Genomic DNA, 70870 nt, shown 5'->3' with positions numbered 1-70870 from the left:
TGTGAAGTAACATAAACGGATTATTCTCAGGAAAAAAAAAAAGTAACATAAGGGGATTAGAAGGGATTAGAAGTCAAAAGAAGTAGTTAAGGGTAAAAAAGTAAATTAACTCATGACATGTGGCATGTGGCAAGTGAAGAGCACATTGTCCTTATTTGTAAGATTTAGTTCTTATATGTTTAACTTAATCTTTAGAGGATGTATTTGTTAAGTCATCTTTTGTCAATAACTTATCTGTAATGCGACGTGGGTCGGGTGGAACTCGGTCGAACTGGTGCTGTACGACGGCGTGGTGGAAGGGACAAGGTGGACTGGCCCGAACCAATGATGGGCCTGGTGCAATCCTTGGTGGACTCCCCTATTGGGCCGAAACTGTTTGGGCTGGGGTTATGCCCTAGTCCAGCTATTTTGGGCTGGGGTTTAGGCTCTTGGCCCAAACCTATGTTTTTAGCTTTTTGTCTAATTACAATAAGTTCCCGAGAAGTTTTAAATACACACCCCTAACTACTTAATACACACTCCCTACTCCATTCACCACCCATTTGATTTTCCATTCTAATATTTTACTAAATACACAACTCAAAGTACCTAAAATATCCTTAATCTTAAAAACCATGAAATATCCTATTATTTGACTATATTAAGACCACTATTTAATATGATTAGTATATATTAGTATATTGTTGTTTTTTAAATGACCATATTAATTACTTGTATTAGTTATTCGAAAATATATAAAGATTTATTGTTCCCTTCAAATAGATGCCTAGAATTAGGTTCTGTATCATTTGAGTTCTCATCCACCAAACACCCTATTGATCAAGTATAAAATTTTGAGTTGAACATTCAACCAAAACTATATCAGTAGTTTCTCTACAGTGGTGGAACTATGAAGCTGTCATTGGAGGGGACAAACAAGTTGACTAATCATAATTTTAGAACAAAAAAAAGAAGAAATTAAGTAGAAAATGGGAGTAAAGCGATCTATTTTAAAAACACTTAATGCCATTGAGTCTAAAATTCTAAATTATATGGTTTCTCACCCTATTTAATTACAATTTATTTATGAAAAAATTAAATTAGGATGGTTCCTGTTTGGCTCCAATTTTGCTGCAGCTGGTCAACAGTCTCTTTTCTTGCGCGGGCGTGCCAGCACCGTTCGGGTACGGTCGTCGGGGGTGTCCCTTGACCTGACTTCTTTTGAGCGACTGTAGACGAGGAGAGCACCAACCTCGTCGCAAGATTCTTTGTGCCTCGTGCTGGAGGACTTTGTCTTGTGTCACCAAGTCGATACTCAACGTTGTAGGTTAAGCAGAGCGAAATCACCGGGAAGTAGAGAGAACTTGCTAAAGCATGACTTTAGCTTGGTTGGTTTGCGAGGGTGTTATCCTTGCTTAGCTGGTTCCGTAACCGTTGTGGTCGCGGTACTATAGTTGGCTCCCGAGGAGACTAGGACCGAAGCACGTTGACAGAGGGTTTGGTGGCACTGACAGTCGGCTCTTGAGAAGACTAGGACTGGAGTGTGATCACCGGTAAGAGAAAGAGAGGAGTTGCTCTTAGAGAGGGGTTGCTCTAGAGAGGCTTGGATAATCTTAGAGATTGTTGTTGTGAATTGTGTGTTTAAGTGTTTCATTGTAACCTCTATTTATAGGCTACCATGCCAAAGCGTTTATTCTTAAACAAATGATAGTAGAGATAAGGAATGATGAATTTTGGAGATAAGGAAGCATAATTGGAGATAAGGAATGATGAATTTTTGAGATAAGGAAGCACTTTCGGCTCCTTTATTCCTTCAATTATATCTCCATCAAGAATTCAGATTTTGACCGTGACTTATTCATAACAAATGTTCCAATATGAGTGTAGATCATGCTGGTAAAATTTCAGAGATTTTGGTATAGTGGTTGGGCCGGAAACGCTACTGGACCTCTTACAGGTCCAATTTTCCAGTTTTGCTTCTGCAGAAGATTGGACTGATTGTTTGAAGGCTTTCCACTCAAAACTAGCTCTGGCACTCTTCATAAGAAATGATCCTTGGGATGTCTAGATTTAATATGGAAAGTTTTAACTCATTTGGATTTCTTTTGGTTAGTCTGCCGCCCCTCCTTCCTTATTTAGCTCGGTTTCTCCTAGCCGAAGTAGGAAAATGTGCTAAAGTTGACTTTTCATTTCCATGCTTCCATCATTTCCTTTTCTTGCAGCTTGCATAATCTTCCATAGTAGGCTTTATTTAGCCTCTAAATAATATATTTCGAACTTGTCGACAATATATAGCTTGAGCCACTGACTTTGACTCAATTTCTCCAAGACACGCCTTGTCAGGCCAAAATGCTCATTTTGGGTCCAAACAGTTCCTAACTAATTTATTCTTGTATCAAATGGGGAGGCCATGTGTAGAAATTTGATGTGTTTATCTATTCATTTATACACAATGATATAACAATATAAGGAAAATATGACTGTTTGTTTTGGTCATTTAAACTACCTATAAAATCTAATTAAAAATATAAAATAATAGGGATGTGTATTAAGTAGTTAGGGGTGTGTATTTAAAATTTCTCTAAGTTCCCTTGTATTAGGAACCAAACGAGTGTTTTGTTTAGGCTTGTCTATTTGCTATGTTTTTTCCATAGCTTATAGGCTCGCTATTATGCGAGTGATAAGTTCAAATATAGTTGGTCTATCCTATGTACCACTGTGACTCCTCCACGAATCCTTGTTCTGACCATTGTTATGTGTCAGCGGGTGGATATGTAATAGCCTTCTTAGCATGCGACATTATTATCAATGGAATTCCATTATTTCAAAAAATAATAATAATAATAACTTATATGTAATTTGTTATAAAATAAAGAGATTATTCTCAGGAAAAAAAAAATTAACATAAAGGAATTAGAAGTCAAAAGAAGTCCTTTCAAAAAAAAAAAGTCAAAAGAAGTAATTAAGGGTAAAAAAATAAATTAACTCATGTCATGTGGCAAGTGGAGAGCAGATTGTCCTTATTTGTAAGATTTAATCCTTATAAAATGATTAGAAGTCAAAAGAAGTAGTTAAGGGTAAAAAAATAAATTAACTCATGACATGTGGCAAGTGGATAACAGATTGTCCTTATATGTTTAATTCAATCTTTAAATAGTGTATTTGTTAAGCCATATTTTGTCAATAACTTATATGTAATTTGTTATAAAAACTACTCCTAGTTTGAATAGGTTTAGATTTACCCATTGAGAAGTTCCTTACTTGTAAAAAATTTTGAGGTGTGCTATAGCTAGGGTTTCCCGAGTCAAATACTCTTCTCGTCCGGCGGCGCACCTACATCGGCGTGGGCCTCTGGCCGCGTCGGCGTGTGGCGCGTGCAGCCGGACGGGCACTGTCCTCATGGAGCTTGTGAGGTTGTCGTGCGCACTAGCAGGTTTCTGGCTCAAGCGTGGTCTGGGAAAGATGGCAGGAAGGAGGATGTTGGGGTGGGTGGATCGATTCCGATCCGATCTTCTCTGGTCGTGGGAAATCGCAAGTGCAGAGCAGTGTGGGGGTGTGGCCAACCGGTGATGGGATAGGGGGTCACCGACGCCTTGACGATCTGGGTTTGGGTTGGGATTGGGGGTTCTTTCTCCTGGCAGTGGCGATTCAGACAAGGATTGGCTGTACTTTGGGGTCCGGCCGTCGATTTCAGCGGTGATCTCTGATTGTTGGCGGCGTGGTGTTACAGGTTCGATGGCGGTGGAATGGGTGGTCTGCAGCTCTGGCGTCCTTTGCTGGAATGATTGGAGGATGGGTCGGGCTTAGAGTGTTGGGCATGTATTGGTGGGCGTGTGTTAGTTTTTTGCTTATGTTTTTTGCTTTGTTAGTGTTTCCAATAAGTCCCCATCCAAGTATGGTAGGCGAAGGTTTGCCATGGTGGCGGGCTTGGCAGTCACTAGTGTTTTCGGGTCTGGTTTTATTTTATTGTTGGTAATAAGACACTACTAAAGGTGTGGCAGAGACGATCTTCTCTGTCGCGGTCTCAGGGATCGTTCCTGTTCTGGAGTTGGGTCAGCAGCGGTGGCGAAACAGTCTGGCTAGACAATCATCCTTGGCCTTCTAGTGGGTCCTTCCTATATGGGATCGGGTCGGAGGCGATGACGTTTTGGAGCAGTGGTGGATGGATGGTGTCGACAACAGGGTGGTGATGGTGTTGGGTTTTCTTTAGTCCCAGGTCTGGAAGTCCGGCAATCCTTTTGGTTGAGTTTAGGTCACAATGAGTGTTGGCTTGGTCGATCAAAAGCTGGTCAGGAGGACTCTGGTTGGTGAGTTTAGTGTCTACACAAATGAGTTGTCTAGTTTTAGAGTTCTTACTGGCTGGACGAGAGGTGAGATGTCAAGGATTCACTGCTCCTGCGCCTTTTGTCTTTGTCATACAGTTATAGTGCAAGTTTAGAGTCAGTATATAGAGTTCCAGTGGGAAGTCTAGAGGCCATTTCTGGATAAGAGATGTCGCCTAAAACTCGTTGTAAGCAGTTCATTATTAATGAAGTTCTTATTTGATAAAAAAAAAAAAAAAGGTTTAGATTTTACCATGCAAGTTGCTTAATAACTCTCCCAATTCAAATAGGATTTTACTAGCATAGCCTATAAATACATGCTTGCATTTACTTGGAAATTGCATAAGGTCTGAAAATGGCTGATATTCCTGATAAAGAACTCCATTGTTGCGCAAAAAGGACGAAGGTTACAGGCAGCGGGAACTACCTAAAATCCTGTAGTACAAGACTACAAATAGTAGCACTACCAGCAGCAGTATCAGTTTAGCAGAAATCATAGCCAGCACGGAGGAACTCCTTATGGAAATCCTACTGCGCGTGCCAGCTCGAACTCTGGTCCGCTTCAAATGTGTTTCCAAGCATTGGCTCGCTCTTATATCTGACCCCAAATTCTGTCACCGCCACACCCTTCGGAACCAAAACTCTTCCATCTCCGCAGTCTTTGGTGACAGATCCATAGACCTTTTTTCCTTCATTTTTTCTCTTGATCATGATCGTAGTGGTAGTAACCATGGAAACCATAACCCCCGTCCATCACGCTGCAATCCTCTTAATTTTGTTCAAAACCAACATGATCCCATCGAGATTATCCACTCCTGCAATGGCCTCTTCTTGTGTCGTCCCATCAATGCTACAAGTACTAGTAGAACCCCATATTTTGTTCTTAATCCCACAACCAATCAGTTCTTGACGCTTACAATTCCCCCAGCTGCTGCTGCTACTTCTAATGGTCAACAGATACAAACCCATATTATTGGTTGTGCTGTGGCTTTTGACCCTTCCAAATCACCTCATTACAAGGTTATATGCCTTGAGACCACTACTGGTCATAAATATTGCCCATACTACCAAATACAAATATATTCGTCGGAGACTCGAAGTTGGAGGCTTCTCAGTTCTACTTTTATAAGGCAAGATCAAACTCTCTATGAACAGGGGGTATATTGGAACGGCGCAATTCATTGGATAGGCCTGGTTTGTGAGATGTCATACTATCAAGTAGATGAAGAGCTTGTCGGATTGGTTGATAGTCCTCCTCATTGTTACGAGAAGAAATGGAACCATAGGATGTATAGATATTTTAAGGAGTCTACTGGTGGCCATTTGCATCTTATTGATATTTATTCTCCTTGTCCTACTAAATTTGAAGTATTGGAGATGGGGAGAGATTACTCTGGCTGGTTTATCAAGTACCATGTTGATCTTGATCCCTTATGCACCGCTTACCCATGCTTCCTAAGTGAACAGTTTGTTGTTCTGTTCCTTGCTCAAGACGAAAATGAAGGGGAAAGTTCATCCCTGTTGCTGCATTCTCCTGGTACAGTCATCTCTTATAATCTTAAGAGTAAGACCTCCAAATCTTTTGAGTTAACTATTGATCGGTATTTACTAGTTGGACATTCCAATTATCCATATATGGAGACTTTGGCTTGTGTGTAATTGTTCCATTATCCAAGCTACTGCTGCCGCTGCTATTTTATTTTTGTCTCTTGGTTGTAAGAACAAGAATTGTTTGTTAATTCGGTTCAGAGAAATCTATTTAATTATTGGTTTATTTATTTATTTTTTGTTAATTGTGAGTAAACTTAAAATACTTCAAATTCAAATAGAACTGGAAGACCAAATTCTGTAGGGAAGCTGCTTAAAAACTACTGTTATAAAATCATGTTGCAACATCAATATCGTCATAGCATAAGGATCAATTCATAAACCATAATCACACAATGATTTGCAGTTACAAGAACATAGATCTGCATAATTACCTAAAGGCATTATAATGACTACCTGCATCTGCACTCTGAATGCCATCTACGATGCTCTGGCCAAGGGAAGACATGTTGACAGCTACTCCAACAGAAGTTGATCACAACAATCTAGCCAAGGAAAATGTTCTGCCTTCTACTACTGTTTAACCTCACTTAATGGAAATGAACTGTATGTTATCTCGTAGTAGAGGCAGGGACTTTCTCCTGCTTATATATAGGCATACTCCTCTTTCCATAAAAGAGTCCAATCTCTGCCTAAAGCTTATCGATTAGGAGATTTAAACTTACCATATATGTTGATCTTGATCCCTTATGCCCCGCTTACCCATGTTTCCCAAGTGAACAATTTGTTGTTCTGTTCCTTGCTCAAGACGATAATGAAGAGGAGGAAAGTTCATCCCTGTTGCTGCATTCTCCTGGTACAGTCATCTCTTATAATCTCAAGAGTAAGACCATCAAATCTTTTGAGTGGAAAATTCTATAGTACATACCAGTATCTCATACACACATTTACAAATGTGACAACAAATTTATTGTCAGAGTCAGCATTTACTAGTCGGATATTCCAATTATCCATATAGGGAGACTTTAGCTTCTGTGTAATTGTTCCATTTATGATATCCAAACTGCCGCTGCTGGTACTCTGTATTCTTCTCTTTTGGTTGTAAGAACAAGAATTGTCTTTTCTTAATCCGGTTTAGAAAAATCTATATAATTATTGATTTATTTTTTGTTTGTTAATGGTTTTCTTCTCCATAATGGTCTGTTGTCGACGTTCACTTCAATACTAAGCTTGCTAGCTATTTAATGAAATTCAGCTAATCAAATCAGCCATCAACAATTTGATGTTGTGTGTTCAGGTAGCAACAAACTCCAAAGTCCAAAAATAATGGATGAATCTCCGTAAGGTTCATCCTGCTGCATATCATCATCATCCATTTTAAATGCCCGGTATTTAATTCAAGTCCCGGTATCAACCTAATTAGGGTTGAGTTTTCATGTTGTTGAAGTGTAATTGTTCAACAACAAGATAATGTCGTCGAGATTGAGGTTGGTACTCCTCCATGTAGCATAGCCAATCAAGGCAGTGGTGTTCAAAAGCACTAAACAGAAACCAAAAAGGCCAAATTAAAGAATTATACTCTTTTCAGGATATTTTTAATAAAAGCAGATGAAGAAATCAAGATAATTTGTATATCAAGGTTAAAAAGGAATGCCTGCTCTAATCCTTCCTAAAACCTCGACTAGGCAAAAGATAGTGACACTACTAGTAAAATAACAATTACCCACAGATTGTAGTCTGTGTGAAATAAGATTTTCTCACACGGATTTTAGTATGTGAAGGCTTTTACCCACGGTACCCGCACAGATTGATTTATCATGCTTGTTTGGACCCAAAATGAGCATTTTGGCCTGACAAGGCACGTCTTGGAGAAATTGAGCCAATGTCAGTGGCTCAAGCTATATATTGTCGACAAGTTCGAAATATATATTTAGAGGCTAAATAAAGCCTACTATGGAAGCATGGAAGCATGGAAGCATGAAAGCATGAAAGGTCAACTTTAGCACATTTTCCTACTTCGGCTAGGAGAAACCGAGCTAAACAAGGAAAGAGGGGCGACAGACTAACCAAAAGAAATTCAAATGAGCTGAAACTTTTCAGATTAAATATAGAAAGCCCAAGGATCATTTCTTATGAAGAGTGCCAGAGCTAGTTTTGAGTGGAAGGCCTTCAAACAATCAGTCCAATTTTCTACAGAAGCAAAATTGGAAAACTGGACCTGTAAGAGTTCCAGCAGTATTTCCGGCCCAACTGCATGGAATAAAGCTCTGAAAATTTTTCAGGATGATCTACACTCATAGTGGAACATTTTTTATGAAGAAGTCGAAGGCTCATTCTGAAGTATTGGTGGAGAAGTAATTGAAGGAATAAAGGGGCAGAAACTGACCTAAAACCAGCTCAACATTCATCATGTTCATGTTTCCTACCCACATGAAGAAAGCTAGATGCTTTTCTCTTTTTCCTTGGATATATTTTTCTTCTACAATCTCTTTAATAGATCATCATCACTTCCATGTTTCTGCACCTTCATGCTTTGCTTTCATTTCATCATTTCTCTATCTTTTCCATATTTTACAAATCACTTCCATACTCCACTTTCATTATTTTTCTTCCACTCATCATTTCACTCTTCTTTTTCTTCCCTATATAAACACCTTCTCCTCTCATTCTCAAACACACATTCACAACATCAAAACATCTCTAAGATGATCTAAGTTCTCTCTAGAGCAACCTCTCTAAGAGCAACTCCTCTCCTTCTCTTTCTCTTACCGGTGATCACACTCCTAGTCCTAGTCTTCTCAGAAGCCGACTTTCAGTGCCGCCAAACCCTCTGTCAACGTACTTCGGTCCTAGTCTCCTCGAGAGCCGATTGTAGTACCACGACCAAACACATTCACAACACAACAACATCTCTAAGATGATCTAAGTTCTCTCTAGAGCAACCTCTCTAAGAGCAACTCCTCTCCTTCTCTTTCTCTTACCGGTGATCACACTCCTAGTCCTAGTCTTCTCAGAAGCCGACTTTCAGTGCCACCAAACCCTCTGTCAACGTACTTCGGTCCTAGTCTCCTCGAGAGCCGATTGTAGTACCACGACCAAACACCAACACCAAAACACATACACATTCACAACATCAAAACATCTCTAAGATGATCTAAGTTCTCTCTAGAGCAACCTCTCTAAGAGCAACTCCTCTCCTTCTCTTTCTCTTACCGGTGATCACACTCCTAGTCCTAGTATTCTCAGAAGCCGACTTTCATTGCCACCAAACCCTCTGTCAACGTACTTCGGTCCTAGTCTCCTCGGGAGCCGACGGTAGTGCCGCGACCACAACGGTTACAGAACCAGCCAAGCAAGGGTAACGCCCTAGCAACCCAGCCAAGCTAAAGTCACGCTTTAGCAAGATCTCAATACTTCCCGGTGATTTAGCTTTTCGCAATCTGCAATATTGAGTATCGACTTGTGAACAAGAAGAAACTTCAGCAAAAGTCCTCGCCACGAGGCATAAAGAATCCCACGACGAGGTTGGTGCTCTCCTCGTCTACAATTGCTTGAAAGAAGTCAGGTCAAGGGACACCCCCGACGACCGCACCCGAACGGTGCTGGCACGCCCGCGCAGAAAAGAGACTGTTGACCAGCTGCAACAAAATTGGAGCCAAACATTTTGGCACGCCCAGTGGGACAAGGTTAGAATTTTTTGTTTTTTTTTCTTGAAGACATTCAACCACTGGACTTCAAAATAAACATTTTGGCACGCCCAGTGGGACAACATCAGAAGTTTTTCTCTTGAAGCACATTCAACCACTGGGCTTCAAAACAAACATTTTGGCACGCCCAGTGGGACAAGGTTAGAATTTTTTTTCTTTTCTTGAAGACATTTAACCACCGGGCTTCAAAACAAACATTTTGGCACGCCCAGTGGGACCACATCTGAAGTTTTTCTCTTGAAGCACATTCAACCACCGGGCTTCAAAACAAACATTTTGGCACGCCCAGTGGGACCACATCAGAAGGTTTTTTCTCTTGAAGCACATTCAACCACCGGGCTTCAAAACAAACATTTTGGCACGCCCAGTGGGACTACACTAGAGTCTTTTTGCATTTGTTCACCATCATTGAGATGCCAGGGGAAAATCTTTACCAAAAGAAATTCCTAAAGTGAATAGATGGTCAATATTACCACTGGCGATACTGCCATTAATGATGAGTTTATGCCTATTCCCATCCCAGAGGGGGCAAGCATTGATGAACAGCTCGCGATCATCATGGCCAACATCGAGAGGCATAAAGTAAAGCGAGCTAGGGACATGGCCAGTTTGATCGCAAAAACAGAGCAGAGGTTTCGCGATTGGGACCAAAAAATTGAGCAGAACACTCAAGAAGCTAGAGAACAATTCCATAAGCCTTTCTTGAGCAGCGACAAACAGACCACTCAACATGCCGCGAACATCACATCTGAGTTCACGACCTTACGTGAGGAAGGTTCTACCTTGGCTAATTCGCATCAAGGCGAATTCGAACGTCAAAAACCTGCACGCGAAGAGGTTGTTTCTGAGACTAACTTGCCTATAGGTGGCAATCAACCTAAGGGTCTCACTGGTGAGTCACAGCCTTACACAGAGGCTGTGCATGGAAAATGTCACCAACAAGATTGTTCTTCTGACAATACAATTGTCTCTGAACAAATATCTAATTTCTCCACTGATCAAGCCAAATACGTGGCTACTGATCAGATGCATTGGGGGCAAGATATGACCCATGATCATCCCTTTGATCAAGAGAAGTTGGCGACAAAACCGATCTTGGGACACCGTCATCTCCCAAATTACAATTGAAGATCATGCCTCGTCAACCAACAAAGATACTTAGGGGGCAAGATTACCCCTCTCACGAGCCAAATTCCTCCAAATTCTTTAACGAGAAGTGTCTTTGTTCTTTTCCTACAAGCTCTCACAGGAGGGATTTTTACCCTACAAATTTTAATACATCGGAGCGTGGAATGAAGCATAGATGGCCTCCCCCATGGTCTTCTAGAGGTTAGCCAAACGTGTCATTGCTAGCTCCTTGCTTTTTTGTTAATTTCCTATTAGTTTTCAGTTGTTTTTTACCTTTATTTTCATAGTTAAAAAAAAAAAAAAAAAAGGGTTGAATTTGGTAAGGGTTTGTGAATCATAACGGGATAGGTGAAGTTTCTTTTGTTAATATTTGTCTAAACTCCTTATTGGTGCCTAGTTCAGGTCCCTTAAGGTTAAGGGCGGCTTTTATTAACACTTGTTAAACTGTCTTCACACTTATGACCTTTCTCATCTTAGTAAGTATAGCCTATGTGAAATGGTGTCTAGAAAGGGGACAACGTTCATGACAGGTTCTTGAATCCAAAAGTGCATGCAAATGGGCCTAAACCACTATGTGGGAGTAGCTCATGCCAAAATGGATTCTGCCTCTCTTGTTCGCCCTCCCCCATCTGGCCATTTCAGTAAGGTTGCCCAAAGGATTTGAAAGAAAATTTGTGTCTAGACGACTATACTTGGGCCGCATGTCTAAACCTTGATTCACAATGTCTTATTAAAATAAAAATAAAAAAAATACAAAAATACAAAAAGAGTTTCAAATTTGTGCGTCGCGGAGGATGCAAAAAATTGTGTTCTTGCCTAATAGTGGCTGGAACTTGCTAATATACTTAAGAGGCCATTGGTATTGGTCTGGGCACATATACAAGAGGCGTTTAATATGCCTAGTATGGTATTAGCAGTGGAGGAGGTCAAATCAATATTTTTGCCAATAATTGTGGCGAAAGCTGGGTTGCGAATTGTTGGCAGCGAAGTGGTTTTAATTACATGGCCTCGCAAAGGATGGTTCGCGAAAGAAGACTGGCGATTAATATATGTATGCTCACTATGTATAATTAAGACGGAGAGAGGCCACTGTTCAAGTAATTTTAGTCAAGCCAATACAAGTGGCTTTGGAGCAACGACATTATAAGAGCAGTGCTGATTCAAGACCTCTTCAGTCAAGACGAAGACCTTTTGACTTCGAGGTCTGGGGGGCAATGTTTGGACCCAAAATGAGCATTTTGGCCTGACAAGGCACGTCTTGGAGAAATTGAGCCAATGTCAGTGGCTCAAGCTATATATTGTCGACAAGTTCGAAATATATATTTAGAGGCTAAATAAAGCCTACTATGGAAGCATGGAAGCATGAAAGCATGAAAGGTCAACTTTAGCACATTTTCCTACTTCGGCTAGGAGAAACCGAGCTAAACAAGGAAGGAGGGGCGACAGACTAACCAAAAGAAATTAAAATGAGCTGAAACTTTCCAGATTAAATCTAGAAAGCCTAAGGATCATTTCTTATGAAGAGTTCCAGAGCTAGTTTTGAGTGGAAGGCCTTCAAACAATCAGTCCAATTTTCTACAGAAGCAAAATTGGAAAACTGGACCTGTAAGAGGTCCAGCAGTATTTCCGGCCAAACCGCATGGAATAAAGCTCCGAAAATTTGTCAGGATGATCTACACTCATAGTGGAACATTTTTTATGAAGAAGTCGAAGGCTTACTCTGAAGTATTGGTGGAGAAATAATTGAAGGAATAAAGGGGCAGAAACTGACCTAAAACCAGCTCAACATTCATCATGTTCATGTTTCCTACCCACATGAAGAAAGCTAGATGCTTTTCTCTTTTTTCTTGGATATATTTTTCTTCTACAATCTCTTTAATAGATCATCATCACTTCCATGTTTCTGCACCTTCATGCTTTGCTTTCATTTCATCATTTCTCTATCTTTTCCATATTTTACAAATCACTTCCATACTCCACTTTCATTATTTTTCTTCCACTCATCATTTCACTCTTCTTTTTCTTCCCTATATAAACACCTTCTCCTCTCATTCTCAAACACACATTCACAACATCAAAACATCTCTAAGATGATCTAAGTTCTCTCTAGAGCAACCTCTCTAAGAGCAACTCCTCTCCTTCTCTTTCTCTTACCGGTGATCACACTCCTAGTCCTAGTCTTCTCAGAAGCCGACTTTCAGTGCCGCCAAACCCTCTGTCAACGTACTTCGGTCCTAGTCTCCTCGAGAGCCGATTATAGTACCACGACCAAACACATTCACAACACAACAACATCTCTAAGATGATCTAAGTTCTCTCTAGAGCAACCTCTCTAAGAGCAACTCCTCTCCTTCTCTTTCTCTTACCGGTGATCACACTCCTAGTCCTAGTATTCTCAGAAGCCGACTTTCAGTGCCACCAAACCCTCTGTCAACGTACTTCGGTCCTAGTCTCCTCGAGAGCCGATTGTAGTACCACGACCAAACACCAACACCAAAACACATACACATTCACAACATCAAAACATCTCTAAGATGATCTAAGTTCTCTCTAGAGCAACCTCTCTAAGAGCAACTCCTCTCCTTCTCTTTCTCTTACCGGTGATCACACTCCTAGTCCTAGTATTCTCAGAAGCCGACTTTCAGTGCCACCAAACCCTCTGTCAACGTACTTCGGTCCTAGTCTCCTCGGGAGCCGACGGTAGTGCCGCGACCACAACGGTTACAGAACCAGCCAAGCAAGGGTAACGCCCTAGCAACCCAGCCAAGCTAAAGTCACGCTTTAGCAAGATCTCAATACTTCCCGGTGATTTAGCTTTTCGCAATCTGCAATATTGAGTATCGACTTGTGAACAAGAAGAAACTTCAGCAAAAGTCCTCGCCACGAGGCATAAAGAATCCCACGACGAGGTTGGTGCTCTCCTCGTCTACAATTGCTTGAAAGAAGTCAGGTCAAGGGACACCCCCGACGACCGCACCCGAACGGTGCTGGCACGCCCGCGCAGAAAAGAGACTGTTGACCAGCTGCAACAAAATTGGAGCCAAACATTTTGGCACGCCCAGTGGGACTACACTAGAGTCTTTTTGCATTTGTTCACCATCATTGAGATGCCAGGGGAAAATCTTTACCAAAAGAAATTCCTAAAGTGAATAGATGGTCAATTTTACCACTGGCGATATTGCCATTAATGATGAGTTTATGCCTATTCCCATCCCAGAGGGGGCAAGCATTGATGAACAGCTCGCGATCATCATGGCCAACATCGAGAGGCATAAAGAAAAGCGAGCAAGGGACATGGCCAGTTTGATCGCAAAAACAAAGCAGAGGTTTCGCGATTGGGACCAACAAATTGAGCAGAACGCTCAAGAAGCTAGAGAACAATTCCATAAGCCTTTCTTGAGCAGCGACAAACAGACCACTCAACATGCCGCGAACATCACATCTGAGTTCACGACCTTACGCGAGGAAGGTTCTACCTTGGCTAATTCGCATCAAGGCGAATTCGAACGTCAAAAACCTGCACGCGAAGAGGTTGTTTCTGAGACTAACTTGCCTATAGGTGGCAATCAACCTAAGGGTCTCACTGGTGAGTCACAGCCTTACACAGAGGCTGTGCATGGAAAAGGTCATCAACAAGATTGTTCTTCTGACAATACAATTGTCTCTGAACAAATATCTAATTTCTCCACTGATCAAGCCAAATACGTGGCTACTGATCAGATGCATGGGGGGCAAGATATGACCCATGATCATCCCTTTGATCAAGAGAAGATGGCGATAGTTGGCGACAAAGCCGATCTTGGGACACCGTCATCTCCCGAATTACAAATGAAGATCATGCCTCGTCAACCAACAAAGATACTTGGGGGGCAAGATTACCCCTCTCACGAGCCAAATTCTTCCAAATTCTTCAACATCAAGTATCTTTGTTCTTTTCCTACAAGCTCTCACAGGAAGGATTTTTACCCTACAAATTTTGATACATCGGAGCTTGGAATGAAGCATAGATGGCCTCCCCCGTGGTCTTCTAGAGGTTTGCCAAACGTGTCGCTGATAGCTCCTTGCTTTGTTGTTAATTTCCTGTCAGTTTTCAGAAAAAAAAAAAAAAAAAAATTGAATTTGGTAAGGGGTTGTGAATCATAACGGAATAGGTGAAGTCTCTTTTGTTAATATTGGCCTAAACTCCTTATTGGTGCCTAGTTCAGGTCCCTTAAGGTTAAGGGCGGCTTTTATTAACACTTGTTGAACTGTCTTCACACTTATGACCTTTCTCATCTTAGTAAGTATAGCCTATGTGAAATGGTGTCTAGAAAGGGGACAACGTTCATGACAGGTTCTTGAATCCAGAAGTGCGTGCAAATGGGCCTAAACCACTATGTGGGAGTAGCTCATGCCAAAATGGATTCTGCCTCTCTTGTTCGCCCTCCCCCACCTGGCCATTTCAGTAAGGTTGCTCAAAGGATTTGAAAGAAAATTTGTGTCTAGGCGACTATACTTGGGCCGCATGTCTAAACTTTGATTCACAGTGTCTTATTGAATTCAGCTACTTATAAAAAAAAAAATAAAAAAAATAAAAAATAAAAAAAAAGTCATAAATACAACTCTTAGGGGGCAATTCTAGTGTTCCTACACTCGCGAAGCCCATTCATGAAGGCCTGTTTTTGAGGCCCATAATCATTTCTTCGCTACGCTTAGCAACACTAGGGGGGCAACACTACACTATACTAAGCCGAGTCAGCGGCTCTGGAAATTTTTTCCAGCTTTGCCCTCGCAGGAAAGGCTGAGCTCAAGGGAAATGTGAGAGCCACCACCGTGACCGCCACCTTCATCGGAAGTAGTCTTCATGTTGTCAAAGATGTCCTCACCATGCACGGGAAACAGTGAAAGGGTTTCAATCTCCTGGTGATCTTCTCCTCTTTGTTCCATGAAAGTTTGTTCTACATTCATGTCAAAGAAAGTAGAACTAGTTCCCCCTCCAGCTAAGATTGAACAATCCCTAGCACTCTTCTCCATGTTCATAGATCCATAACCACCATAGTTCCCCATCTGCCCGTTAACAGCAATCATCACACCAGCGGAAGAAGCAGAAGCAGGTGCAGAAGATCCAAAGTTAATATACTGATCCTCATGTTTCCAACTGGTAACATTGTCATCACCAACAAGCCCTGATCTTTGCATGGGCACATGAACATCCGAAGTGGACTTCTTATTCTGCTTCTCCCGAGCCCTTTGGTTCACGAACCAAAAATAGATGTTCTTGAACTCGATCTTGCCGTACCATTTCAGCTGGAGATAGATCCTCTCAACCTGCTCTACAGTTGGGGACCTAACTCCCTTATTGTAGAAAAGCTCCTTGAGGATTCTTATCTGATCTGTAGTGGGATTCCACCTGCTCCGCTTACAAAGCATGTTAGCACTACTCCCGGCTGCTTTGTTGCTTCCTCCATCCTCGGTTGGTTGCTGGGTTTGTGGTTCCATTGGTGATGGATTGAGAGAATGCGAGAATTGAAGAGTGATGATGATGAGTAATTAAGAAAGATTGCTGTTAGAAATATTCGAATTGATGAAATGATTTTGGGATTGGAAATTTGGGTTTATAATGTGGAGGAAGATATAGGCATGCAAATATCCACCCTTGGATGGACGGTCAAAGAGGAGTCAAATCTATGTCAGTAAATCGAGATTAGTGATTCCAAATCTCGGGAAAAAAGGGACTAGCAGCATGTGAGGAGCGGTTTTTGAGGAGTTAGCTATTATTAAAGGATTAATAGCATGTGGGGAAACCGAACGGTTTTCGAGGAGGTAACTGTTCTTTTCACGAGATTATTTTTCACGACTGTTGTTTTTCAACGAGTGATTAGTGCCTTAAATCTCGGAAAAGAAGGAGTTATTGACACTAAGAGTTTTGAGTTGGGAGCCAGCAAGTGGATCCAAAAGATACATATTTTCTCAAAACCCTCGCCGCGAGGCTCTTTTTGACGCGGAGCATATTTTAAAAGTTCATATTATTTTCAATATACAACTATAGGGGCCTATATTTGGGGCCTTGCGAGACACAATTATTGGCTTCTCACGGATATTTGGATATCAGGATAAGAAAATATTATTGTATTCATAAAGTGGCTTTGCGGCCAAAAGCAGTACATTCATTACAAAGCCAAAAGTGGCTACAATACAAAACAGGAATCTTCGGATATCTTCTTAATCTTTTCTCAAGTGGAAGCAGCTATGAAATCCAATGTCGGGTTGAGCCGCGCCATTATCTCAAGGAGGAGCAGACTTCAGGGAAGGAAAAAGAGGAGTAACGGAGCCCCCGCGCCCATTTACATGGAAGCGGTAGAGGAATACAACATATGCTTGGCCAACGCCATTATCCATGAGAATGGGAGACTCCAGTGAAAGAAAATGGAGCCCCCGAGCCCCCTCAATTGGAAGCAGCTATGGAATCCAACGCCGGGTTGAGCCGCGCCATTATCTCCTGGAGGGGCAGAGAGTGAAGGAACCGAATATCAGCTTGAGTCTCTGCACCCCCTCTAGCCTTGGTAACCACCATTAGCTGGACGTGAAGTACAGGAACAGCCATTCTGTAGCTTGAACCCATTCCTTCAAAGAGTCCATCCCTTCTCATCCCTCCAAGATTCTATCAAGAAGAGAAAGGGGGAGAAGGAGGTGAGAACCAAAGCCCCTTCCATCTGGAGGGCACAACACGGGCCGGGTTCAGAAGGAAGGAAACAGAGGAGGAAAGACGAACCTCAGAGTGGTCGTCCTCCCTTTCTCTGTTTCGCTCCGCGTGTAGGATTATGACAAAGTTGATCTCGCATGATTGTGGATCCCACACTCGGAGCCCCCTTGCGTTTCTAAACCAATCTGAAGCCTGGCATTGTTGTTGCAGAATTCCAGAAGGAAGAAACAAGGGGTTGCCTAAGATTACGCCATGAGGCCTAACCCAGGCTTAAGATTACGCCATAAAGCCTAAAATTTAGAGGCTAAAGGTCATTTCATGAGGGGAAGATTTGTGAAGAAGGAGAAAAAGAAGCAAGGACTGAAAGGCCATTTCTTGAATATTTCAGAAAAATTGTTGTGAGTATTCCCTTCCCGAAATACAACTATTTATAGGGAATTCAGGCAAATCCCCACCCTTGAAAGAAGCTCAATTTCAAAACTGATGTCAGTAAATCGAGATTAGTGATTCCAAATCTCGGGAAAAAAGGGACTAATAGCATGTGAGGAGACCGAACGGTTTTCGAAGAGGTAACTGTTCTATTCACGAGATTATTTTTTCACGACCGTTGTTTTTCAACGAGTGATTAATGCCTTAAATCTCGGAAAAGAGAGGATTAATAGCATGTGAGGAGACCGAACGGTTTTCGAGGGGGCCTACAGAGATTGGCCCACAAAGCTCAATTTCAAGCAATAGCACTAGCTTCGGCCGCAATAGCACTAGCTTCGGCCGCAATAGCACTAGCTTCGGCCTGAGTGGCCCGTTCTCTGAGATGGGCCAGGTTGCGGCCCATTTCTTCAGAAGCAGCCAGAGGTTCATCGAGTTGGGCTTCTTCTGTAGCAATCGCGTTTTCAACAAAGGCTAAACCGGTATGGAGGTCCTCGATCCGAAGTTTGAAGTCGGACCTTTGGATTTGTAGTTCCCGCAGGCGGTTGGTTCGCTCATTTAAAATACCGCGAGAGATGTCCATTTCTCGAGAGAGGCTATTCAAAGCCTCTCGAGTGTCGTGAGCCTGGGCGTTCGCGGCCGGTTGTCGTTGGCGGGCCTCACCAAGTTCATTCAGCAGATCGTCAATGGCACTAAATTGCTGCAGGGTCAATGCCTTCTCCTGGCGAAGATACCTTAGAGCTTCCAAGACTCGCGGGAGGATGTCAGTCTCCAATACCCGAGGACCCAGATGTCTGTGAAGCACCATCTTAGCCTCATCCACAGCAGAAAGAGGAGTTACCTCCAACACCCTCATCAATCTCTCGAATCTGGTAGGAGGAGGAGGCGGCGGAGGTGCCACAGGATCACGAACCACCAATGCAAAAGGGTGGACAGTTTCCTTAGTTTCTTCATCTTCAACAGGTTGGTCTGTCCCTTCAGCTGCAGGAGAATCTGGAAACTCAACTCGCGGCTCACCATGGGCAAGTGGAGCAGATTCAAGCACAGGGCCCTCGGCTTCGACGGTTGTCTCATTTATTCGCGAGACTTGGGGGGGACCACCACCGTCAGTATCATTTTCCATCTCTGGGGCGACTGTCCTGCTGATAGGACCCTCAGCGTTCGTAGCCACCTCCTCGGTACAAACAGAATCCTGGTTAGATTCAGAAATGTCAGAAAGCGGGGTTGGATCTAAAGGGAAATAGAAAGTATTGGCCAAACAGTGGCTTACTTCTTGAGCTGTCGGGTCAATATCTGGTACGTGGTCACCAAGAGGAAGAGGCCTCACTTCATTCACCTCTTCGACCTCTAGTGCCGCGAGAATCTCTGTTGTCATCAGTTCCTCATAAGCGGCAGAAGTCTCAGAGTGGCTTTCCAAGCTTTCATCCTCCGAGGAGTCGTCATCAGAGATCGTTATTAGAATGGTAGGACCTTGCAGATGTTCTGTAGATGTAGGAGATGGAAGAGGTGCCACGGGGTTTGTTGATGCTTGAACTAGCGAGAGAATTGGCTCTTCTGCAGCGGCTGAGGATCCAGCCTCGCTCAGGCGAGAGGGATCAGTGGTCCTCTGACGGACCTGTCAAAAGATACATAATGAAGATCCTGCCCAGATTCTAAAATTTAAATAAAATAAAACAGGGCCAGAGCTTACCAGCCGCATTGACAGAGGCTCGTCATCCTCAAAGTCCTCTTCAGCAATTTGGGCGCGACCGCGTTTGCAAGTATGAGCAGCAATTACCTGCACAGAAGAGGAATCACAACTCAGAAAATAGAAGGGGTCTGGAAAGCCAAATGTGCAAAGTCAGAATTAGTCTGGGGCAGTTTACCTCAACAAGGCTCACATCGTCATCATCAGAGGATTCCCCCTCAGGAGGCTCCTCGGCTACTGCCTTCTGTTTCCCGGCCTGAGTAGAGGCTGCCCTGCTCCAGGTGGTATGCTAAAAATAAAACAAATGCACTTAGCAATAAGGATTGATACTCAAGCCAAGGAAAAGGAATGGTGAAGAAAGACAAAAACATACTGTTGCCCTAGGCTCGTGGATTTGTATCCCTGGACGCGATGAGCGAGAAGGTAGAATAGGTCGCGGGGGTTGTGCTGCAGGGTTGGAGAAGCGCTCAAGAATCTTGCGGTCCTCCGGACCAGGACTACTCATACCACGAAAGATCAGGACGAAGAGTTCGTCATGTGGCGGGTCCCAACAGTTCACGGACACTTCTTTCCACCAATCAGCATAATCATCGGCTACATCGTTGAGGGGGTACAACGCTCTGACCTAAGGGGGAATCACTATCAAAGTAAACTGACTCTGAAAGGGGACAGACCCAGGTGGGGCTAATCTCCGCCAAGAGGTGTAGTAGTTGGCAGAATCAACCAGAGGCCAAGGTACCAACTGGGCCAACCCAAATTGGCGAGCAAAGTGGTTAGGGGCGTAGAACTCATAACTTACGCGTTCAGTGGCAAGACGAATATCCAAGTAGGAGATGGCGCGACGAAAGGCCAGGAGGGCTCTTTTGCTATGATCCCGTCCACTGGGCAGAAAGCCATCATCAAGGGGAGGAGGGAATCGCCTAGAAAGGACTATTTTTGGGTCTGGCATCTCTCCCAGCAAGTACAAGTAAATAAAACACTCGGAGTAGGGTGGAGCTCGATACCTTACGTTGCGGCAAAGCCAGTTCCCCAAAAGGGAATCAACTGGAGGTTCCTTTGGAATATCACCGCGACGGAAGAGAGGGAAATAAATCTGCAGCCAAAAGGCAAGGATCCAGAAGGGGCCACTAATGTCGGTATCAAATGGGTGCATTACGGCTCTATAAAGGGAGCGATATAACGCACCCAATACAGGTTGCCCAAGGCCAACGCAAATACCATTGTAGAGAGCAGTGGCCAGAGAATTCCAAGGTCCAGTAGGTTTGTTGGAAGAAGTGCAAAAGATAAATTTGCAAAGCTAGAAAAGAGACTGTTGACCAGCTGCAACAAAATTAGAGCCAAACAATGCTGTTTGAGGGGGGCTAATACTCAGCTCACACGAATTTAAATGTCAATATTAGACGTAGACCCCACTATCTTTCCACAAATATAAATGACCATAATGAAATGCAGTCTGTGTAAACAATTTTCTATTTCACACAGATTTCTGTGTCAAATACGTAAACTCTATCTTACATCGATTTCTGTGTGGAAGACAACTCATACTGATTCCTGTGCAAAGCCTAAACCTTATTGACACGGATTTCTGTGTGAAATCCCTATACCCTATTTCTCACTGAAATTTGAGTGTAAGAGTGATAACTAGAGGTGGCAAACGGGCAGACCCGACCCATTTTAAGCGGGCATAGTCGTGCTTCGTGCCGTGCTTGGGCCGGTCCATTTATTATCGTGCTGGGCTAGTGCCGGTCAATTTACTTAAACATTAAGCCCAGTCCGGCTCATGGCCTGAGCTCATATCGTGTCGGGCCGTGCTCGTGCCGGGTCAATAAACGGGCCGTGCTCGTGCCTACTCACTATAAAGCACGATTTTAAATTCTTAATTTGAACAAATAAAAATTAATTTTATTTAACTATTTAGAAAATTAAAATAAATTAAGTTCTACAACGTTTTTCTTAATCTTAGCTTTTTAAGATTAGTTTTCTAATATTTTTTAGGGAAAATGACCATAACCCAATTTTGGGGTTAATTAACCCCACTTACCCAAACACTCTAAGAGATCGCCCACTTACCCAAACACTCTAAGAGATCATTTCCCTAATACCCAATTAAGTATTTTTTTTATTCATTTTTATTTATTTTTGGGACAATTTTGCCCTCTCCTTCTTTGTCACTTAGAGAGAGAAGTCACTGGAGACCTTGCCGGACTTCGGTGACCAGTGGCAGGCCGCGGACTCCGGCGACAGGTGACCGGAATCCGACGACTGGTCACCGGAATCCGGCAACCAGTCACCGGAATCCCGAATCTGGCTACCGGACTGGTGACCGGATTCCAACGTCTGAATTTATTGCCCCCTAATAATACCCAGTAACCATATTATTTCCCCCCAATAAACATATTATTGCCCCCCAATAACAAGTTTATTAGGGATCAATAATTAGTGAAAAATGAAGATGTTTTTAATTTTGAAAGGTTTAGTAGGTTTATCCAAATAAATAATCTTATTATTGTCCCCCAATAATCTTATTATTGCCCCATAATAATCTTATTATTGCCCAATAAATATTTTATTGCCCCCCAATAATCTTATTATTATCTTCCAATAATCGTTTTATTGCCCACTAATGATCTTATTATTGCCCAACCAAATCATAATAAACAAAACAATAACTTCTAGCAACTACCATATTGAAATCGGCCAATTTTTTGGAGAAACAAACCACCGCAACAACATGGACGACGTTAGAGGCCTCTTACACATTTTACCAGAAAGAGGGGGAAAAAAAGAAGAAGAAGAAGAAAGAACGACGGCGTCAGAGCCCCGATTGGGAGCAAAGCCCGGACCCGAACTCCAACCCGCCGGAGCTACTCAATTCTCTGGACAAGGCACACCTAGCCCCCCTCTCCTCAGCTCTCTCCTCGAATCCAATCACCTACGTCGGCGAAACCGTCGCCGATTCCGACCCTTCCAACTCCTTCGTCGTGTCACCCTCGTTTCTCTTATCAAAAGCGATCACCGAAGTCGGAGACATCGTCGACTGGGAAGCCTTGAGCTCTTTCGAAAACGTTTTCATCAGCGAACCCAGCGCCAGAACAGGCTGGACCACCGGCAAAGTCAACTTATCCGGAATAGACACATGTCCGACGACAGCGGCCACGGGGATTCTGTCGACGTTGATCGGAACTGCCTTTGGGAGATCGTAACTCACCGGAGTGAAGGAAGAAGGAAGTGGGATTGGGGAGAAGGAAGGAAGGAGGCATGGAAAGTCTCCGGTGAGAGAAGAAATCAGTGAGGGGGAGGAGCGAGAGAAGAGATCGAAAAGGGGAGGGGAGAGAGAGAGAGTCTGAGAAAGAGAGATGAGTGTAATTTATTAATTGGTAAATGGGAGTAAAAAACTTTTAGTGGAGTAAGTGGGCAATTTTTAGGCTAAAATTGGGTAAGTGGTCATGGCCCCTATTTTTTATATTCCACTATAAGAAAGAAAAAAAGAAAAAAATAACTCAAAATATATTGTTTTTAGAATTTTAGTATATTATTATGAGATTAATCTTTATTAATATAATGAAGATTTAGTATCATATTATTCTTTCCTTCATTCTATAGTTGTATTATGATGAGATTAGTCTTTATTAATAAACATATATTTAATATTTAGAAGAAATACTTATGCTAAAACAAGGATATAATGTTTTATTTCACTCTTTTGACAACATAAAAGAAATAGCATTGGTAGAAATGTCATGAGATTTTAAATAAAGAGGTCTAATATTCAAATCTCATCATTGTAGTTTTTTAATATTTTTAAAAACAAAATGAAATTTTGTGTTTGTAACGGGCCGGCCCACAATATGTTGTGCTCGGGCCGGGCCAATATTCCTAGGCCCAACCCGGCCCATTATTCTAATGTGCTCGGGTCGTGCCGAGCCACTAACGGGCTTGGGCTGTGCCAGGGCCGTGCCGTGCTCGTGCTTAGCGGCCCGTTTGCCACCTCTAGTGACAACATTTAAAAAAAAAAAAAATTCTGCTAATTAATTTCCAACCTGAAATAATAGTACTTTTAGTTCTCTACAATAAATATACTTCTGTTTAAGAATAATGGATTCGAGAGAGATTGATGAGAGAATTGTTGTGTATTCATTGATAATAGGAGCCCTATATATAGGGATTTACAAAGTACATAATCTTGGAGTACAAGAATTCCTATTCTAACTCGGAGTAGGAAATCTCTCCTATTACAACTATAGAACTAAAACTAGTTTGACAAGGCACACCAAATGTCAACATTCTTCAACAACTTCAAATATTTACAATAATTAAAGTGAACAAATCCACAACTCAATCGAAAATAATAAACTTTACATTCATATCAAGATGTTCTTTACATTCCTAGCAAATTACATACATTTCATACCAAAGTAAATTCTTGGATTACAAAAAACAAGGCTACTTTCCAGAATACATTGTTGTTGAAGGTGGAATATCACTAAGATTTCCCCCTTTAACAACATAATCCTTGTCCAAGAATAGTTTCCATCAAAATGCTTTGAAGATTAACTCAAAATAGACAAAAACATCACCATCAAACTAAATAATGGTAGGTGAAACCAACCCTTTCATTCTACTGTGAATCTGAAAAAGTTTGAGGCATTTCTAGTCGATACACATCATTGATGGCTGGGGTTGGGATCACAGGTCTAGTGCATTGTGCGTGGGTTGAAGCAAGCTGTGTCATTGGGTCAATATCTACTTGTGGTGCCATCTCAATCCCTAAAAAATCAGCTTCTTTCATCCATCTACTAATTTCAAGTGTTGCTAGTTCCTTCACCTTTCTTGCCTTCTTTGCCAAAGTTGTCTCTTGCTACTTCTTAAACTCCTTCATTTGTGTAGTGAATTGTTTCTTCATCTTAATTAGCAGCCTCATTCCTAATCCTTTTCCTCCCTTTGGGCCGCTTCATTTCTCTCCTTTTCAGCGTCACTCCTCAATCTTGCAGTCTCCAAGCGTTGTTCCTCAACTTTTGCTTTCAATGCTTCCATAGTGCTTGAAATACATCTTTTCTCGATATGAATATATGGAACATCACGCCAGCGGACTCCCGCTCCAAGTCCCTTCACTCGGTTATGCTTATCTGGCCCAAGAACCCTTGCATAGATGTCTTCTCTAACCTATGAAGTAATATCAACATTTAATTTCCTTCTCTCCTCTTCAGCCTTCAAATTTTCCAATAACATGTAGCAATGAATGGGTATCATAGAATATAAATAATACGTCATTACCAAACTGTCTAAAAAGGGACAATTTAAGGCTTGGACATGGAGGCATCAAATTCCAAAACCAAATTATCCTTACTAAGTTTTTATGCAATGCAAAAGTATAAACATTCTAGAAATTTGAATGTTATAAATTTTCTTAAAAATCAATTGGTATTAAATTATACCAATATATTTTGTTTGGAAAATTTATACCATACTACTCTAAGCATTTAAGTGGTAAATTATAATCATGTATATCATAAATTAGCAAATCAATCAACCTACTTCACAAGTTCACAACTAACTATTTATGATCATTTTAGTTTATATGCAAAAACATATTAAATCTAAAATACGGATTCAAACAATAAATTTTATAGAATTTCATTATTATTTTTTATTTTTTATTGTTGAATTTAAATCTAATGGCAATTGGGTTGTTTGGCAAAACCATTCTCGAATTCTCTCACCTCATGGCTCATGACGCCCTCGTTCAATAGGTAATTCAACGTTGCTTTACAATTGCAGTTGACTACGCATTTGTAGTGAGCCATTTCATCTGTGGCTGACTAGGTGCAAGGGAGAGATGGCTACGTTCGCAGTTGCAGAGGCTGCCCGGATTTTTGATAACCGGAGTATTGAGATGGAAGATCAGCTTTGGAGACTGAGAAGCAAAATCTGGTATATGTGAGAAGCAAAATCTGATTCAGAAAACGTAGTGGATGATCTTGATCGTAGCAAGATATACATAATTGGGGGATAGGTGGAATGGAATAGGTGGAAAGGAATCACCATGCATGAAGAGAGGAGGAGCAGGCGAAACTCCCCATTGGCAACTTGAACATCACTCAATTTCATCATCTCTCAGTTAGAGTGAATTATGGTGGGCTTTTGTGGCCTATATGTCAAATGGAAATGGGCTTGTTCCAATCCGACGCACCCTTCCGTCCGGCATCAGTTTGCATGCACCCCTAACCAGCCAAACGTTGTAACCTTACACCAAAAGATACCATCAACATTATATATACACCAAGGCCATGGGGTTCCTCATTCATTCCTTTGAAACTTCCGATTCTAATTTAACACACATTCATTCATTGTTTGAATTTGAAGTCCGAAGTTTAGAGGATGGATTACGGGATGGTCGCAATACTGCTCGTTGTGGTGGTCGCTGCTTCTGTAATTTTTCTCCCCCTGGTGATGGGTCCGCTGCACCCACCACCTTTTGCTGTCATGCAAATCATTCCGGTGGTTCTGGTTGCAGCTTTGATCTTCCTGCACTAAGCGTCCAAGTGACATGGTGTGGTGTTCAGATATATGTAATCATTTTTTTTTAGAGTAAAAGTCAACTATTTTATTAATAATAATCATACGAAAAAGTACAACTTATAGATGTAGAAACTACATCAAAATATAAAATAGCAAGAGCAATACTAGATGCAATAAAGCATCGGAAATAAAACCTAACAAGAGTACGAAAGGATGCAATTAAGCATTTGATGGGGCACCGGACAGAATCCGGGCTATGTAAAACGGTACCAATAGTATGGCCGACCATACTTCCACGCAAAAATATACGTCGAATAGAGGGTAACCTTCTATCAACGTAACCGGCGGTAGTGTGACCGACCTCACATACTCCACGCAAAATAATGCGCTGGATAGAGAGCAATCTTCTACCTAAGTAACCAAAGAAGCAATTCCAACATGTAGATAAATTTAGGGCCTTTAAAATGTCTCCCGGGTCCCAAATGCGAACCCTAACAGCCTCAGGCTCATTCACCAATTGCAAAGCCCCAAGAAAGAAGGCCCAGCCCAAAGCCCTACTTGAGCAATCCAATAGAGCAGAGGCCCAGGCCCACAAGGTTCTACTTTCGGCACCCAAAGCCACACTGGGCACCAGCCTTGACCTCGGCCCCGATATCTGCTCCACGGCCCGTCGTCGGAGAAGGCACAACCCGGCTCCACCAACGCGACTCCACCCGAGACTAGACCGGAGATGATCTGAACGTTTAGACTCCAACCAACGTCGGAATAACGCGACGTCAACCCCCCTCGAATTCCGCCTCTGCTCCAATCCAGAATCCCAGCAGTACATCTTCCAACCACCAATCACTAATCGCTGCTGGATAGGATCCTGATGCATGACAAACATCCACCGCCGAAGCCCTGTAGCAGCACCCAGAAGCCATCTCCTCCCAAACCGAAAGGATTCAGACTCAAAACTGATAGACCCGGGATCCCAAGTTTGGTTTGGATCCACCAGATCATAGCGCCGCCCTTCACCACCATCCGTGAAACAGAGTGCAGCACGAACAAAGCCCGAAGGGGTTGAATCCCATCGACAAAAAGACGAGACTAGGGTGCAGCAACCCGAAGGTTGAAGAGGGGAGATTCTCGAGTCCAAAAGGCTCGACAGCCAAGGACCACGGCTATCGCCGCAATCCAAGAAAATCTAACGACAATACCTAGAGTTAGCCGCCACAAAGAGGAGAGAGCGAGAGCTCTCATTTTAGATAACAAAACACTCCTTTCTTTGTTTCCAGTTAGATATATGTAATCATTAATTTAGTTAGTATTTAATAAAAGTTTGAGCCACATATTGCTATTAGTACATTTATCTACTTTCGTTAACTTGATTTTTTTTTTTTTTTTTGAATTGTTCGATCGTTTACTTGATCTTAGTTACAAAATGTTGTGTTTTCTCTACTCATATTGTGCCGCTGGCCATCTATGAATGATCATGGTTGAGATTGAGTTGCATCTTATTTTAGTTTGCATTTTGCATTTTAGGTAGTGATTGTTCACTTCTATAACCTTAAATTTCATTTCCTTGCCTCTACATGTATACCAACAAACCGAAGCAACGTCCTTGTTTACACATTTTCACCGGGTTAGAGACATCGGCACCGGATGTAGAGAGCAAATAATTGCAAAAATGGAAAAGATGATAAATTTAATACACTTTGGAAATTACCTTCAGAGCCTCGTGCATTCATTTCTTATTCTTATTTAACACAAAATATTAACCCAATATTAATTGATGAAGACTGCCACAGTGGCAAGGAAAAGTTGATTCCTGGGAAGTACTATTCCTAATGCTTGCATTGCTCTCTCCTGTATCTTGTTTGGTTAATTAAACTAGAAAATTAATCTATATCGTGTATAGCCATTGTCTTTATCTAGTGCAGTGATATTTTTAATGGAGACGATCCTCAAATTTATTTAAGCTGTGACATTGTTTCCTTAAACAGTATTTTTCTTGATTATAAAAGTAAGAATTAGATTCGGGAGAAAGAACTATAATCAGAATGTCTTACAGGAAAAGTAAATAAACTTGAGCCATGCTGCCAAGTGCCAACTGCATGCCGAACAAACATCTTGATTAATTGTAGGATGCATTTCTCTGTTGATCACAATGATATGATTACGGGTGGTATGTTAAAGACCTTCCTTTGTTTAGGTAGGAAGGATAATCTAAGTCTATTAATTTGGTCAAGAAATAGTTGTTCACATTTAGCAACACCATGAGGATGAACTTTAAACTAAGAATTGCACTTATGATATCAGAACAGCAAGCAGGATCATAAATTCTTTCACCAGAAAAGTCGGACAAATTTTATTCATTTACTTCCACTAAAGAATTCAACAGAGTACATTAGATCAGCTTCTCAAATTCACAACCAACCAGAAGATTGGTGATCCATCTAAACCACCAATTTGTACAACTGACACTTCAAACGGTGAGTGCTTCATCCGAAATGGGTTTTACAGAAGAGGAACTATTATGAGGTAAACAAAAAAGAATCTAAGCCACCAATTTGTACAACTGACACTTCAAACGGTGAATGCTTCATCCGAAAATCTAAGGTTGATATGCACGCACTGTAACAGGATTTCATCTAGAAAGAATCTTTGTCAAGAATTGAAATATTTTATCCCCATTAAAGAAATATTTTAACTTTTCAGCATGTCTCTGTGAGAGATGAGTGAATTCCTAATTCTTTATGCTACATGTAAAAATTTACATAACTATTAGGAGAGTTTACCCGGGAGCATGCCTCATATCGTAGAAGTTGAGATGAGATGAGGGTTTTCTTTCATTTGATGTGAAAGTCCGAGATTTGAACATGTCACTGTATCAGGTCATATGCTTGCTAAGTTCCCCTGAAGAATCTAAGAGGATATTTTTGACAACTTATTATCAATTGAAACGGTACGCTTCTGATCTATGAGACTCATCAGTCCCTCTAAAGAAAAGTACTGACAATTCAGGTATGTTTATCCTTAGTCGGACATTTTTGGCTAGTGGAAAACCCTACTTAGTCGATATCCATTATCTAGTCTTCCAAGTCTCCTTCTAATAAGAGGATCACCCGTAGAGCTAGAAAATGGTGGCATGGTGGGAAGATTATTTCTTAATTTCATTTAAAGTTATTGATGTCATAATTTGGTTCGCCAAATACTTTTGACTTTTCAACCCACTCCACGTAGGACGCGTTGAAATGTCAAAGAGTCCACGATAAGACTCTGACCTTTCAACGCACTTAAACCTTTCGTCGAGAAAGAAAAGATAATCCTAAGACGGAAATAACCACAGCTACTGACATGCCTCACTTTGGTACTCCAAGTCTTCAACCTTGGATCTCCACCTCTTAAGTCTTGGACGGTCACCATATGATTGATTCACCATCTTGGATGGCAAGACAAAAGCATATCATGGCCTCACTATCAGGGAAACATAATCCAAAGGAATCAAGAGCCTCAACCCCCAAGAACAAGAGTTCGACCTCTAAGCTTAAAACCCTCGACCTCTAAGGATCATGGCCACGAGCTCCAAGGCTAAAGCCAGGCTAAAGCCTGGACTATCAACTCACTCTCAGACAAAGTCATTGCAATGGGACATAGTTAGCGGAAATCAAGGGCTAACTCTCACCTACTAGGCCAGGTGTCATGCTCTGATGATGAGTATGGTCTGTGGCATGGCCCAAGAGTGACGTGAAAGGAAGAGACCACAGAATTATGACACATGTCACCAACTCTGTCAGATGGAGTGTCAGGAAGCGGAAACTACGGGCTGACACCCCGATTTTAGGGAAGAACCCATACTTTTCCCTTTCCACCTCAACCACTCTTCTCCTATAAATACCAATCCTTTACAAGCATAAAGGGACGACTTCAAGTCTATTTTCTCTCCCAAAGCTATGCCAAATGCATAATCTATTCTCTCTCTCTTTCTCTATTGACATGTCAACTTCATTCTTATGTCAAAATGCTCAAGCATCATTCTTTCTTCTCCAATCTCCATAAATGTTCAAACACACCTATCTAACTTAGGCATCGGAGTGTGTTTGGCCGGCCTTAGGCTGGTCCTCCGATAACCTTCCATCTTTTCACATTTGCAGGTCTTTTCCATGGAGCTCCGCCAACTCGAGGAGCTGGATGCCCAGCGTCAGGTAGAGGATATTGCACGCCCAAGGCAAGACTATCAATTTCACCCAACAGGGAGCTTGGAGGCCCAACATCAGGTGAAGGAAGTCCGAGAAGAGACTGTCAGTTTCACCCAACAAGGAGCTTGGAGGCCCAGCATCAGGTGAAGGAAGTTCGAGAAGAGACTATCAGTTTCACCCAACAAGGAGCTTGGAGGCCCAGCATCAGGTGAAGGAAGTCCGAGACGAGACTATCATTCACAAGAGGTGGACGACCAAGGCCACAATCATATCGAACTAATCGAAGGAAAAGATAGGCCCACTTGAAGAAAACAACCCCACCACTTTACACTTGGATTTCAATGAATCTTCCGTTGACTTGTTGATGCCGAAATTGACACCAACAAAAGTTTACTCCACAACATAAAAAAAAGTATGAAATTCATGTTTTGACGGTCAATTAATTTGTACATAACCGTGCACAACTCTTAAAAGGAGGAAGAGATAGGCTTTGAGGCATCTCAATAATCATCTTGAAGAGCCCAACTCGCTTTCCCCCAAAAAAATTGTAGAGAAAGCGAAAAATGGAGGCAGAAAGCCTAGGAATTAATTGCTCGTCAGCAGCACTATCGAAGAGTGCACAGAAGAAGCTGTTAAACTGCAGCAGCGGTGGGAAGTGAAGAAGGCGGAGAAGAAAGAGCACAAGAAGAGAGAAGGAGAGCAGAAGCGAAAGGAATGGCGAGTTTGAGCGAAGAGGTGAGAGGTTGAAGATGATAGAGTCCAGGAAATAAAGAGAGAATTAATGGACAAGAGGTGAGAGGAGCGACAGAGAAAGACGGAGCGGCTCAGCAGAGCCAAACAGTGTGGACAGAAGATGATAGTGATTGATCTCGAATTCTCTCATTGAAGAAAGCAGAGGAGCGGGCAAAACTCCCCATTGGCAAGTACTTGAAGTCTTGAACATGTACGTGTAGTTCCCAGGTACTCACTAGTCACTATATCTCATCATCTCTCAGTTAGATTGAATTATGGTGGGCTTTTGTGGCCCATATGTCAAACGGAAAGGGGCTAGTTCCGATCCGATGCACCCTTCCGTCCGGCATCGAACAGTTGCGTTCCTTTAACCGTATAATGAAAGGGTGTATACATAATCAGTCTGCATGCACCCCTAACCAGCCAAACGTTGTAACCCTACACCAAAAGATACCATCAACATTATATATACACCAACGTCCATGGGGTTCCTCATTCATTCCTTTGAAACTTCGATTCTAATTTGACAAACAAACATTGTTTCAAGGATGGACAGCTATCAAACTGATTACGGGATGATTGCTATTCTTCTGGCCTTGGTGGTGGTCGGTTCGGTCCTTTTCCTGCCCCTGCTCATCGGTCCTCTGCAGCCCCCGTCCTTCGCCGTTATGCTGATAATCCCAGTGGTTCTGGTGGCTGCGTTGATCTTCCTCCACAAAGCCTCGAAGTGACATATTGTTCACATTTATGTAATCAAATAAGCAAGTATTTAATAAAGTTCGACCCACATTAATATTTACTATTGCTATTATTACATTTATCTACTTTCGTTTACCTGATCTTAGTTGCAAAGTGATGTGCTTTCTCTACTCATATTGTGGCTTTGGCCATCTATGAATGAAAATGGTTGCCATTGAGTTGCATCTTATTTTAGTTTGCATTTTGCATTTTAGGTAGTGATTGTCGACTTCTATGAACTTAAATTTCATTTCCTTGCCGCTACATGTACACCAACAAACCAAAGCAACGTCTTATTTACACATTGTCACCGGGGTAGAGGCATCGGCACCCGGATGTAGAGAGCAATTCTCAGATTTCTTGGTTTAACCAAACAAGATACAGAAAGCAATAGGAATAGAACTTCCCAGGAATCAACTTTTCCCTTCCACATTGGCACTCTCTTCATGCTAACAAACTGAAACTTTCCCAGCCTGAGAACTTTGTTTAGCAGTTAGGATAATGTAAGTCTATTTAGTAAAGAAATAGTTGTTCACATTTAGCAACACCATGAGGATGAACTTAAAACTAAGAATTGCACTTATGATATCAGAAACAGCAAGCAGGATCATACATCAGCTTCTCAAATTCACTACCAACCAGAAGATTGGTCATCCATCTAAACCACCAATTTGTACAACTGACACTTCAAACTATGAGTGCTTCATCCGAAATGGGTTTTTACATAAGAGGAACTATTATGGGGAAAAGGATAAAGAATGAGCACTATTCCTGAATTGGTATCATCTACAGGATATCACTAAAGAAGAAAATCTAAGGTTGATAAGCAAGGTAACAGAAGTAGATTTCATCTAGAAAGAATCTTTGTAAAGAATTGAAATCTAGGTATTATAGGTGCTTTATCTAAAAGGGTATGGTTTAAAACAAGAATGGGGCAACTGTGACTGAATTCGGTTGTTAAGAAAAGAACCGCAAGTGTATGAAATTCAAAACCAAGAATGGTGAGCGGCTCTGCATCTACATGAGCTTGTAGTAGCAGTCACCTCCATTGAGAAGGAACTGATAGGCTTTGTCACAGTGGCACCTGAAGTGAATGACCAGAGAGTCATCCTTCTTCTCCACACTCACAGATTCTGAAAATTCTTTCTCACTGCTATCCTGCAACAGCAACAACAAAGACAATGTTTAGTTTCATGGTTAAGCACTTCATGGTTTGCATATTAAAGAATCTGAAAACACCAAAAACCAAAAACCAAATACCAAATTAGTGCTGTCTAGCTTTGACTGGTTATTCAGAAAATGCATGAAAAAAGAAATAAGGCAGAGAAAACAGAATTTTCTGCCTTGGTGGTGTTTAGCTTTATGGTTAAGCAGTTCATGGTTTGCAATTGCATATTAAAGAATCAGAAAACACCAAATACCAAATGCATGAAAAATTAGAAGAGAAACAACATGATGAACCTAAAGTAAACCCTGAGCCTGGTTCAACAAAATCTGGCATATTTTACATTTTTTCTCCTATTTGAAGAATACCCCAAGATTCTTGAAAAGTAACCAAACACAGAACAGTGAGGAAAAGAAAAATCAAATACCTCAGTAGAAGTATCATTGGGAATATCTTGAGTGGCATCAATGTCAGGAATATCTTGACCGGCTCCAATTTCAAGTTCTTCATCCTGTTCCAAATCTTCTTCACGCATGAGCTGCCTGCACCACTCACTCATCTCTTTCAGGCGACCCTTCATCCTCTTCAGCCTCTGCAAATTCCCATTTCAACAACCCAAGAAAGAAGCTTTAATTTCATAAACCCAAGAAATTCATAAACCCACAAAGATAAAAGAAAGAAGCTTTAATTTCAAAAACCCAAAATCTTTGTGAAGAAAGGTTTTAGAAAACCGAGAGAGGCATTGTGACAAACACATGGAGTGCATAAAAATCAAACCTTGGAATTGGGGCTGTCGGAGTCAGTCTCGACGGACATCTCGTTGGAGCTGGAGGAGCGGGAGAAGGTCTTGGCCGGAGAGGGGTTGAGATCGGAGACGGAGCGGCGGAGGGTCGGCGCCTGCGGCGGAGGGAGAGGCGGGAGGGAGGAGTTGAAGTGGGTCGGGAACGGGGAGGAAGTCTTGGGTGGGTTGCGATCATCGGGAGAGTGACCGGCGGAGAGAAATGGGTTGGTTTGCGGCGGCGCCGGAGGAGTGTAGGGGTCGGAAATGCAGCGGCGGAGAAGGGGGTGAGGGTGGTGGAGAGGGAGGGAGATCTTGGAGTAGCCGAAACCGAGGAGAGAAGAAGGGTCTGGAGCTGAGGAGGAGGAGGGCGGCGGCGACGTTTTCATGGTGATGGGTTCAGAGCCACAGGTGGTGCTGGTCAGCATTGAGCTCTTGTTTCTTTCTTTCTTTCTTTCTGGGTTTCTTTGGTTGTTGCAGAGTGAGAGGAATTGATTGGTTATATAGAGAAGAGGAAGGGGTTAAACCCCTGGGGTTTAGGGCGTGAGTTAGTTCAGCATTGGTGACGTGGCAGAAAAGCGGTTAAGCATTGAGACGGTTAAATCGAAGGGAGGCGCCAATCGAGGAAGGAACAAAAGTTTACAAAATATTAGTATATTAAACTAGGAGTAACTAGCATCAAGGCCCGTCTAGCTCAGTTGGTAGAGCGCAAGGCTCTTAACCTTGTGGTCGAGGGTTCGAGCCCCTCGGTGGGCGCTTTGTTTTTGGTTCTTTTAACATTTATTGGAAACTACCATTTTTATTTTTTTTATGAGACGTACCATATTCATATATCTAAAATTGACATTTAGACCTCTCCACTTGATAGACCTCCAACTTACTTTTACATATAATCAATATGCTATCTACACCTCCCTAATTTTCCCACAATACCCTTCATCCAATAAAATCAATAAAAGCTTTTTTTTTTTTTTTTAATTACATGTATTCTAAATGAACCTAAACAAACATCTTAACACACCTAGCAAAATTCCAACTTGATAGACATCCAATGTCCTCTCCTATTTTTCTAAACCCTATTATTCAAAACCTCTAACAATACCCAGCATCCTCTCCTACATTGAGAGACACCCATGTTTTATATTTCACATGGTTTCAACAGATTATTGAACTTCCATTGGCGATATCATCTTTTGGAGCATTAGTGTTCAATAGGGTCGCAAAAAAATTTGGTTTTGTGAGATAGAGATTCTCCATTACAACATACCCAGTAGGAAATTAAAGAAAAGCCATGGATCTTCGTTGTCTTTATTTCTCAGTATGAACGAATTAATGGCAAGAAGAAAAGATCAATTAAAGGTCCAATTGATTCAAAGAAAGTAACTGACCATAGTAGCATGACCTATAATTGTAGAGATATATGTTAAGGAACCCATGGGAGATTACGCAAGAAACATCATCTTGATCCACAAGGTCAAGAACAAAGTAAGTGACGTCTTCCATAGATTTTGATGTATATTTTAGGATTTATGGTGGAGGAGAAGGTTTTCTCCAAATTGAAGACAACGCATTGTTCGTGGAGGTAAGAAGAGATTTTTTTTTTTTTTTTTCTCTCTCTCTTTTATGTCTTTATTGGTAATTTGATATGAGTTGACAAAGTCAACTATCACTTGGAAAAAGAGAGAGGTCAAAGTCCCAATTTTGGAGGTATGAATAGAAGCTCCCTTTATACCTTTATTGAATCACAAACACAAACTTACAAACAAAGACTCAAACATGGCCGAAAGTACATAACCCAACAACAAACAAGCCCAATGACAACCAGCGCACTAGCAAACCCAGCTTGTCATTGTCGCCGACAAGCGATCTTGTCATCGTCGCCGACAAGCGATCCACCGCGTGACTCATAAACGTCACGAGAGTTGCAGCCAAGGACTTAGAAGCCAGCCAAAACTTTCTAGCACATGAATACCAAACCAGATCCCAATAGAAGAACTCTACAATCCAAATCGCAAAACCATACAAAACATCAACAAAACCCATCAGCAGATCTCCAGGCAAGGAATTGCCAGGCATGAAGGTAACCAAAAGAAAGAGGAATCGAGATAAGCAGCAGCGGAATCGCTGACGTGCCTATGTAAGACATCCGATACAACGCTGTATTCAGATAATCGAATCGGCGAACATTCGTTTAAAACACTGATGGGCGTACCATATTATTGGAAGCTAAATAGCTGAAACTTAAATAATCCATTGCAGGCATTCACACCACTTATTATTATTATTATTTTTTTTGAAAAATATATTCACACCACATTTAAAGGCTTAAAGCAGCAATCTCATACACGGCTACAAAGCCACTCCAAGAGTTCAAAGTTGGGATTTGAACGGTATCTCCCTTGTATTATCTTACTTAAGCTAAGTTCGTGGTAATCGATCAACCGGTAACGTAGCATGATACTAGGCCGGTACAATGCAAGTCTTATAAATGTAGAACAAATGCACTATTTAGTGTTCTCTTCCGCCGCCTAAAGTGGCTTCTACGTGTTCCTTCCGAGTTGTCATGCTCTTCCTATAATCCTTGTTGTTCTATAGGGGGCAAATAACAACCCATCCAACTAGTACAGTAACTCAATACACTGAAAGTGGTCCAAACAGATTTGAGATCAAGGTGCCAAGTCAAAATGTTTTTCCAATATCGAATGGACTTCCGTTAGGGAAGACACCTTGAAATCTGGTTTGTAATCAACATTGGCAAATTCCGGAGAGTCATACCTCCCCACTTCATCAAGCAAGCATGCAAATGCTCCTGCTCGCTTCCCACAAGCCACCTGCAAAGACAGCGCAATTCTTTATAAGCATCTCCAGTTTCTAGTAATATCATGAAAAGCAAGATTAGACAGCAGCCCAAAAATCTAGCACACTACATTATCATGATGCAGAAGTTAGGCTCCTTATCTTATCTGATCATCTCTCTTTAATTCAATACAATATGGCCACTTATGGCTCGGTTGTGCTCATTGCATCACACGCATAAACCACGACATACTATACTGCTGGATCAGTTGTTCATATTGCTTATAGAAAGTGATAGTGTATACAACTGGCAAAATTTAAAGAGGATACAATAAACTACTTTAAAAAAAAAACAAAAACACAGTTACTCACGTCATCTTTAAGGGAATCTCCAACCATCATTACTTCACTAGGGTTAACTTCCCAGGCTGAACATATATGCAGTAATGGAGCCGGATCCGGTTTGTAAGGTCGAAATTCCCTACTCAGTGCTGGAGAAAATGACAACTGCAGTGATAATACAGAGAATGGAAGATATTAAAGTCCAGTAATGTCATTAATAAGAATTAAGTTAGCCTCCAGCAACATTACACAGAATGTCACAGTTATAGTCTTCTGCTGGAGGCTTTCTATAGGATGCATCAAATAGTAAATGAAGGAATGTCTAGGAAATCCAAACATCTCAGAGATAGAGAGGTAGGAATTTATTGTATGATACAGAAATTAAAAGTTGAAATGGGGAAGAAGAAGAACAATAAAAAGATAGCATGAAACTAGGAACTTTCCTCCCTTTAATCCAAAAAGAAAAAGAAAAAGAAAAAAGAGGACGCATAGAAATCTAAGTTTGTGATATATCATATAAGGCACAGCTATTCTCCCGTTCTCACAAGTAACAGAAAACTTGGTATAGTATAAGTCTGTTAATTTAAGGAATTTATCTCATTTTAATCCAAGGACATCTTCTTTTGCTAAATCATCTTCGTTCAAAGGCTGATTGAGGGTCAGAAATGTTTCGACTTTAGGAAGGCATCAACAAAATCACACTAAAAATTCTCCAATACTACCTTCTGCTGCTTAGAAGAAAATGTTACTAGGGAGTATTAGAGCTCCAGATTAATGAGGCCTCTTTTGCCATAGCAATATCACAGTGCACACATGTAATCCTTATCAGCAGACATAGTTGACAGATATTGCTTGGACCGATGGACTTCATTCCACCAAATTACACACACATAGTAATTGAATCACAGTCGATTGAACAGTGATAGGTGTGTAACTTCACATTACACCACTTAGTTGTGCACATCAATATACTTACCCCGAATCGTTCATGAAACAAATCAACCGCGCCCTTGACATTGCGTGTGATTAATCCCCGCCTGTATCAAACAAACAGTACATAAGCATGTTGCGCTGCCGACGTTACCAGAAACAGTCATGAAACTTAAACTACTAAAATCCACATATTGCAAGCTAAACATGAACTGAGCTTCAGTAAGAGGGGTATCTTTGCAAAACAGTTGAAGGAAAAGCTTCAAAACTGAACCTAGAAACTAGTGCTTACCGGCATGACCTGATATTAGTTATTAAGATGAAACGGAATGAGTATCAGAGAAGATAAAAGAGTGACATGTGCTGAGCAATGACCTTATATTTTTAGAATCTAGAAAACCACAAAGTTCTGCTGCACCTGCACCACAGTTTATCCAAAATTGTTAATGAACAACAGTTGCAGCATCTGTAAAGTGTGCCCTTCACACCTAAGTCTATTACACACCCAATCTACGGTTTGTAAGTCATAAGTAGCATTTTTCTCATCTACTTATGACTTACGCGTCGTCAGATTCTGTGTGTATAGTAGAAACTTCGATACCTTAAATTCAAATTTTTTTTTTTCAATTAAACCAACCAAATATAGAAGGTAAAATTTACATCAGCTAATTCACTTTCTTTTTCTTTTCTTTTTTTACAAATTGAAACCCAAGACTGTAAATTTTTTCTTACCAGGCATGATCTGCAGTCGTTCGAGTCCCTGGCGCTCGAAATCGGCGACGGTGTCGTAGGCCTTCTGCTGCTTCTCGACGCTCCAGCTCTCAATGTGGTGCAGAATATCAATCCCGGAAGGACTCTCGGCCCTGATTCTGATGTACTCCTTCTCGCCGAGCACGGCTTTGTACATTGCCGAGAAATCGATGACGGGGACCGTTAGGGTTCCGTCCATGTCGAACACCACGCCCCGGAGGCGAGCCCTCGGCCCGGCGGAGGTGGAGAGAGTGGTGTTGGTGGCGGCTGCCATGGGTAGTTTGGGGATTTTGAATTTGGGGGAGAGGAAGAGAGCGGCGGTGGTTCTGGGCAGGAATTGGGGCATGAGGTGAGCTGGGGTCGGGTGGGTATTTAATAGGGTTTGCGAGGTTGCTGTGATGGAGACAAATGGAGGAGAGAGTGTGGTGGTGAGTGAAGAAGGAGAAGAGAGTGAGTTAGTGGCGAGAAATGAAGGGTAAAAAGGTGAGGATTACTGTAGTGTGGGGTAAACGATTCTTTTCCTGGGGGAATGTATCTGCAGAGGATTCGAGTTTGTCTTAGCTCAATTTTTTTAGGTTTGAAGAGAGGAAGTTTATTCTACACCTTTGCGTCATGGCTGACCGATATGTACCTGTCTCCACAGCCTTTAGGTATGGATTTCTACCTGAGATTTACAAATCGCGTGACCCAACGCAAGATTGCTAGTAGTAAAGATCGAATTTGGATTGAGAATCTACCACAATTACGCTCATACCAACTGAACCAATCCAGATTGGTGTCTTTTGCTCAATTTTTTTTTTGAGTGACAATTTTAGGTCTTTGGATGCAATTTTACTCTATAAAATGAGTAATTATTCTATGTTCTCGGATCACCGTGTGACATTTTCATGAAAGGGCCAAGTGAACTTTAACTTCTAAGATCGAAAGACAAATCATGAAACTTTTCATGACCAGGTTTGTTACTGGTGGATTTTGAGAATCTTTACGTTACCATTACTGATGCCACTTTAATCTCAACATCAACTTTATTTTCTCAGTTTTATACTTTTATATTAGTTTTGTGTCGCATGATTGCTTACTATATGATATATGTTTGTAAGGTTAGAAGTTTGTCTTTGTTTTTGGTTTCATAATTGATGTTGTATATTGGAACCCTAATGATATATGGATATAATGTTACCTAGTTATTCACGAATACTTGGGAGAATCGCTTCTTAAAGAATCCTTTACCAAATAATGTTCATCTATGCACACTTTTTTGGGAAAGAGGCGCAAAACATGTGAGTGAAGTCCTTCAAAATGATAAACTACCTGCTCGATAAAGATGATACAACATTGTGGAACTTCTGATGTAGCCATCCATCTAATAGTCTTGTTGAAGCAATTCAGGAACATATCTTCCATCAGGCAGTCAGACTAATAGATTGAGCTGATTCGCGAGCAAAATGTATGACACGTGTCCTCGACAAGAGTATTTTGGTAGCTCGGGCTCAAAATATGGAATATTTTCAGTATAATATTCTACATGATGGTCTGCATAGCCTCTTGTATATCGCTGGTTGGACTAATCTATTTGGTACAACCTTACAAAAGATATTCTAAGCAACACCTCCCAGTTTGTAGGAAAATTAAATTGAAATTAAACAAGTGATCGAATGGTCTTTTGTTATAAGTTTAATCCAACCCAAACTACGTACTCCTAAATGATGAAGGAGCCCAAAAATGCAGAAATACAACAATAGTATGGCCCAAGGGCTCGACCCATCAACAGAAATCAATATATATTAAAATTGGCTAATTTTGAAGCAATATTCAACTCACGAAGTTGGGAAACAAAAAATTAGATTCGAATATCACCCTAGATAGCCGTCAACGGGTCGTGTCGGATCAAGGTATTTGTTCTGTCGCAAGATACAAACTCAAACTCAACCCATTTAATAATAGTGTCTGTGGGTGCACTCAAAGTGCCTTGTCTGCTCTAGGTAGGCGGCGAGTTCTTGCTTTGTCAAATGGTCGCTGCCTCCTAGTGGCAGGGTGAGACTACGTGCCACTGGATGTAGATTCCAGTGGCAACATGATAGGAAAGCTGGTAGAATGGAAATTACGCTTTGCTGCATTAAAGTTGCTGATCGAGTAATCTTTCCGTTGTGTCACCGCTGGGAAGCAAATAGAACCGTCTGGAGCGCGTTCTTTGCTAGTTGGTGTGGATTGGAATACAAGTATTTAGTAGAGTCGTCTCATGATTTATTTTCTGGATGTACTCTAGTTGCAGATTGTAATCTGGGGTTTAGGCTCAATGTCCCCCCCTTGTATTCGTCGGTTTCATTTATGATGGCTTGAGGACAGCCGCACCGGCCCTTGTTCAAAAAAATAAATAAATAAATAAATAAATAATAATAATAATAATAATAATAATAATAATAGTGTCAAAAATTTAAACTCAAACTCAACCTATTTATTAAACGGGTTACCCGTTTCCAACCCGCTTAACCCATTTAACAAATAAATCGTATTGTGTTAGACCAAATGACAATGCAATCCATTTAACTAAAAAAAATGTATAAATTGATCAAATTCACTAAAAACTCCACAAGACAAATAATATAAATAATTATATATATTCATGAATAATTAAATCCAATAATTATAAAGCAAAATATTTCAAATTGTTTAATCTTATGATCAAATACTCCCAACGTACAAAATTTTAAATCGGGTTATACGGGTTCACTTCGTGTTGGTGGATTGACCCGTGGCCAACCAATTTATTAAAAAGCAAATTACCGATAACTACAAACTCATTCAAATAATTGCCACACGCAGAGTCCACGGGTCTTTTTTTCATGCTGTGAGCTCATAAAGTCTATGTGGACACGTGGGCAAATTCTTTTTTTTTTACTGACAAAAATGTCCCTTAACACACATAATAGAGGAAGACAGACGAGAGAGAGAGAGAACATATCTGGATCTGGATCGAGATCGAATCCGGCGAACCGAGGCTGCAAAGCAACCGGCGAAGGGAGGCTGCGAATCCGGCGAAGGGAGGCTGCGAAGCCGGCGAAATGAGGCGGCGAATCCGGCGAAGCAAGGCTGCGAAGCAACCCAGCTCATTTCCCCTCTTCCGGTCCCCTTTTCCTCTGATTCTCTCTCTCTCTCTCAGTTCGTCTTCTGAAAGCCACGAACAATACGGCGGCGTTTTGATTTGCTATGACGACGGCGGCGGCGTTCGGAGCTGCGACGACGGCGGTGCTCTGGGAGCCTAAGGTGGAGATTGGAAGGTACCAGGGGCTGAGCTCAGCAAACTGGCTCGCTCTCACCGCCGGAGGAAGACACTTTACTCTCTTCAACGCTTCGTCTCGGAGCTCCTCTCTCATTCGAGCCGTCTCTATGGTGCGATTTTGACCTCTGGTTTCTCTGTGATTTTAGGTTAATGCACTGTTCATAGGGTATGGAAATGCAAACATGATTATAAGTTATTCGGTTTCCTGAGAGATTCACTCAAAATGCTCGCAAAGTTTGATTAACTTTTTTTGTTTGTTTGGGGATATTGGCTCTGGTTTGTAGTAATTTCTGGTTTGGATTGTGGTGAAGGGTTTAGACTGGGTTCGATTACTGTCATTTTCGTGGTGTTGCTTTCTCTTGATTTTCAAATATGAGCGACGAGTTTCTGCATATTTCTTTTCTTTTCTCACTGACGAATGGGAGGGTTAATTAATTATAACCTCGGTTAAAATTTAAGATTTTACAGATTTTTCTTTTTGCTTGTTCTGTTTGGGTTTTATGCATATTATTTTCTGAAGTCTTTCTTCATGTGTAATAGAGGAAAAGGATGTCTAATTTTTTGCTTACTGATTTTCTGCCCTGTACATGCTTGTTTTTGCTAAAGGGATTCATTGGCATCTTTAAATGATTAGCTCCTAAAAGATTGAACTCTTTTCTTGCATCCAACTTTGACATAAAGTGCCTCTATTAATCATGTAATTGTCATTGCGCTTATAAGATAGTAAAAGAAGGCTCCAATTGTGCTCATTGATCAGAAAAATGATGAATGAGCACAATTGCTACTGGGGGTCAGTATACTACTGGGGATCAGTACACTACTGGGGATCAGTACACTACTGGGGATCAGTACACTACTGAGGGTCAATATACTACTGAGGCTAGTATACTACTGGGGGTCAATATACTACTGAGGGTCAGTACTCCAGGAAATCCTGCTGGAGAAACTTCTTCACCATGAGAAGAGGTGAAATTCAATGCAACTTGTATGTGCAAGCAGCAAAGCCAGAAATAAATGATATATTGTTCAAGTTTCATATTGTAATATTTATAAATAGTTTTTGGAATTATTAAATAAATGAGTTGTTTCTAAGAAAAACAAAGATGGAATATAGAAATATTATTTCTTCACAATGCTACTAACATTATTCACATTATCAAACTCACAAGGGCAGATTCGTAAATTACTTACCAATAGAAATAATTCAAAAAGTGAACAGTACCTCATGAACAGTACCACATGGGCCATGAACAGTACCGCATGGGAATTTAAAAAAACAGGCCTGCTAATGGTAATTTATGGACTAAAAGTGTAGGTAGTGGTAATTTGCTCTTTATTAAATGGGTCATAGTAGGTTGACCCACGGCCGACCCACTTTTTAATCGCGCGAATTCAACCCGTTTTATTTCATGTGAGTTTCGAGTCGTGTTATCGGGTTGCAGGGCCGGTCTTGAGATTGTAGAGCCCTGAGGCGAAGATTTACTTTTTTTTTTCTTATCAAATTATTTTTTATTTAATTTATTAATTATAATATGATAACAGTCAAAAGAAACATATAGTATTTATGTTATATAACTACTTCAAAAACATACGACTTGAGAACATGTTTGTACAAAAAAAAAAAAAAAAACTAATTCAAAAATATACAAAAAAGTTAAGAAAACAGATGTAAAAATGTCATTCGAACTCCTGCTAAAAAAGAGCCCTCAAAGGCAGCCTTGCCACTGCTCTAACTTATAACATCAATAATTTCAGGCATAGAGCTCATATATATTAGATAATATTTATCAAAAGTCAGAGCTCCGAGGCCCCCTGGAAGTCGGTGGCCTGAAATGGTTGCCTCAATGAGCAGCCCTCAAGGCCGGCTCTGTCGGGTCGTGTCGGAATTGACAGCCCTAACCCTAGATGAGTATATTATGTCTGTTTAATTATAATAGTGGTGCAGTCAATATAGTGATCATAATAGTTTTAGCTTACACCAGATTCTTGAATTAAGTGGGAAGTATATAATTGACAAAGAGCTCCGCTTATGCTCTAACCAGCTAGTTTCGCAACCGATTTGCTGGTTTATGAGCAGTTTACATTATTTATAGAAACCATGTTGCGAAAAAAAAAAAAAAAAAAAAAACAGAGAGATGGAGATAGATGTGTATTAAACTGGCAATTAGCGAGAAGCCGCAAACAGATTTGTTTGTAAGAGGCGGGTTGTGGTTTATGAGGAGCTAGATGTTAATAATGTGTGACATGATAAATCCCCCAAGTGGGATTAAGTATTTGGATGACTTTAATATGAAAACCATGTATGGAAATGAGCGACGGTCACGATAGGGGATTCCTGACCGTGGAATACTGTATATACAATTGATAGTAGTATGAGTTACTGCACCTACATACGTATGCATCATTGTATTTAATTATATGAATGAATATTCCATTGTCAATCAGGAAATATTTTTATGGGATACCTTGACCTTAAGATGAGAAAAGAGTTTTGTAAACTTCACTTAAATATTTACACTTCATATACGAAAGTAGTGACGATCCTTGATCTCTTATTCTCTCTCTTGGGAGATCGAGAGTGATCTTGTGGTAAACTCTAGTGCTCTAATTTATTATCTTAAAAAACTAATCACCTACATTACGTTGCTTATTTGATGATCGAATCTCTTATTTTCTAATGATAATAATGTAATATATGGAGCGCCTACATGACACAATATAGAGAGTGATCACCTAATCAGATAGAGTATAGTAAATTGGAAAAGCAACAATTGTCTAACAATAATTCTCGGTACAAGATAAACCTAATTCTCGGTATAAGGATCTTTTAGGCTTACTTTCACTGCTCTTTGTGCTCTTTGGACGACCAATTACTTACGAAAAAAGGTGGTAATTGAAACAAGAAATGTCTTGGAACCTAGCCCAAAAACATGAGAGTAGATAACCTCTCCTTGAGTCCATTTTTCGTACCAAAAATATGGCCACCCATTGTGTTCACTAATTCAAAACACCATCACATTTTTCCCCATAATTCGAGATAACAGTACATTTTTACTTTTAATTTAGATCTCTAATTTTCTATTGAGCTCAATGAGAATGATTTTTCTCACCCAATATTGCAAATACACAGTATGTAGTGGTATTAGACTAGCACATAGATTAATCAACATTATCAGTGTTCTCAACTTCTGATACGTATATTAATTAAGTATACACGTTACTGTATTGAAAGGGATGCCCAACACTAATAAGAATATATATAGTCCTCTAAACCCTAATTCATGTCCGCTGTACGGATGGGAGATCCGAAGTTCTGAACTGTCGATTATTAACCAACTCCCTCTTTGATATTTTGATTATTAAAACGTTAATCCAGTGATATCAGCAAACTATACTAACCTAATTCAAGTATTCAACTTAATAAACAAAATGAAATCCACCCTAATCCATTGATACATGATTGCGTTGCTTACTAATAAAGCAACACAACGTCGCTGCTTTATTAGTGGACTGTTGCTAAACCCTAATTAACAAAATATTCTAAACATAAACTAATTAACGCATATGCTAATCGTTGTTTACTGTATCCAAAGTTCCTATAGATTATGAATTTCTGACAATGGTTTAAATTATTGGTAAGATAGAAGGTATGCACATGCATATTGAGCAAACCAAATCAAGTATTGTTGTGAGGAGAATTCAAACTCATAAGAAATATTATTTTTTTTGATACGAAACTGATCATAAGAAATATTATTGCTCACCAGAAGAGCAAATCTAATTAGGTAAGCCGCCCAGCTTGATTACGTTTTCTAGGGCCAGATTCAAGACATGGATCACATGGTGTACATACTGTCTTTAACTAATTATTAGGATGCGGGGATATGATACATTTCAAATTTTCACATTTTTTAATTTTTTGAAAAATATTTTGATTCATACGTGTGGTCATGATCTAATCATTATTATTTTAGTGGAAACTTTTGCTATTATTTATGACGTTCTCTTGACTTTGATTGTAATATAAGGTTTAGAAATCATGTCCCCCAATTATAAATGTTCAATCATGGGATTAAGGGTAACCGCCCCTTTTCAATCCCATAATTAACCTCAGCTCGTGACTATGGCATTAGAAGGCTAGGGGAGAAGTTTAGAACCAAGTGAAGTTCATACAGGGTATGTGTTAGGAACTAAGAACGTGACAAATCTGGATTAGAATCTTCATGGAACACTAGTGACTAGAAGATAAGATTCGAGTGCAACTTCAACTCAGAACCACACAGATTTTCCAGATGTTCGGGGATTCTCTATCATCCCTTTCAAAACCGTACAGTTCTCTATCTATATCAAGAGGAGATCCGTGAAATTGAAACTTTTATGTGCTTTCACATTAATGAAATGATTCGCTTGCATCTGTTATATACTTGTATGGAATAACAAAGAAAACCCATTGATGTATAAAATAATTTGAATCTCAATTCCGAAAAAGCAATAACATTCTTGTGAAAAAGTAGATGCAAACATGTGAAATGCGTAGTCACTTGAAGAAAAGTAAGCCATACCCTATTCCCCACCGGGAAACAATATAAATGAAGTACTATATATAAATTCATTCCATTTCATGCTGTTTGCAATTTTGCATATATTATTGACCAAACTTTAATTGATTGATATTGATATTTTGACTTTTTAAATAATATTTGTATGAATTATCAAAGACTATAATCAACTAAATAGTCTTTCATTTCCATTATGCAATGCATTCATTTGTATTGTTTTCATTTGTATTGAATTTTTAGACTTATCTAAAATCATTTTCAGTAAAGAACTTTCAGGAAGTACGAGAAAAACAATGAGAAAGTCATTATTGTCAAACAGACAAACACTATCACAGTTGATTAATAGTCTTTCATTTTCATTATGCATTGTATTCATTTTAACTGTTTTTATTTGTATTGAATTTTTAGACTTATCTAAAATTATTTTCAGTAAAGAGAACTTTCAGGAAGCACGTGAAAAATAATGAGAAAATAGTTATTGTCAAACAGACAAACACTATCACAGTTGATTAATAGTCTTTCATTTTCATTATGCATTGTATTCATTTTAACTGTTTTTATTTGTATTGAATTTTTAGACTTATCTAAAATTATTTTCAGTAAAGAGAACTTTCAGGAAGCACGTGAAAAATAACGAGAAAATAGTTATTGTCAAACACTGTCACACTGATATAAACACTTTTGATATTATGAAAACATTTTTTTCCAATATAGAAAACAATCTCAAATGGAGCATAAGTTTCCCAACAACTAATAAAAGCGTTTACAAATAGTTAAACATCGCAAGTGCTTCTAGTTAATGATAATCATTTTTGACATAACCGAATAAAGATTCATTCAATAATAATAGTATTCAGAAGAAGCTAGAGTTTCATCCACACTCCAAGGTCAGAAGTCTGAGCTATTAAAATTGAACAAAACCACGGGAAGTCTAGGGCAGAAAAACTCAAAACCACAAAACGGATACGTATGCAATACCGTAGAAAAGAAAATTCAAACCTTCCAAGAATCTACGTATGAAAAAGAGGAAGATCCCCCGGGGCCCACACTCCTGTGCTCCCTCCTATATATAAGGAACAGAGTTGCTTAAATTCAACTGCAGCCACACTCCTCCTACTTTTTCTCTCTCTCTCTCAGAGCAAAGTCTCCAATGGCGTCTCTGTCCTGCTCGGCTCCCGATCTGGCCCAACTGCTGGGCCCAAACAGCACCGCCGCCGCCACCTTCATCTGCGACCAATTCTCCGCCGTCGACTCCAAGTTCGTTGACACCTCCTACGCCATCGACACCACCTACCTCCTCTTCTCCGCCTACCTCGTCTTCTCCATGCAGCTCGGCTTCGCCATGCTCTGCGCCGGCTCCGTCCGCGCCAAGAACACCATGAACATCATGCTCACCAACGTCCTCGACGCCGCAGCCGGCGGCCTCTTCTACTACCTCTTCGGCTTCGCCTTCGCCTTCGGCGGCCCCTCCAACGGCTTCATCGGCCGCCACTTCTTCGGCCTCAAGGAAGTCCCCAACTCCGGCTTCGACTACAGCAACTTCCTCTACCAATGGGCCTTCGCCATCGCCGCCGCCGGCATCACCTCCGGCTCCATCGCCGAGCGGACTCAGTTCGTTGCTTACTTAATCTACTCCTCCTTCCTCACCGGCTTCGTCTACCCCGTCGTCTCCCACTGGATCTGGTCCGCCGACGGCTGGGCCAGCGCCTTCAACACCGGTAACCTTCTGTTCGGATCCGGAGTCATCGACTTCGCCGGCTCCGGCGTCGTCCACATGGTCGGAGGCATTGCCGGCCTCTGGGGAGCTTATATCGAAGGTCCGAGAATCGGCCGGTTCGACCATTCCGGTCGCTCCGTCGCTCTGCGAGGCCACAGCGCCACCCTCGTCGTTCTCGGCACCTTTCTTCTCTGGTTCGGGTGGTACGGGTTCAACCCGGGTTCGTTTAACAAGATCCTAGTCTCCTACGGCTTCACCTACTACGGCCAGTGGTCCGCCGTCGGAAGAACCGCCGTCACCACCACTCTCGCCGGCTGCACCGCCGCGCTCACGACTCTCTTCGGGAAGAGAATCCTCTCCGGCCACTGGAACGTCACCGACGTCTGCAACGGCCTGCTCGGCGGCTTCGCTGCCATCACCTCCGGCTGCTCCGTCGTCGAGCCCTGGGCCGCGATCATCTGCGGGTTCGTCGCCGCCGTCGTCTTATGCGCCTGCAACAAACTCGCCGAGAAGGTCAAGTACGACGACCCCTTGGAGGCGGCTCAGCTCCACGGCGGGTGCGGCGCGTGGGGGATCATATTCACCGCGCTTTTCGCGAGCAAGAAGTACGTGAACGAAGTGTACCCGGGTGTACCGGGTCGACCCTATGGGCTGTTCATGGGCGGCGGAGGCAAGCTGTTGGGGGCCCATTTGATCCAGATTCTGGTGATCACCGGGTGGGTCAGCGCCACCATGGGCCCTCTGTTCTTCATTCTTCACAAGCTTAAGCTGCTGAGGATTTCGGCCGAGGATGAAATGGCGGGTATGGATATGACCCGGCACGGTGGGTTTGCTTACGCCTACCATGACGAAGACGACGCGGTTAAACCGGCCGGGATTCAACTTAGAAAAGTAGAGCCGAACTCTTCCACACCCACTTCCGTTTAAATTTTCTTTTCTTTTATTTTTATGGGGTTTTTTGAATAGTAATAGTTGACTATAGATGTCATCTATACGATTAAGAGTTTTGTGTAAGATAATGGAGCTGTAATTTGTGGTTGGTTGATGGTGTTGAAGATAAGGGAACTGTACTAATGGTTTGCCACTTTGGTTTCTTTCGTTCACGTTTGTATATACTATATACTACATACGGTTAGTAGAACCGGGTCCGATTTCAGGTTACTCGAAGTTTGGTTTGGTGTCTCCGAATACATAAGTAGACCAATTGCATATAATGGCAAATCGGGTCCGATTTCAAGCTAGTTTACGGTAGAATTGAGGTAGCTTGTCAGTATAGTGAGCTGTTTTTCGGTATTGTATAAATACGTTAATGTGTGGCATATTTTGTATTATCGTATTGTTTATATGACTATCAATTGTCATATTATTGAAATGAATATATTCTTGAAAATGAGCAGTTTATACGTGGTGATGACAACATTGGATGAAATGGTTTTTGTTTGGATGTGTGTTTATATGGTTAGGACTTAGGAGCCAAAAGAATGGTGGGCAATGCAGCTGGGTTTGATTTGTTTTGGACCTGAATAAGAGCAATGAATGAGTGAGGCCAAGAGCGACAAGGAATAGTCGAATAGATACATGAATGTATGTACGTGAGAGTGTGAAACATTTTGGAGTCGTTCATTTGAATCAACTTTGACACTCAGTCAGTATGGGCCAGTATACTTTGGGCGATGGGAAGACCCTACAAAGTTGGAAGTTTGGAGACGTTTGGAACTAATATCAATTGATAAAGTTTGGTACTAAATAATTAACATTACTAAAAAAATTATAGTAATTGAATATTTTTTTTTATTTGATATTGCGAGGCATTTTATTTCAGTTAATCGTGATATTCTTAACGTATTCTTTTCACTTATAAAGATTTTCTTGACGAATTTAGTAACGATCTCTATTACCCTATCATATATTACTAAGAAAATGAAAAGTGGAAATTCACATCATTGTTGTTGAAGTCACATTATCTTAAATTCAATCATTGAAAATAGTCATATCCCAAGCTAATGCTAGTGCACTTTCACTTGTAATTTACTTGCCATTAATAATGATAGAGTTCATGAAGGGTTTGCATAATCGTGGGTCGACATGCCTGAGTTCGACTTGGTGCAATCGCGCTTCTTTAAATAGATATCTCTTTCCATGAAATGATGATGGTGGCATGCATGGTGCACTCTCATTCTTTCCAGTGTGTTGTCAATTTATATCCTCATGATTCGAAGTATTAGAATTGTACGACTGTTTTTTAAAATCAAATGTTGAAAGTCTTCGGCGTATTATTGCATAGTTTGATTTGTATTGCATTAGCCAATTCATTACGTAGTTTGATTTCTTCATAGGAAAAGAAATGATCCCATCAGCAAGAGAGCAGGTAAAGTTGAATTTTAAACCTAAAATTGTATCTTAAGCTAACATATAATAGGCAATACCAAGTCTTGTTTTTTCAGAGTACAAAGTCTACAAGATCAAAAGACGAATTAAAGAAAGGAGTATCTCTATCACAAAAGCAAGTAATAAAATGACTATCCGATTATTTGTAAAATCAATAATATGTATGAAGATAAATCACAAGTAACAACAAAATCGAAATATAATCACATTTGCTTCAGGGAAAATCGGTGAAGAAATGAACCACATGGGGTGGTTGAGTTGACAAACTAAGCTATTCAAGTTTGGGATCAACCCCACCCGAGTTAGAAACCTAGCTTTGTAAATTCTTGTGGCTAGCGGCAGTTCGTTCTGCAAAGGAAGATTGGGGAGATCCTTCCTAGGAGAAATTTTCTTCTAACAAAATGAAGAAATGACCGTTTTGATGGCGAAAGAATGATGCAGTAGTAGTACCGAGTACGACAACAATCGGAGTTGCGATTGTAAATGATGTGCAATAAAGAAGCGCACCATTGATTTGATGAGGGTGGTGGTCAGTCAAGTCTTCAAGTGTGAAAGACTTTAAGCCAAAGGCAAATTGCAAAGATTTATGGTAGGAGCTACTGGAAGTGGTTTGGACAATGACGACTTTGAATGTTTTTCTTTCGATACTATACGACGACTTTGAATGTTGCCTTTGCAAGACTTTGAATGTTGCCTTTGCAAGACTTTAAATGAAGAGAAGTATAAAGGACTGCAATCTGTACGGTGCATGTATATATTTGTTTATTAGACTAAATACTAATTACTCCGTGTATTTTGTCCCCTAAAACAGTTCACTTTTCACATTCTAAATTAAACAAAATACTCGTTGTTTTCTTAATTTCTCACTCAATAGGTCCAAAATGTTTTATACCTCTCACTTCCTCTTTTTTTTTTCTCTTTTTTTTTAGTTAAATTATTTTTTCTCTCCTTTTGTTATACATTTCTCCTAATCTGATATATGGTCGACAGCCAGTGGCGTAACCAAGTGAAGGGCTACTTGGGCTATAGCCCAACCCAAAAATCTTGAATAATGTAGATAGTATAAGTGTGCTACCTCTCCATGAATTTGACTTTGGTTTAGTTGGCAAAGTAATTAATGGGTTGTTTTGCTCTTTCTCAAGCACCAACCTAGGTTCGAGTCCCCTCAACCTCCATTCTTGTTTTCTTTGCTCTTCACTACCCTAGCTCACCTCCACCATTACTGCACTCGCCGCCCTCCGATGAACTCAACTCAGGCCCCCACGTCGTTCGGCGACGTCTCACGCACCAGCGACGTCAATATCAAGAATTTGGACACCTAAATCCCTTCTGCCCAGTGCAGATCTCTTCTCCCTTTGCGCGTCCCTCCACCTTGTTACACAGTTAATCATCTAGAATTAAGCACATGCATGCAACTCCGTTCTCCGTCCGCTTTCTACAAGCTTCATGGTGTTCATCAAGTTTGTCAGGAAGAGAGAGACGTAGGTAAGAGAGAGCCAGACGAGATCAAAAACCTATTCAACGCCAGTGTCCAATATGGCCCCACTATTGACCTCCCCGCCAATCCTCCCAGCCCGACCTGAGCCTCCATCCCCGTCTCATCCTCGCCATTCATCTAATCCAACCTACCTCGGATTGTCAGCAAATTGAAGCTCATGGTCTTCCCAACCCGTACCGTGAGGAGTCAAACTCGGCATTGTCATTGTCGAGGATGTTTAGCTTAGCTACACCAACGATGCCGGCTGTTGTTGCTGAGGAACGACGGTTTAGATCGAGGAGGAAGAAGATGTATTTAGAGAGAAAAGGAAAAAAACAGAGAGAAAAATAAAAAATAAAAAATTTAAAAAAAGAAGTGAAGGGTGTAATAAACATTTTGAACATATTGTGTGAGAAATTGAGAGAACAATAAGTATTCTGTTTAATTTAGAAGACGAAGGATTGAACTATTTTAGGAGGCACTCCCAACTAGTATTTTGTCATTTATTTGAGTAATTTGTTTATTACACGTTGAGGTCTGTTTGAGATTTTTTTATATGATTAAAAAAAATTTAAACAATTTTTTTTTTATTTGAAAGTAGTGATTCCAATTCCAAAAGTGTTTTTGTAAAAAAGAAGGGTCCTTGACCCAAAGCACCAAAATAAGTAAAAATTATCCCACTTACCCCAGCAACAAATTTTTGTTCCCACATACACAATCTAATAGCAAATGACCATTTTACCCTCAACTCAATTAAAAAATTACAACCACACTACTCTGAAGTCTCTCTCATCCCGTTCACTCTCTCTCTCTCTCTCCCCCACTGACCTCCGGCTCCGGCAAAGTCCCAGGCCGTCTGGCGCTCAAGTATATCGGACCGCATCAGATCACGGCCCAGACCCGAGTCAGATCGGGGCTACGTCATTTCGAATTAGGTGAATGATTCCGCCATAGTCAACGGGTTACACTCCAACCCGAAGTTCCTGATCGAATCGGAGCCGTCGACGCCGCAGATCTATGCACAGAGGCTCTCCAGCAGCAAGTTCTGTATCTTCGAGTACAACGACGGCGACCTGTCCGGGATCGGAGAGGCTCTGAGGTTCGAGTGCGTCCTCGTGGTGATTACGGACCGCCCGATCCAGGACCTACTGTTCATGGACGTGCTGAGGTGGCAGGAGATGGCACTGTTCATGGGGAGGAGAGGTGGGGCCAAGGAGTTGGAGGTCGCCTTGTTCGATTGATTTTTCGCAAATTTGGATCAGTCAGGCTCTTCTCAATACCTGAATTTCAATTTTTCTTTTCGATTTGTGTGGTTTTGGTTATAGTTCTTGATTTTAGGATCAGACTGTTATTGGATTCTAAGGCTTATTCATTTCTGGATAGATTGGATTTGACAGAGTTTTGAATTAGGATTCGATTTTGGACATTTGGTTTTTTGTTATTGAATGCTGTATCAGAAGCTTGGTTAAAAAAAAAAAAAAAATTCAGAAGCATGATTTTTTTGTTATTGGCTTAAAAAGAAAGTTCTATTGGGGCAATAGAGGTATATTAAATGTCTATTAGAGGGCAATAGACGTCTATTGGGGGACAATAGATATTTTCAATTGATATTATCTCCTCGTTTTTTTTTCTTTAATCAATATTTTATTTGTCTAAATTTAAGGAAATTAGTTCCAATTCCGGCGACCGAAAGTTCTATTGGAGGGCAATAGACGTCTATTGGGGGACAATACATGGCTGATAGACGTCTATTGGGGGGCAATAGACGTCTATTGGGGGGCAATAGACGTCTATTGAGGGGCAATACATGGCTGATAGTCGTCTATTGGGGGGCAATAGACGAAAAGTTCTATTGGGGGCAATAGAGGTCTATTGGGGGGCAATACATGGTTGATAGACGTCTATTGCTCCTTTATTGGTAGGCAATAGATGTCTATTGGGATAATAAACATTTCCGGTGAGGTTTTCTGAAAGGTCCGATAGACTGCGGCCGGTGACCGGAATCCAGCGAAAGTTGGCCGGAATCCGGCGGCCGGTGACCGGATTCCGGCGAAGTCTCCTATGGCTTCTCTCTCTTCCATTTTCTCTCTCTCTCTCTCTCTAAGTAACAAAGGGTTGAGGGGTAAAATGGTATTAAAAAAACAATTAAAAACAAAAAAAAAATCTTAATGGGGTATTAGGGAAGAGTCCCTTAGAGTGTATTGGGTAAGAGAGAATTAAAAAAACTTAATGGGGTAAGTGGAAAAAAAATCTCTAGAAATGGGGTAAATGGACAAAAATCCAAAAAAGAAATATAAAAAATGTCAAACGATTGAAATCAGAAAATTGACACGCTGTCGCGTTTAGCCATTCTCATCAAATCTTGTTCACATATTTTGGGGTTTGAATATCTTTCATCAGGCATTCGATTATAGGAGCTGAACATTGAAACAATTTTGAGTCTAACATTGTAAATCATAATACAAAAACTCAGTGATCGCATCCACTATGCATGTCAATTGGCGGCTTGACTTAGTACCACATGTAATACTCGTATGGCAACGAGGCTCGACTTCTGGTGGCGCAAGGGGGCGATGGCAGTAAAGACAAAGTGAAGCACTAGAAGGCAGCGAGGTAAAAGCCCTCTTGGGTTTATTGTTCATATTTCAACTTGAGCGGTGGTGTCACTTTAGTTCCATTGTTATTTTTTTTACCCCGCCCCATTTTACCTAAACCCATCAACAAGTTAACTAAGCGGATCAATATTTGATAAATCCTTGAATATTCATCTGCTCCTGAGAAGTTCTAAGAGACAGAAAGTTGTCAATTTTGAAGGCTGACAGTTACAGCAGTCTGAGAGTTGACGGCTATTTGTTAAATATGGAAAGACTGAAAATCATACCCTTCGGTGATAGCAGAGGAGGTCTCTGCTCCTTGCACCTGACTTATATTGATATTCTGCATGATTGATCAGATGTTTAAAAAGATTGAAAATCATACTCTTCGGTGACAGCAGACTTATGTTGATATTTTGCATGATTGATCAGATGTTTAAAAAGACTGAAAATCATACTCTTCGGTGACAGCAGAGGAAGTCTCTGCTCCTTGCACCTAATTTATGTTGACACTTCCTCTGCACCTAATTTATGTTGATAATCTGCATGATTGGTTAAATGTCTCACGCAGAGAGATTTGAACTCGTGATCTTCCATGTTATTAGTTGGACCAACTACTGCATATCACGGCTCACAGGCAAAATTAGTTACATTTGAGCAAAGAAAATAGTAAAACTGTAAAAACATTACCTTTTTGTGTTTTTTCTGTTTTTTTCCCTTGGCACAATTTAGTTAGGCCCATTCTGAAGGCCCAACAAGGGATTCGGATTAAGATAGTATCTGAACGGAAACGAAGAGCTCTCTCAGGCTCTCCGTTAATGGAGGTCTTCGCTACCTCTGCAACTCCTTCTTCCTGCCCTCATTACCTCATTTCAAATTTTCACAGTAACCCTAAATCTCCCTCTATCAAAACCACTCCTCAGGTACTCTCTTTCTCTCATTCACTTCTATCTAGTTCACCTTTCTTTTCATTGGGCATAAGCCATAATTGTGAAATTAGAAGAAGAAACAAGATTACTTGTTAAAGTTAGAAACTTTGCCTCTTTTCTGGGTCAAATTTGAGTCAAAGCTCAAGTCTTTGCAGTTGTCAAACTATAATTCATAGCAATGTTTTATTTTTCATTAATCTAGCTCATATTACTGTGAAAAATACTAATTGGGTGATCATTTCTGAGATGTTTGATTACATTTTGGTGTTTATATTGCTTATTCTTATATAAGAACAGAAAAGCAATCACATAGTTTAATGTTTGAAGTTAAATTCAAAAGAGGGTTTGGTGTCTCTTGAAGAATGCTGCTGAATGAAGTATACCAAATGTTATGCATTTGTATTAGGGAGGCCGAATAATTTTAATCTTTAATCCGACTCTCTGCAGGTGTTGAAATGGAAATGTCTGCCACTAGGGGTTGTAGAAGCTCGAGCAAAGTTTTCTTTAATGTGTGCAAGGACGAGATCCATCAAGAGACCGATAAGTTATGGTGGTACTGATGGGTCCTCGAAACAAGATTCATTGCTTGGACCAATACGGAGGTTCAACCGAAGTTTTGTTTCTCAGTTCGGTTTGTTTTCCGCGAGTTGTAGTAAGCTCAAGGAAAAGCTTAAGTTGAGGAGACGTGCCGGGAGTCTTTATAAAGTGATAAACTGTCCTGAAAAATTTAGGCAGCATGTTTTTGTTCGATTTGTTGTTGGAGTGATGGTTGTCATGTCAGTTTCTGTTTCAGTTAGCAAGGTTCCATCATGTAAGTGAACTTTTTACGGTAAATAAATTAATCACTAGCAGAAGCTGTGCAAGGGCAGAGAACTTATTTGCTTATTGTTTGACTAACTTTCATAGGGGCTCTTACTGAAGAGAATCTTCTCTTCTTAGAGGCGTGGAGGATGATTGACCGTGCATATGTTGATAAAAGTTTCAATGGACAAAGTTGGTTTCGCTACAGAGAGAATGCACTGCGCAGTGAACCAATGAACAACCGAGAAGAGACATGTATGGATTCCATCCTTGTATTCATCACACAGAGCATATTTTCTGCACATCAGAGTCTTACTACTTTTTATGTAGCTTGAATTTCCGAAAGAATCCGTGTCTGTTTTCTGAATGGCACCTTAATAAAAGGTCATTGGGACTCAACTAACAGAAAAGATATACGGAACCTAATGATTCTACTATAAGTTTCAGCATAACATACCATATTTGAGTAGATACATGTTAGGATTATTTGGTTCATCTAAACCCTTGGTTGCAGAAACTTATTGGCGAGCTGCAAAGTTTGCTCCCACTTTAAATATACTAAAAATTTATCATCTTTGAAGGGTCATGTATATTTTCCTCAGAAGCAGTATATATCAGTTTGAAATATGCCACCCAGGTGCTGCCTGATACTTGCCCTACAATATTGAATATTGTAGACCTGTTTTTTTGCTAAGCTGTATTTGTGTTTTGTTTCAAAATGAGTAAACTTTTGCCCATCAAATCACTTCATTGATTGAAATTCCTATACTTTTATTTCCAGTTCTGCCTCTCTAAATCCTAATGGTGTATTTGCAATCAGATATGGCAATAAAAAAGATGCTTGCCACATTGGAAGATCCTTTCACTCGATTTCTGGAGCCGGAAAAGTTCAAGAGTCTACGGGTAAAAGAAGATTTCTTCTCATGATCTTAATATATTGCATTTTGGTTTGAATAAGAAAATGACATTGTCTCATTCCACATCAAACTAACACTCTCAACGTACATATTATATTAATATAGCATAAAAGGCATTTCAATATAGATGTTGTCCCTAAAATCTGTTTATATCTTCTCTGAAGGCAGTCTGGTACTCAAGGCGCTCTTACAGGCGTAGGGCTGTCAATTGGCTACCCTACAAAAATTGATGGATCATCAGCTGGTCTAGTTGTTATTTCAGCTGCTCCAGGAGGTCCAGCAAACAGAGCTGGCATCTTGTCTGGGGATGTCATTTTGGCAATTGATGATACAAGTACTGAAACGATGGGCATATATGATGCAGCAGAGCGGTTACAGTGAGTTTCTTACCCTTTCAACCACCTAACCTGTCATTTTATTTTCTACATGTTTAGGATTTAATAAGATGCAATTAGACTATGGCTTACAATTATATATAATATTGTAGCTGCAATGCTAATCCTTTTTGCTAGGTTTGCACATTAGTATACACAGAAGACATATTGTCCTTTTCTTGTCAATTCAATTTTGAGTTAGCTGAAGTTACTTACCCGTCTCTTAGCTGCATACTGTGAAAAACAAAACTCACATAGCGATAGTTGAAAACTGTGCTTATAATTCTTTATCACATATTCACATTCAAAGTGGCTTTGCTAGTAAGTACCAGTACTAGGTTGCGTATTTGGCGAGTACATGAAATTTATAGTTGAAAGCCCTATATCATTTAAGAATCTGGAGATGCTCTTTATCTTCGACCCTTTGAATTTCTGAGTATTGTCTGGTTACTTGAGTAGGATAGTTTTCCCGAGCTTTACATTCCACTAAGTTTCTTGTTTCATTTATATCCACTTCTCCCAATTGTTTCAGGGGATCTGAAGGAAGTTCAGTGAAGCTAACTGTTCTTAGTGGACCTGAAATCAAGCACTTGGATTTAATGTAAGTTCAGTTCTTCATTTATCCCTGCAAATTTGTAATTTAATTGTCTAGACTTATATTCCCCGCTTCATTAGCAGTGGATTGTTGTTTTATCTTTACTGAATCTTCCTTCCTTCCTTTTTGTTTTTTTCTTTGTTTATTTTAAAAAATATTTTAAACGAATCCTTTCTGGCTTCTAGGCGGGAGAAAGTCTCGCTGAATCCAGTGAAGTCAAGATTATGTGTAGTGCCGCAGTCAGGCAAGGATTCTCCTAGGATTGGCTATATCAAGCTAACAACGTTCAATCAAAATGCATCAGGTAAGTAGAACTAAAGCTGTTATCTGTTAGGCTGTGTCAGCACTGGTACTGGGATCCCAATATGTTAGAACATAAGTACAGAGAAGCAAAACTTTTTTGTTTGTAATTTGATTAAGAACTTGTATCCTGTGTAGGTGCTGTGAAGGAGGCAATTAAAACTTTAAGGGATAATAATGTTAATGCCTTTGTGTTGGACCTTCGAGACAATAGGTGATTATCCTTTTATGTAGTTCTTATAAGCTATAACTTTGGCAAGCTTTCTGAAAGCCTAACTTTGCTCATGTTTGATGCAGTGGTGGTCTTTTCCCAGAAGGAATTGAGATTGCCAAGATTTGGTAAGCTAAATTGCAGAAATCTTATATTGCATGCCTTAAATTTATTGTTCATTGTGGCTTTGATTAATAAAGTTGTTTGTTATTGTTTTCAACTATTCAAATTGTTATTTTCTCTAGGGAAGACGAATACTAATGAAGTTTGGGCTGCATAGTTAAATTCAGCCCTGGCAGTCCTGGCTGACTATGCCATACTGAGACAACTAATGTCTGCACTCAGTCATTGCCATGCCATATGGACTTTGCTACTCTAAGAACTTATTCCTTTCTATCATGTCTCAAAAATTCATTGTTAGTATTTCAAAAGCAAAGTTCACACTTCTCCATATCCAGTCTGATTTATGGCTACATTTCGTAACTGGATTTTTCCTTCCAGGTTGGACAAAGGCGTGATTGTATATATTTGTGATAGTCGTGGTGTTCGAGATATATATGACACTGATGGAAGCCAAGCAGTAGCCACTAAAGAACCCCTAGCTGTGCTGGTATACTTTTACACATTTAACATTGATTACATGGTCATGAAATTCCTTGATTTATAGGCAAACATTTCCAAATACTTGGGCCACATCTCATTCTGTTAATCTGTTAGATAGTGGACTTAAATTCTCATTTCCGATATTCTGTCTTATTAGCTGGGAACATTTGTATAGTTGGTAACTGAACTTATTGCTTTAGAATTTGACATCCTTGCAGAATGCTAAATTAAAGGGTTAGGATTTATTCTTGACCCCTTTTTTATTGTTATATTGACTTATTGAGTAGTGTATGTAAGTACTCATAGTATTTTGTCTGCCAATGATTTTGTTATTGAGAATGTGGTGATTTGTTGCATGCATCTTCTGAGATTTCTTTAGGTGAACAAGGGTACTGCTAGTGCAAGTGAAATATTAGCCGGGGCATTGAAAGACAATAAACGTGCTGTGTTGTTTGGAGAACCTACATTTGGGAAAGGGTAATCTTTGTCTATAGTTTACATAGTTCACATGAATGCTCATATATTCCTGACATGAACTGTCCCATCCAAATATGCAGGAAGATTCAGTCAGTTTTTGAGCTGTCTGATGGTTCTGGCTTGGCTGTTACTGTTGCTCGTTATGAGACACCTGCTCACACAGACATAGACAAGGTCTGGTGCTCTCTCTCTCTCTCTCTCTCTCTCTCTCTCTCTCTCTCTCTCTCTCTCTCTCTCTCTCTAATATATATAGGAAGTTGACGCTCTCCCACAACCCTCGAAATACATTTGCGACCCATGCAGCAAGGTCGTTGACACGCCCTATATGACAGGCTAACACCGAATCACGCCGTCACCTTTGCCTACCACGAGCCCCTAGGGTTTGCAAAGAGAAACCCTTGACTCGACTAGCAAATCTTAGATTGGGATTAGCTAGTTTTTATTTTTTCGATAATGTGCATATATCTCAACTTTATTCAGCATTCTGAATTTCTGATTGTAGGTTGGTGTGATTCCAGACCATCCATTGCCAACCTCATTTCCGAATGACGAGGAGGGTTTCTGTAAGTGCCTCCAGGACCCTGCCTCTGCTTGCAACAAGGTGGAACTGTTTGCAAGATGACATTAATTTGTGTACATTAGTTACAGAAAAATGGCAATTGCTTACAGATGTACTTCTACATTCTTTCAAGGTTTAATTCATTTGACGTAGTGCCACACATTCAATGTATAGGTAGAACTATCCAGAAATGCAAGCAAATGTGATTTCATGATTATTTATGACAGAAAATTCCATGTCCATGATAACTGTGTGTCCTCGTTTTGCAACATTCATGTCCAACCTTCTGAGTTTCTCCATTCTGGAGAAATCTTATTTATACAATCTAACAAAACAAATACCAAGTTCTACACCCTGTCTGGAACCAAATATACCAAGAAAATGTATTGGTAGTATATAAAATGGCCTAAATTTAGGCAACTTGGAAAGTGGGTTACTTATGCCTCACAAAAACATCACATATGCAAATTGGTTTGGTTGATATGCCTTGATCTTAGCTTCATCTAACCTAACCTTAACCTAAACTGGAACCGAAGGTTGTATTGCTTATTCTGAAACTAAAGGCAAACCAATCAAAGTCACGCTCCAAGTTTGAAAGTGCTGGCTTATATTCTGTATTTACCAAAATATCTTTGTCCATGAACCCAAAAAAGGGAAAACTGCAATCAACAACCTCAGCAGAAGAGGTGTATCACTAATTCTCTCTCTCCGACTCAACTTACCCTTCCCTCTAGACTTTCTTCGAGATTGCCTCTTTTCAGATTCCATTCTTTCAAGATCATCCCACCCACCTAATTTTGACGCATCTTCGCCACTATTACCAACTGAAGCATCATTCCCAACAACCCAAGATTGGTAATCCATCTTTTTATTATTAGTTTCCTGATCTTCATCATATGTTTCTTCTTCGTCCATTTTAACATTAGCTTCACTGGTTGCAGATGGTTTCCTTCTCATCCTGGACTTGCGTTTTGGCCTTCTTTGCGTCCTTCCCCATAGCTTCTCAATTGCCAGTGAAAGGGCTGACTGACCAAGGGGAAGTGCTAATGCCATGAGGAAAGCTTTTGGACCCGTAGATAGCAGCAGAGATATGACAATAAATGGTAATGTCCAACCATAAGATCTGAACACCTGCACCCATAAAAAAACTATTTATATTTGGATGTTTGGACCTATAAGAAGAAAAATAATTTGTAACGTACAAAAATTAACCAGTACAAGCATGATAAGAGATATATTAGTTTCTAAAAGAATATCAAATTTTGACTCAAGAGAGTTTGTATCTCCATTAAGTTGTTCGTATTTGCTGATGTCTTTTGGTAGTTATTTTATCACAAGGTTTCTATTCAGGAATAAGCATACATTATCTGATCAACGTACGAAGTACAGGAACGAGTGAGGCAGAACATCTGTATTTATAAACCCAGAGTACAAGTCAGTTGCAAAAATATTTTGTAAGGTGAAAAGCACTAATTCATTGACAGAAGAAGCATTGAAAATGCTGGTGTGCGGACAGCACAAATTATCAAATAGTTTGCTCATTCTGCCTGAAACCAAATTAGTAACTAATCTGCCTATCCAAAATCACCCCAAGCATCAATTCTGTGAAAGCAATAGCTAATTACAACAGTTCATGCCAAGAAACGTGTTAAGGTTTTTCCTTTACGTGCAGATGATATCGCACTCAAACTAAGGCACTCCAATGACTGTTTTCTACCTTAAGGTGCCTTCCCTTAGCTGACATAATGCGTCATGGTCAATCCTTTCATTGGCTGCTTTTCTCAGGGAAGCGCCTTTGAACAACGTTGTGTTTAACATCAGCTCTCTTCCAAGCTACTAAACATTTACCCAAAAGCTGAAAAGGGAACTTGCTGATTTGCGAGAAACATTTTAGTTGCAAAAACCAAAACAGGTCGGGAAGAAATTTAAAAAACAGGACAAAGGAAAAGAGTAATACTCTACTTGGTTGCTTTATTGTAGTTTTCAACTTGAAAGTTTACAGATTATAATACCATCATTCTTATACTGTTAATGTTTCTTGTACTCAAAGCTTATGTTTTTAGAACTATTGCTTTTCGAGTTTTCGTCTTTCACAAGAAGTTGCTTTGGGAAAGTGTTGATCCCCGTAATAATGGCACTGTTTAACTTCCGAACTAGAGCTAAAATTTACTACAGATAACACATGCTCATCTATTTCACTATTGCAATGTGTAAAGTCACACTTGAAAAAGTAACAAAACCCAACCAAAATCTTTAAACACATACCAAGTTGAGCAAAAAGCCAAGAAATTGCAACAATCCCAAATCCCAATTCGTAGAAACAAGCAAAGGAGAAGTGAAAATTATCACCTTGAAAATCCAGACACTGTCAATGGCTTCCTCCAAGACTCCAACAGGTTTTTCCTCCATCTCAGAGGGCCCATCTGACCACCACCGCCTCTTCTTCTTCTTCCCTTTACTTGTATTGTAACCATAATCATCTTCTTCCTCATAGTCATCGTCATCTTCATCTCCGTTTCGTCTGTCTCTGAAACTAAAACCGAATGTTTTAGAGCGAATGGTTTCGGCATTGGAATCCCAGCGGCGGTAGCAAGTAGTATAAGAGCGAAGTAGATGAGAGGAAGGAGGACGTGGGTTTTGAAAAAGAGAGTGAAGGGAATATCTGGGTCGCCATGGATGAGGGTGTGTGAGGACCAGGACACTGCTCTCCATTACCACTGTCAGCTTCCATCTGCCACGTTTTTGTTATCTTCTCCCCCAATTTAAACTCTTTCCCTGGCTAAAGTAAATACAGATGTACTTAAGCAGACCTGATAAAATTTATAGGGTGTTTCTAAATGTACCCAGCAAAAATCTAAGTATATACCCAGTAATTATTTTTAAATTAAAAATATATAATAAACTCAATTAATTTTTCCATCATTGCCCCATCGCCAAACACCCAGCAAATATTGGGTTTTTCTTTCTATACCCAGCAGCAACGTCTAAGGATTGATTTATAGGGAGAGAAGTTAATTAGTTTCTTCTTGTGGAATCCATTATTCAATGAATATTACTTCTTGATCTTGGTGGTAGAGACAACAAATCAATTCCATTGAGATGATTTCTCATTCAGTTTGAAGATGATTCTCACCTTTCTCAAGTTGAAAATTTTTTCTCTTCCCTCTAATAATAATTTGTTCTTTTATTTTGCTTAGATGATTAATTGAACAAAAAACTCATCAAATATGTCTCAAACTGAAGCAATTCCTACCGGAACATGAATCTTGAAACCCAAAATAAAAGAGAAAGGGAATAAGAAGTTGCTGGGTTTGTTTTGTGTAGATGAGGGTATTTTGGAAAATTTATCTGCATTTAATTAGATATTATTGGATATAAATAATTAGCTGGGTACACTTAGAATTTTGCTGGGTACATTTAGAAAGACCCAATTTATATCATTCGACTAAAGCATTTGTTTGGTTCACAAAATAAAAGTAATTTCTTTGTTTTTTTTTATAGGAAGAGAAATGAAATTTCTTAAGAACGTTTCATTTTGATGTTTTTTTTTTTGAGAGTATGTTTGCCTCAACAGAGAAATAGTCAACTATTTTATTAAAAATAACAATAAGAAAAATTACAACTTGTAGATGTAGAAACTACATCAAAATATAAAGCAACAAGAAAAATACTGGATGCAACAAAGCATCGGAAATAAAACCTAGCAAAGATACGAAAGGATGCACTTAAGCATTTGATGAAACGCCGGACAGAATCCGGACTATGTAAAACGGTACCAATAGTATGATCGACCATACTTCCACGCAAATAAATGTGTCGAATAAAGGGTAACCTTCTATCAAGGCAACCGGCGGTAGTATGACCGACCTTGCCTACTCCACGCAAATTAATACGTTGAATAGAGAGCAATCTTCTACCTATGTAACAAACACACCAATTCGACGAAGCAGAAATAGTTGGGGCCCATAAAAAGTCTCCTGGATCCCAAATGCGAACCCTAACAACATCGGGTTCGTACACAAATGGCAAAGTCTCAAGAGAATAGGCCCAACCCCTACTTGAGAAATCCAAAAGGGCAGAGGCCCAGGCCCACGGGAAACTCATTTGGACACCCAAATTTCTGGGCACCCAAACTGTAATACCCCGGAAAATCCAAATTAAATTCCGTGGATTTTTAGAAATGATTTCACGATAGTAGGAGCGAGTACGAAGCTTGGAGAAGTTGTGGAATTAGTTCGAACGATTTTATTTTCGAAAACGAACGTTTTTAGGGGGTCAACAAAGTTGACTTTTTATACGTTCAAAATTTGGGAAAACTCCCTTCATGAAAGTTGTAGAGCTCGTCGATACGAGTTCGTGGACATGTGGAACGCAATATTCGGAGTTCGTATGAATAAGTTATGAACTTTTGAAATTTGGGAATTTTCTATAAATATCGAAAAAAAATCAGAAATTTCATTTAAGGACGAAACAATTTCTTTTTGCGGAACAGTCCCCCATTTTCTCCGTTCTCTCTCCTCTCCCACGCGGCCGACCCGACTGACCCGACCCGGACCCATCTTCGTCCTCCGGCGTCTTCCGGCCACGACCCGGCCCTCCTTGTGATCGCCGCAAGCCGCCCAGTCGCCTGGTGCCGCTGCCTTGCACCGCCGTTGCCCCCAGAGCTGGATCGAAGCGACCCCAGGCGGAGTAACCGACCCGACCGGATCTCAGCCGTGCCGGCGTTGCACGGGCCGATCCTCCCCATTTTCGTGATCTCCTCTTCCCCCTGATCATCCCCATATAGGCCTTGCTTGACGATTTGGAGTGTGGAGTGAAAGATCACGAGTTGAAGATTTCGACGTCCCTGATTCAATCTGGAATCTGATCAGACGCACGAGATTAATCCAACTTCAACGCTTGATCTAGGACGATCTAGGCCGAACCAGGCTTAGCTCCAGGTATGAAAGTCGACCACCCTTTCATTTTGAACCAGTTTGTAGTTGGTCACTTTGCCATCTGAGGTGGTTGACCGGCGTTGACCGCCGCGTTGACCGCCCACTGACCACCGCTTGTGGCGGCGCATCAGACCATATTTCGAGTTTTCATTATCTAGGCGATGATCTATGCATCCATACGAGCGTTTTGATATATAACATGGTCATGTTAGAAAAAGTTGATAAATAGTGGATTTACGTTTTGACGTTACTATTTAACGTTTTTACGTTTATCTTCGGTTTACGATCTGTGAAGATCTGACCATCGGTTTTGCTTCAATTTTGGATATGTTGATCGTATGACTGTCCCGGTGACCTTGTGAGGTCACGGGCGAAGATCCGACCGTTGGATCTTCGTATAATTGAGAAATAGTGATTCGGAAGGCGATTCGTGAGAATCTGACCGTCGGATTTTCATATAATTTTGTGGAGATGTTAGTAAAGGCGATTCAGGAAGATCTGACCGTTGGATCTTCGTGATAATTTTGGAGGATGATCCTAAAGGCGATCCGTGAGGATCCGACCGTTGGATCATCATTAAATTCAGATCCGACCGTTGGATCATCGTTTAATTTGAATCTGAGCGTTGGATCGTCGTTTAATTACATATTTGAGTTGTTGGCTAAGTCAAGATCATTATTGGACTAGGTGATTGACGGTTTGAGTTGGTGGACGATTGTGGATCGTATTTTGAGCTGAATTGAAGACGCAGCGGGATTATCGAGGTGAGTAAACCTCACGTGGTTCATATTACGAACCCAATACAATTAATTGCTTTATTTTGTTGCAATCATATGAACTATTGTTGGTGTTACTAGACATTCCTGTGTGAATGTCTGTATATATATTATTACATGAAATAATATGTATTGTTGGAGTTGTGTTGAGTTATTGTTGAGAAACAATATATTGTGAGAGGTATTGAGTTTATTGTTGAGAAACAATATATTGTGAGAGGTGTTGAGTTTTATTGTTGAGGAACAATAAATTGTTGTGATCTGTGGAGATCACTAGGTCACGAGGTGACCATGGCATCTATTAGTGAATCACGCTCTCGTACCGGGCTGGTGGTTATTAATAGTATTAAATCGTAATCACGTCTGTGGCCGGACGAGTGGTTACGTTCAGTTAGAGCTCTAGTCTGTCTGCCAAATGTGGAGTGACCTTATGAGTGAAATTGAGAGTAACTCATAAGTGTCAATATATATATGGTAACCTTATGAGGGAAATTGAGAGTAACTCATAAGGGTCTATATATATATATGAGTCTGTCTACCAAATGTTGGGAAATCTTATGAGCGAATTTGAGAGTAACTCATAAGTGTCTATATGTATATATGAGAGTGAGTGATCTTATGAGCTAAATTGAGAGTAACTCATAAGTGTCTACATATATATATGAGAGTGAGTGATCTTATGAGCTAAATTGAGAGTAACTCATAAGTGTCTATATATATATATGAGAGTGAGAAAGTAACGTGGGTTTGTGGTAGTCTTGAAATCTAATAAATCAACAGTTCTTTCTTGTTTACTCATACTGGCTGTAAAAAGCTTACCGGGTTTTGTGTTGTTGCAACTCCCGGTACACTATTCAAATTGTGTAGCGGGTAATCCTACAGGACAGGAGAACCAGGACGGTGATCGTGCGGTTAGAGCAATTGTTAGAGTTTTACAACAATTGTAAGTTGTGAGGTGTGTTATGCTCATTTGAGCTTTATAATATATTGTGAGAGTGAATTGTAATAATGAACTCGAAGTTTCGAGATTTGTTTTTTTTTGTAATTGTAATTATTCAGGTTTCGGATTTGAATTTATCATTCAAAATCTGGGGCGTGACACAAACCCTCCCTGACCTCGTCCCCGACCACTGCTCCACCACCCTTCGTTGGAAACTGACCAACGCGGCCCCATCGGAATGACACCAAACACCGCCTCCCACGCTGGTATGCCACATCACTGTCAACAGCCTGATCCTTGCGCCACCATCACCTGTTAACAGCCACACTTCCATCCCTCGCCGGAACCAATCCAATTCCATTCTGGCCAGATCTGGGACGCGCCGAGCACCAGCAGCTCTCCCCCATTCGCACCATCGTGCCAACCCGAGCCACAACCCCACCAAACCAGAACCAGACCCGTTAAAATCCAATTTCAGCCGTGCTCTTCTTGGACAGAGTTGGCCAACTCTCGGCGGCAATCCGATCCAGCCAAGCCGCGCATCCTCTTCACCACCCTGACCAGAGCCACCATGAGAAGATAGAATCTGAGCACACGAAGACGTCGCCGGTAGGATAGCGAGCTAGGGACGATAAGGAGACACGGTAGGAACCGTGCGCAAAGGCAACGACGCCGAGATCAGTGCCGGAAAGGTACTCCATCGATGATGGAGAAAGGTACAGAGAGGCCAAGAGAGGCGCTCTCCCAACCCTAGCAGAGCGCTAGGTATTTTCATCGCCGAAATTTCCTTAAACTTGTTAAGGTTGTTTCTATTTTCTCCAACAATGTAATAATGTACAACTGTTTCATTTTGATGTTTGATAATGATAGAAAAGTTATCATGAAAGTTGTAAAAAAGTTTGTAATTAATGGGATAAAATAATGTGTTGTGAATAATAAATGTAAGGAAAGAAAGAGGGAAAGTGATTCATTTGCTGTTGGGAATGAATCACTTTCCCCCTTATTTTACCTTCCTTTCCTTTTGTATCCCAAACGCAAGAAAGACACAAATTTCATTTCCTGATCGATGCTTACTTTCTGCCAACCAAACGATATATATACAGGAGACTCATGTGTGAGAATAATTGAGGACTTTACTGTAAGTGAGGATTAGTTGAGGACTTTATTGTGATACTCACTGTTCGATCACATTTCCGCGAATCAACCGTTAGATGTTTAGAGATTCATATAGATTATTTATGCAATTTTTCAACTAAATTGAAAATCGTTAAGGCATTCATAATCGTGATTTATCAATTATGAATATGAACGGTTCATGTTTGACAGATTTGGTTCATCCATTGATTTGATCTAGTTCGGCACCTTAACGATTAGTAATTTGAAAGAAAATTTTTAGAAGTGATCTACTCATGCATACATAAGCATCTAGATGTGTCCATGCCTTCATCTGATTGAAAGCTTAGGAAGCTCAGGTGAGAACCTTACTTAGGAGAGGATCCTCTCCGATGCGTCAACACTTAACACCACGAAACATATTCTTACCATGGTTAGTATTGAAATGTTTGGCACGTTAAGTTTGCAAACTCATGGAAAATCATGTTTGAAAAAGACCAATAGTAATTGTCTTGTCTAATTTTTCCATATGAATAGGTCTTTGCTCGATGGTATAGAGCATCTGAGCTGTTATTTGGCGCGCACCAAACAATATGGACCTGGGGTGGATGTTTGGGCTGCAGCTTGTATACTCGCTGAGCTTCTCCTAGGACAACCATTTCTGCAGGTAAAGAAATATTCATAATTAGTAATGAAACTCTGTTTTCATGGTTTGCTATTTTCCATCCCATCATTCAGTTGTTTACATGATGTGTGAGAGTTGGGCAAATTGTTGTCCGGGGTAATTACTAATTAGGTGCCAAGATTAACATACAAAGTTAGTATTATTTAGGGCTAAATACTAGTTAGTACCCTGTGGTTTATGTCCAAAATCAATTCAGTCCCTGGACTTCTAATTTCATCAAAAACACCCCTGCACTTTCAATTTTGATCTAATAGGTCCAATTCGTTAATATTCTGTTATGGATTCAAGTTATAGTTAGATTATTTGTTGAAAAACTATTTATTTTTAATAGTATGACTCACTCCTAAATTGACTATGCAGACCACCTCGACACCACATCATAAAACATAGGCCATATATGAGCCACATTAACAAGTTAAATAACTCAATTGTCGGAAAACTAACAAATTGGACCTATTAGATCAAAATTGAAAGTGCAGGGGTGTTTTTGATGAAATTGGAAGTTCAGGGACTGAATTGATTTTAGACCTAAACCACAGGGTAGTAATTTGTATTTAGCCCTATTATTTAAGATGAAGACTCAATGTACGTAGTGGCCTGTTATCTCTTTTGATTGTCCTTATTCCAGAAATGGTGTGTTTGGCTCATTGAAGTTATAATTAAATCCGTAAGATATGTGGATTCATGTGAAGACTTATTGATTAATTGGATTGATGGTATTTGCGATCTAAAGAACATTGCCAAAATCCAGTCCCTGGAAGTTTATGTTATCCATTCTCAAAATTTTTGTTGGCATTGTTATTACTGTAAGACTCGTATGCATTTTGTATTGAAGAGCACAAATATTTTCTTTTCATAACACAGCCATCTTGAAATTCTTCTGTTTGCAAAGTCGCATTTCGAATTTTATGGCATAAGATCATAAACAATTTACTTGCTGTGAAAAAAGGCTTAACAAATTCAAATATCTTATATAATCTGCCAATTTAGTATAACATGAATTTTCTTATTTTACCAAATTTGATCACTTCGATACCGTGAGGTAAAAATAGACAAACCACAACCGTTCAATTATATAGTTTTGCAGTTGATGAAACATACTAAATACTAAAAAATCAACAAATTGCAAAATGAGAAAAAGATAAAGTCTCTCAAATAAATAATCAGATCGTTTTAAAACAACAATCACACATCACTTTCATTATAAACGAAATGTCTCTCTTTCCAAATTCCAACAACGTATGAGTGCAGATCCCAAACAAATGTAGTACAGTGCGCAACAGCACTTCAACTTCATTCCAATGCACCCCCAATGGCCGCATGCAATTTCAAAAACTCTTCAAATTGGGACCTTATTATATCATCAAATATAAACAATATCAGATACTGCATTAAGAATAGTGTACATGTTGAAGTTTAGGAAATAAGAATTTCATTAAATGAAAGAAATTGGAGTAATTAGTTCAAATTTGGATAAATAAGAATTTCATTTAAATGAAAGGAATTGGAGTAATTAGTTCAAATTTGGATTCCTATTAGGTAATACTAGACAAAGAGTAAGACACGGTAAAATTAAGAATTCCAAATATTTAAATTGAATATAATATACATATTACAGCATATAGGAGAGGAAGCATGATTTATGAAAACTGAAAAGCATGCATATATATATATATATACATACTATTATTAAGAGAAGAGAAATTGTTAGCCAAGATCAAAAATTTGACAGAAATGACCCTAAAAGATTAAAAAACTTTGAGAATTAATTAAATCACAAGGATAATTATGATATTTACAAAATATATATTTTATAAAAAAAATAAACAAAAAAAGAACTCATAGCCCACTTTTCTCTCCCATTATCTTTTATCTGCAATAACTGTTTTCTTTTTATTTTCTAAAAAAAAACTACTTGCACATGCAGAGCATGTGTGGAGAAATGCTAATATATATATATATATATATATATATATATATATATATATATACAAAATTTCTCAGGTAAGTAAGCTTATGGAACGGATTTCCAGTTTTTGGCCACTTTTTGATCGCATCTTAACCGTTCAGTTTTTAGGTCCTAATGTATAGATCATCTCTGCAAAATTTCAGCCAAATTAATGATCGTTAAGGCATCCAAACTGCAATTTACATGAACGAACCGAATCTGTCGAACCGGAACCGTTCGTGTACATCCTTCTTGGTTAAGGATGTCATTACCTTAGCTT

The 70870-nt window shown here is 40.2% G+C and overlaps 6 protein-coding genes and 1 non-coding gene across 7 annotated transcripts; 4 read left to right on the top strand and 3 right to left on the bottom strand.

The window, feature by feature from the left end:
• The first annotated feature begins 4820 nt into the window (after positions 1–4820).
• On the top strand, positions 4821–5960 carry LOC133711774 (F-box protein At5g07610-like). Its single transcript, XM_062137868.1, has one exon. It carries the CDS (start codon positions 4821–4823, stop codon positions 5958–5960), a length of 1140 nt encoding a protein of 379 aa, XP_061993852.1.
• Positions 5961–32032: 26072 nt separating this feature from the next.
• LOC133711963 (uncharacterized) lies at positions 32033–34077 on the bottom strand. The gene is made up of 3 exons (XM_062138036.1): positions 33592–34077; positions 33242–33406; positions 32033–32807 (listed from the first exon to the last, which is right to left on the bottom strand). The coding sequence occupies exons 1-3, from the start codon at positions 34018–34020 to the stop codon at positions 32667–32669; spliced, it is 735 nt and encodes a 244-aa protein (XP_061994020.1). The 5' UTR covers positions 34021–34077; the 3' UTR covers positions 32033–32666.
• Positions 34078–34275: 198 nt separating this feature from the next.
• Positions 34276–34348, top strand: TRNAK-CUU (transfer RNA lysine (anticodon CUU)). The gene has a single exon. It is a non-coding gene; the product is annotated as a tRNA-Lys (tRNA).
• A 1479-nt stretch (positions 34349–35827) lies between these two features.
• On the bottom strand, positions 35828–38942 carry LOC133712447 (haloacid dehalogenase-like hydrolase domain-containing protein At2g33255). The gene is made up of 5 exons (XM_062138556.1): positions 38393–38942; positions 38036–38078; positions 37707–37767; positions 36761–36895; positions 35828–36423 (listed from the first exon to the last, which is right to left on the bottom strand). The coding sequence occupies exons 1-5, from the start codon at positions 38754–38756 to the stop codon at positions 36259–36261; spliced, it is 768 nt and encodes a 255-aa protein (XP_061994540.1). The 5' UTR covers positions 38757–38942; the 3' UTR covers positions 35828–36258.
• Positions 38943–47330: 8388 nt separating this feature from the next.
• On the top strand, positions 47331–49127 carry LOC133709543 (ammonium transporter 1 member 1). The gene has a single exon (XM_062135322.1). The coding sequence runs from the start codon at positions 47400–47402 to the stop codon at positions 48891–48893; it is 1494 nt and encodes a 497-aa protein (XP_061991306.1). The 5' UTR covers positions 47331–47399; the 3' UTR covers positions 48894–49127.
• Positions 49128–55190: 6063 nt separating this feature from the next.
• On the top strand, positions 55191–60439 carry LOC133709659 (carboxyl-terminal-processing peptidase 2, chloroplastic). Its single transcript, XM_062135469.1, has 13 exons — positions 55191–55348; positions 55802–56165; positions 56261–56410; positions 56976–57058; positions 57241–57449; positions 57979–58047; positions 58227–58345; positions 58480–58555; positions 58639–58680; positions 59054–59162; positions 59535–59632; positions 59713–59806; positions 60135–60439. The coding sequence occupies exons 1-13, from the start codon at positions 55244–55246 to the stop codon at positions 60252–60254; spliced, it is 1638 nt and encodes a 545-aa protein (XP_061991453.1). The 5' UTR covers positions 55191–55243; the 3' UTR covers positions 60255–60439.
• Positions 60440–60552: 113 nt separating this feature from the next.
• LOC133709661 (uncharacterized) lies at positions 60553–62959 on the bottom strand. The gene is made up of 2 exons (XM_062135470.1): positions 62541–62959; positions 60553–61322 (listed from the first exon to the last, which is right to left on the bottom strand). Exons 1-2 carry the CDS (start codon positions 62901–62903, stop codon positions 60810–60812), a joined length of 876 nt encoding a protein of 291 aa, XP_061991454.1. The 5' UTR covers positions 62904–62959; the 3' UTR covers positions 60553–60809.
• Between the last annotated feature and the right edge of the window lie 7911 nt (positions 62960–70870).

The sequence above is a fragment of the Rosa rugosa genome, chromosome 5, assembly GCF_958449725.1.
Source record: "Rosa rugosa chromosome 5, drRosRugo1.1, whole genome shotgun sequence".
Classification (NCBI taxonomy): Eukaryota; Viridiplantae; Streptophyta; class Magnoliopsida; order Rosales; family Rosaceae; genus Rosa; species Rosa rugosa.
The sequence above is the reverse complement of the archived record's forward strand: the minus strand, read 5'-3'. Positions and strand labels throughout refer to the sequence as shown.

What these genes read in the sequence shown, in the direction of transcription:
- LOC133709543 (XM_062135322.1), top strand. Translation starts at nt 47,400, where the DNA reads ATGGCGTCTCTGTCCTGCTCGGCTCCCGATCTGGCCCAACTGCTGGGC.
- LOC133709661 (XM_062135470.1), bottom strand. Translation starts at nt 62,903, where the DNA reads ATGGAGAGCAGTGTCCTGGTCCTCACACACCCTCATCCATGGCGACCC. An exon ending in ACAGTGTCTGGATTTTCAAG is followed by an intron (nt 61,323 to 62,540) that starts GTGATAATTTTC and finishes TTATGGGTGCAG; the next exon opens with GTGTTCAGATCTTATGGTTG.
- LOC133709659 (XM_062135469.1), top strand. Translation starts at nt 55,244, where the DNA reads ATGGAGGTCTTCGCTACCTCTGCAACTCCTTCTTCCTGCCCTCATTAC. An exon ending in CTATCAAAACCACTCCTCAG is followed by an intron (nt 55,349 to 55,801) that starts GTACTCTCTTTC and finishes GACTCTCTGCAG; the next exon opens with GTGTTGAAATGGAAATGTCT. An exon ending in GTTCAATCAAAATGCATCAG is followed by an intron (nt 58,346 to 58,479) that starts GTAAGTAGAACT and finishes TATCCTGTGTAG; the next exon opens with GTGCTGTGAAGGAGGCAATT.
- LOC133711963 (XM_062138036.1), bottom strand. Translation starts at nt 34,020, where the DNA reads ATGCTGACCAGCACCACCTGTGGCTCTGAACCCATCACCATGAAAACG. An exon ending in CCGACAGCCCCAATTCCAAG is followed by an intron (nt 33,407 to 33,591) that starts GTTTGATTTTTA and finishes GGGAATTTGCAG; the next exon opens with AGGCTGAAGAGGATGAAGGG. An exon ending in CCAATGATACTTCTACTGAG is followed by an intron (nt 32,808 to 33,241) that starts GTATTTGATTTT and finishes TTGCTGTTGCAG; the next exon opens with GATAGCAGTGAGAAAGAATT.
- LOC133711774 (XM_062137868.1), top strand. Translation starts at nt 4,821, where the DNA reads ATGGAAATCCTACTGCGCGTGCCAGCTCGAACTCTGGTCCGCTTCAAA.
- LOC133712447 (XM_062138556.1), bottom strand. Translation starts at nt 38,756, where the DNA reads ATGCCCCAATTCCTGCCCAGAACCACCGCCGCTCTCTTCCTCTCCCCC. An exon ending in CTAGATTCTAAAAATATAAG is followed by an intron (nt 37,768 to 38,035) that starts GTCATTGCTCAG and finishes TGTTTGATACAG; the next exon opens with GCGGGGATTAATCACACGCA. An exon ending in TGTTTCATGAACGATTCGGG is followed by an intron (nt 36,896 to 37,706) that starts GTAAGTATATTG and finishes TTATCACTGCAG; the next exon opens with TTGTCATTTTCTCCAGCACT.